The following is a 72,089-nucleotide window of genomic DNA, read 5'->3' as shown; positions in this document are numbered from 1 at the left end:
GATCTTATTTTCCAATTAAATATTTTACCGATCATCTATGTCTATCTATATTCTAGAACTTTTACCAAAATGCCTAGCGACCATTATATGGTAGAGGCTAAGCTTGTGCTGAATACGGCTCCAGAAGACGTTCCACAGTCGGACGAGATCAAAACTCTGATTAAGGATATATGGGATACACGCTGCGCTAAGCTTCGAAAGACAATGGACCTGTTTCTGAAAGGAGATGGCGAGAGTGTCAATATGGATAATGTTACCATTGTTGAGTTACACACAATCCGACCGTTTCTGCCCCACGCGATGGATCTGTTAACACGAATTCAAAAAACCAAGAAGGGACCACGCGCTAATATCACGTTGAGTAGTGATATTACTTTGAAGACCGGCCTAAGTGCCTCACACTCGAAACCTACAAAGTAACTAGTTAAATGTTGCTCCTCATATAGACTGAGAATAGAACAATAATCATTCATTAGGTTTTAAGGTATTTGCTAAGGGTTTAACATTTCACATATAAGGGCAAAGCGAAATTTTTATGTCTTCTATATACATTGATTACTGGTTTTGTTGGCACAATCGTTGGAAAGATTAAAGGCTCTGTGAATTTGTTTTATGCGACTGTTGGATGTTTTCAATAAAAAGAAACGACATGAAAGATATTCTGTTGGAAAACTGCATTGGATTTGGCTAACATAGTAGTTGTGAACAGGCAGATGTATTGATTAAGAACTCCCACTACTCTGAAAAGTCGAGAAAAATTAAACATTTTTTTGACATTTCCGGGAACCTCACCTTTAGAAATGTATCGAAAGGATCAAACCAAAAAATCTCATTTTCTCAAAACCATGTTTTTTGGCTGATTGAACTTTTATCTCAGAATTTAGCGAATTGGCTGATTTTTTTCTCAAGACGTAATAATGAATATACATGAATATTCAATATACAAGCATATACAGTGTCGGACAAAACATTAAGACCACTGCTTAGGCAACAAAAAGAAAGTGACAAAACTTTGAGAAAAAATAATTCAATCCATTGCTTCAATGCATTTATAATAAATTATTTTCATTGTTCGAAGAAATGTCTAACATCTGTAGCTAAAAAAAATTATTTGAAATATGCGTTTTAAGCATACTTAACAACTAAAATGACGCGACAAAAGTTAGAACCAGTTCCTCGTTACGTTACGGGTGAATCGAGTGTTGCTTCGACCGATTTTTGAAGAAAATTTATTGTTCCTCGGTGTTATTTTGTGTTTTTTTTTATCCTGGAAAGTATTTATCATGTAAACAAGAAGTATGAAAGGTTTTAATTCTTGAATTCTAGTTGCAGTCAACGAAAAATGGGTCGCGCGCGTAATTGCACCGAAACACGGAGGATGATCATCCGCAAAATGTCCAAGGCTGGCAGCAACCAACGCGAAATCCGAGAGTACTTGGGACGATCCGAAACATTCGTGTTTAATACCCTCCACGACCGCAAAACAAGAATGACTCTGCCATAAAACGAGCCTCCAAGAAAGGTCCCTTCAAGGCCTCGAACAAGATCCGAGACGAACTGCACTCGTCCGTGAGTTCCCGGACAGTTCAGCAGCGGTTGGTTGAGCATGGGTTACGCGATAAAGGCTCCCGGAAGGTCCAGATGCTGACGCCGAACTTCGCTTGGATCGAACCGGAGAAGGAAAAACAGTGGCGAAATATATTGTGGTCGGATGAGACGAAGGTAAACCTCATCGGCTCGGACGGAAAAACTTGGATCCATCGCCCAATAGGCTGCGTTTATATGCCACAGTATACCTCCAGAACATTCAAGCATAGAGGAGGGAACACTATGGTGTAGGGGTACTTCTCATGATACGGGGTTGACCCCCTGTACTGGGTGGGTGAGATCATGGATCAGTACCTCTACGCAAGCTACTTTCTCGAGCAGGAGGAAATACTTAAGGATACCTCTCTTTGATCCTAATACCAAAATTTGGTTTGGACAAGTCTGACATAAGAAGTAAATAAGAATAAACCTAAACAATTGGAGAGAAATAGCTTTACAATACCAAAATTTAATAATATCAATACCGAAGTAATACTTGAGCAGTGTTGTGTTGGTATTGAATGTGCTCATTTTAGTATTGGAGTAATATTGTGGGATGATGGTCACAGTTTTTCGACGATCTTATATCAGCGATTTCATGGCCATGAAACAATAAATAGAAGATTTTTCAGTAATAACCGTATTTTCTAGAAGTCTAGAAGAAAAGGCCCTCAAATATTGTTTCACAGTAATATTCGAGTAGTGGGAAATGGAACGGAAACTGCTTGAATGATAAGATTAATACTACACGAAGCTTCGAAAGAAATCTATATAAAAATTATGTTTTATGTCCTCCAAAACATTCTGATGTTCAGACCAATTGAACTACCATTCAAACCACGACTGGTGCAATGTTCTTAACAAGAAATCTTACCCAAAATGGTTCATAGATACCGCGCTTTGAATTTATATGAACATCAGGTCATCATTCATTCATTCTAATGTCCAGAAGCTTATATGGTCAATGTGCTTCATTGACTCGAATTGATATGAATATGAAACCAAAGTAATCGTGTTTCCGTTTACATCAATTGTCGATCCGACGAAATTAAAATCTGAAAATCTCATGTTTCACAACATGTGGCAAAGATAATCTTTAGGTAACATGAAAAGGAAAACCTGTACAATTAATTGGGCCGGCTATATATCCTATTATTCATCGCGCATTTTTCAATCGAAATCCAATCACGACGGTGAAATGTTAACCGTGAGAAACCTGAAAGGTAACCGAGAGTACTCCTCTAAAATCAATCGTTCCGGCGATATCTTATGTTATTCATAGCGTATACACTTTATAGAACTCCGTTCGCGACGGTGGAGAGCTATCTTTGGGAAATCTTCAACTGCAATTGCGACGGTGGAGAGTTGTCTTTCTTTATATAACAGCGATGGATAACAACTATTACAACCGTCCTCCTTAGGGACTTTGGACCCTCTGTTCTGGTTCTCAATAGCTTCAAGTTCTTTTCCGGACATGCTACTATAGAGAACCGTCATTCACAGGCGGGTTTTATTCATTCCACATGCTTCGTGAATGCGAAAAAGAAAGCAATGAAGATGGTCAACAGAAACAATACAGAAATGTGAAAATTCGAGTTAGAACGAATATAACAGTGGATTGAGGTTAGGTTACGTTACGGGTAGCCTATAATACATTATTGTGCTGCTGTTTTAGTAAAGTTAATGAATAGACTCAATTAGAAGACGAAGCCAGCCTTTCTCATGATGTTTCCCTCCGTACTGTTGATTAAACCGAAAATCACAAAACCAACTGTATTTCGGGATTGATTAAAGGTTAAAAAATGTTTCAGCATCACAATACAGATAATTAATTGTTCTTTCAGAAAAAAAACATTCAAAAAATGTTTTCTCTACACTTTGGAAATGTGTACGTTATATCGAGGTAAAATCTCGCGTATCTTTTGAAAAGGTCCAAAGTAACAAATGTAAACAAATCGAGTTAATGGATGCACACTTTTAGTTCTCAATCATTGAATGCATTGCGAAAACAACCGTTCATATATCTATTATTTTCAACCTTTTATCACCGATACAAAAAATGTCCAATGTACAGATTCGAATTTTAAGCACTCGACTGTTACTTCGGACGCCACATTCCTCTGACGCTCGATACGTCCGAAGTAACCAAGCAATCAAAACAACACGAAGTTGCACTTCGGACATTCAAATCGGTATAGTGGTTCTCAGATATCCGTGAAAATTGGTAGTTTTGTTCTTTACCGCAAAACATTTGACCCGATTTATTTTATTTTTTCATTAGGATGACCATTTCCATTTTAGGGTTGTCCGAAAAATCAACTTTTTCCTCTATTTTTCCATAAATGACTTTTTTCAAAAAATCATAACTTTTGAACTACTGTCTGTGCTCCGGCTCGTACTGAGAACCCGCTATGTCTGATAATATATAGATATCATGCATTTGTAGGCTCGACGGTCGGTACGTGTCTGATAAAATCATGTAACACACCTTTTGGGGATCAAGGCTGATTACCACTCGTGGTCGCGTATTATACAACGTTATCACTGACTCTGGCTATGACATTGCATCGTGCGGTGAACCGACACACTGGCCAGAGGACCTCGCACGACTTCCGGACCTGCTAGATTTCGCTGTCACAAAAAATTATAGGAGGTTGTGTTCAAGACACGACCGCATTGTTGACGTAGAACTACGCTGCAGTTTAATTCAAGTCGCTTGTTTATAACTGCGGATATTATTTTATAATGCGACGAAAATTTTGAAATAACCATTCTACCAGTTTGGTCGCCCTGAAGTGTTTTCTGTAGAATCATTTGACGATAATTGTTTGATGAATAATTCTTGTGCTCGCAGAACAATAAGCGCAGCTGTCATCCTTGGTGGAGAAAGTTTTGCTATTAGCAAGTGAAACCAAATCACATACAACATTTCAGAACGACATTTATTTTCTTGGTGACTAAATAAACGAAATAAACTATATCTGTTAATCTCAACAACCTCAAAAGAGTAGCACTGCTTCATTATGATCAATATTGGCGCAAATGCAATCCTAGTTGAAGGCAGTTTTGCGACAGGCATGCGAACCCAAATAACTTATAACATTCCAGTGCGACATTCAAGAAGCTTGGTATTCCCCAAATGATTTTTTGCCGCACAACTTTAATGCCTGCTTCGCCATAACGTCAGTTTAATGCATTCATGCAATGTCGAAGGCACCAACGAAGCCCTTGTGATGACGAAAAACAATGTTAACTGCTTGGAAAAAGACTAAATTATGCCACACAGCTTGTACTCTGCTATAACACCCATCGATGCGAATTCTCTGATGAGTTTTTCAAGAGCGACCGCCTTCACCACCAGCGGGGGAAGCTTGATTTTGGTTGCTGCCTGGGTAAAGGCGTTTACATTTTCGACCGACGCGCCGAAGTCGCCTACTTCGCTGTTGTCCGATGCGGTGTCACACTCGCGAAGGCTCGCTTCAGTGCGAACACTTTTCACTGCACCAACATCGCGTGCTTCACTAGATGACGCTTGCCTCGAAATTTGATTGCCCCTGGCAATGCGTTCGCTTTTTGCAGTGCTCGAGCCAGCCTTCCTCTTCTTCTTGCTCATCACTCACTACGCGAGGCGTCCAATTTATGACGCGGAAAGAAAAACACACGATACGAATAACGCCAAAAACGAACTGAAAAAAGTCACAGGAGGGTTGTGTCCGAGACACGACCGCATAGTTGACGTAGGATTCCGTTAGGCTATCTGTTGGTTTTGGATATGTTTGAAGAATTACATCGTTAAACTCTTTGATAATGATTTGGTGGCCTCCTGGGAAGGGCTGTTTTCTTTGGTTGTTGGGTATTGTTTGTTCACTCCACTATGATGCCTCCTGTGTTATTTATGGATGAAATAAACTCACCAATGTAATATAAGATAATTACCAATACCAAACACAATTATCAATTTTTCTCATCAGTAAAAACATGTTTCTTTAATATAGAGAAAACATATTCAAATGGAAAAGGTAATTTTCTTTTATAATTTTTACTTTCTAAGTGTTTATTCAACCCAATGCGAATTTTAATTGGACTAACAACACCTATTACTATATGTAGAGCAATCTCTTTTTCTAATATTTCTTCACCTTTCCAATTTTTCTCACCGTATAAACTTTCCTTTGGTGAAAATGAACACAACAAAACAGACAGCTTAAACCAAACGACCCGTTCTCGAGCGGGAACACACCTTGATTATTATCATTCACCTTACTTGCAATATAAAAATTCCCCCAACTTTCATATATTTGCAATGCCGATTTCCTCCGGGAACCTTGGTTTTGATGTTTCTGTTACGGAATACATTTCGGTAGGAACAAAAGTTCCTACCGAAATGTATTTATGTATTTGCAATGTTGATTTCCCCCAGGCAGCTTGGTTTTGATGTCTCTGTTAGGGAATACATTTCAGAAGAAACAAAAGTTCCCCCTACTTTCATGTATTTGCAATGTCGATTTCCCCCAGGCAGCTTGGTTTTGATGTCTCTGTTAGGGAACCGCCGCATGTGTCGTCAACTTCGAACAATTAGAAGTGGGTATTTCCTTTAGGATAGGGGTTGAGATTTTTCAATTGTTCGATAGTTAGTTTCATGACATATATTATTTTCTTCAATATAAAAAATTTTTATGGAGTGCCGAAATCCATTGACGCAACAATTTCATCAATCAATCATGAAATGACTGAGTAATAAGCATTTGAAATTTGACAATTTTCACGATGTGCTCGATTTTCAATTTTCAATTTGTACCCCAATATGTTCCCGAAAGACGTAATCCTACGTCAAAACCACACGACGATATCCAAGTTGGATTACCACTGGTGGGGTCCAATCTTAGATCGAAGCGCAGCGAAAGTAAAATGAACTGGATTGCTGAACAGATTGCTGAAGGAGATCCACTGTTTATACTCTAGGCAAGTTTTCCCCTTCATTGTTCTTCTTTTTCTTTGTTCACGGAGACTTGAAATCTTACGATTTCCCCTTCGCTGCTCGTTATTGACGGCTCTGTTCGGGAAAGCACACAAATGGACAGAACAAATGTATGGGAAAATGGAAACGCTTAAAGTTTTCATGTATTTTAACCATTTACAAACCAGGAGATTCTAATGTATAGCATATAAAACAAATCTTAGGGAATTTCCGATTCGTTGACTATATACAACGCCAAAATCCGTTCGCGGCAAAAATAGTTATTAACGTTAACTTTATTTCATAAAAACGTGACCTGTTTTCTGATTTGGCACCCTTAATGAAAGACGTAGTTCTACGTCAAAATATTAATAGTAAACGAATTCGATCGAAGCTTCTTCTGGACTTATCATCTGATCACTCACCAATACTCCTGGAATACTTTATAGAAAAGGAAGTGAAGCAGACGTCGTCTAATCTCACTAACTTTTCAACGAATTGGACAAAATATAAGACATATATCTCCTCTAACATTCTCGATCTACCTCTGGATAACGAACATCATATCGAGGAAGCAGTTAACCAGCTCAGTGTACTCATGAAGAATGCTGCGAAGATAGCTACCCCACCTATGAAGCCTCAGAAACACAAAAAAATTATTACTGCCTCCCACATAAAAGCAGCAGTTGCAGAAAAGCGACGACTAAGACGTATCTGGCAAACAAATGATCGCCAGTATCTAAAAACCAATTCAACATGGCACAACGTAAATTAAGAAAGCTATTACAAGACGAGAAAGATAAAAAATTCCATAATTACTTAACTGAATAATCGCCAAATCAAAATAATAATTACTCACTATGGAAGGCAACTAAGAATCTAAAACGACCTCAGTTACAGGTCCCGCCGTTTAGAATGCCCTCTGGTAATTGGGCCAAAAGTGACGATGAAAAAGCAGCAACTTTTGCAAACCATCTTCAAAAAGTTTTCACTCCGAATCAATCCGGACCTAATCAAGAGACGCTCGAATTTTCTGGTGCTATAAACCAAAACAAAATGAAAATCAAACATCGGTTATCAATAATCATATCAATGTGAAAAAGTCACCCGGTATCGACCACATCAACGGATATATGATCAAGGAACTACCTGACCTAGCAATTAAACATCTCACGAGAATTTTCAACGCAATGACATCAAGGATATTTCCCACAAGCATGGAAAATTTCGACCATCATTATGATTCCTAAGCCAGGGAAAGACTCACAGAAAGTGGAATCTTATAGACCTATCAGCATCCTTCCAATCTTCTCAAAAGTATTCGAAAAAATTATCCTGATAAAATCAGCGCCCGAGATTGAAAGATTAATCCCGAATCATCAATTAGGATTCCGAGCAAAACATGGCACTATTGAACAAGTGCACCGATTGATAGAAGAAATTCGTAAAGTATATGAAGGCCGCGGATACTGCTCAGCGCTTTTTCTTGATGTAGCTCAAGCTTTCGATAAAGTCTGGCACGAAGGACTGCTCTATAAAATTAAAAATATGCTACCAAATTATGCGTTCTTATCTACTGGGAAGAAAGTTTCATGTTCGGTATAACCAAACTCTATCACCAAAGCAAGAAATTTATGCTGGCGTTCCTCAGGGCAGTGTTCTTGGACCAGTTCTCTATCTCATCTACACAGCTAATCTCCCGACCGCGCGTAAATTAATGACTACAACATTCGCAGATGACACAGCTATTCTCAGCAGTCACAAAAACAGAACGATTGCTTCACGGGATCTCCAGGAACACATAACGGTCGTGGAAAAGTGGCTTCAAAAATGGAGAATTAAAGTAAATGAAACAAAATGTGTCCACGTTACGTTCACGCTTAATAAGAACACATGCCTACAAATCAAGTTCAATAGATCTATAGTACCTCAATCGAATGAAATTAAATATCTTGGTGTACATCTAGATCGTCGTCTAACCTGGAAGAAACACATAGATGCGAAGAAAAAGCAATTGAAGATGCGAGCAAAACAAATACATTGGCTAATCGGGAGGAAGTCGAAATTAAAACTAGAGTTCAAACTACTTCTATACAAATCCATGCTGAAACCTATTTGACATTACGGCTGTCAACTATGGCAAACAGCTTCAGCAAGTAATATCGAAATCATCGAAAGAGTACAAAATAAACTGCTAAGACAAATTACTGGCGCCCCTTGGTACATCCGCAATATTGTCATACATCGAGACTTAGGGATGGCGACGGTTCAAGAAGAACTTCATAAAACGAGGAGGACATATGCGGAAAAGGTGAAGAATCATCCAAATCCACTAGCAAGGCGACTCGGTCAACCTATGGTAACACGTCTGAAGAAAAAAACCTTAATTATTTGAACGTGGTCAAACGTTAGTGTTGTGCTCCAGCACACATGTGAAATTTTAACTGTAAGAATTGTCAACAAACGTAATACTTTATTATGTTAGAACTAAATGTATAACCAAATATTGTTATTTCCACATTATAGAAGATTCAATAAATGTATGTATGAAAAAAAAAAGTCTCCTTTTAGCTCGATACACTTTACCCAGTTATGCTCCAACATCTTTTATCCATCTGAAAAATACGTTTTCTCGAGGTCTGCAAAGTAGGCCTCCGTGGTGGCGATCAGGTATGGGCAAAATCGCATCGAAATTCGCTCAACAACACTCATTCACAGATAAAACTCACCCTTCTATTCTCCGTTTACGCCTCAGAAAACATTCACCTATCCTCTTCGCAAAGTCCATTCTCGATTAGAACGGAAAAATACTGTCTCGATTCCGCTTATCTATTCTCAGAAATTTTTGCATTCCCTCATTTGCCTCTCGGAATGACGTTAGATGGTGATAGAATCAAACTGGAAACTTTTGCTTGAGCCACTGAGTGTCTATGTAAAATCATTCGTTTTCCACTCAAATAGCAATCATTGAGCCCCGATCGCGGCAGTAAAATATAGGTAGATAGTTGAAATCGAGTTGTTTCCTGTGCACTATTGCAATGACATTTTTTTTGTTTCTAGTATGAAACGATCTAAGCCAACGCAAAATATTAACGCAAGTTATTGGTGATTGATCATCAAACGAATCTTTCCGATTCGATTGGTATGCGAACCATAAGAAATCGTTCATAGTGAAAATAATTATTAACGTTTACTTTATTTCATAAAAACGTGACCTGTTTTCTGATTTGGCACCCTTCCTGTAAGACGTAGTTCTACGTCAAAAAGTCACACATGACCAAATCTGGAGAATACGGTGAATGGGACAGCAGCGTAATGCAATTCGACCAATTTGGCCGTGGGGACTGCGGAATTTCCATTTTTTTCATTTTTAAAAAATTCGCGAACACACCCGCTTCCAAGCACGATCAAAACAAAACTACGAGTCCGATTAGGCTGAAATTTTGACAGTAGCCGTTTACGAGAATGTACTACAGTATAAGTAATCTCTTCTACGATACTGACACCATTGGACGATGAGGCTAAGTACTTATCGGACCGCCCTCGTACTTCATAGTAAACCCTTATCCCATTTAACAACTATCAACTTTTGCACAGAATGTTTGCACTGAGCTGTGCTATTAAAAATATTTCCTATCGATTAATGCAAATATTTCAGCGAACTATCGAGAAATGGCCGTACAACGATCGTGATACACGAATTTGATTCTTGTATCACGCATATGTCAGCATCTTTGGGTTCTTCTACAATGAATATATGATGAGGAGAATCGTGGAAAACTATCAGCTTTGTTTATTTGGTTCAGTCCTCACATTATGATTGAAATGCGCTGCTAACTTGCATCAGACTTTCTTCTCCCACTCAGATATCGATCACAAACTATAAACACCTGTGCACCAAAGGAGAAGTGGTGTGCTTTCTTCTTCTTCTTCTTTTTTGGCTTTAAGAGGGTTTAAACTTTTCAGTTCATTCTCCTCTAGGTGGTGTGTTTTCGGTTCGGTTCTTGCTTTTAAAGGAACTTTAACCCAAAGGTCATTCGTCCCTGTTAGAAACTTTAAAACTTGGTGAACAGTTTCTTTCATGAATCGGATTACTTTATTCTCGAAGGGTGGGGATAGTACTAACTCCAGGTTGTGGTTTAAATCGTTGGCCGAACGTTCATGGTCGTAGGCTTGCACTCTATTAGTATGTGGGGGATGGATAGGGCTACACCGCAGGTGATGCAGTTGGGAGGATCTTGTTTGGTGATTAGGAAACTATGGGTTAGGTTAGTGTGTCCAATGCGGAGGCGGGAAAGGATTCGACGATGTTGTGGAACGGGTTTGCCAGGCCAACTAGATGTAACTGGTTGTTATGCCTGCTGAACCATTTCGAGTCCCATGATTCTCTCATGGCATTTTTGGTCCAACGTATAGCATCCATAGAAGGCACGACAACCGCCCCAATCTCACAGTTCCGACCTAAACCCGCCAATCTGTCGGCTTCCTCCTTACCGAGAATTACAGAGTGACCTGGAATCCAGCAAAAGGAGATATTTCTCTCTAATGCGAATATCTCAGTAGAAAGAACCCAAGGGTGTTTGGTAGAAGCGGTAGAAGTTGTCTCTTGTAGACAACTTGCTGAATCGCTGAAGATAATCACTGGTTTTCCAAACTGGGAAGGGTTAAGGGCGGAGGCTTTCAAAAGAGCGTAGGCTTCACTGAATATCGAACAGGGTGAAGGTAAGGAGGAACATATATTTGTACCTTCGCTGATAATTCCGTAGCCAACCTTGTCGTTGGCAACGGAACAACCAGTGAAGATACAATGAAAACCTTCATACCTCTCGCTACATAATTTGAGGAAATGTTGTTGGATTTTATATGGAGGATCTCCTACATTAACTTGGTTCAGTAGGAAAAGATCTATTCTAGAAGGGGATTAGTTCCTGGGTCTAAGGGTGTGTTTTCGAATCGCGGATGGCTTATTTACATCGAATAAGTTGAGAACAAATGTATGAGAAAATGGGAATGCTTTCAGTTTTCATTAGTTCAAACCGTTTAGGGATCAGGGAATTGTAATGTATAGCATATCAAACAAATCTTAGAGAATTTCTGATTCGATTGGTACGCAAATCATCAGAATCCGTTCGCTGTGAAAATGTATATTAACGTTAACTTTATACGTTACTAGCTGACCAGGCAATCGTTGTTCTGCCAAATAAATTATTTCTAATGAATATTTTGGGTGTTGAATAAAACAAACTAATGTATTTTAAGTGTGTTTGAATATTTTAACGATCTTTAAAATAAATCGAATGTGACCGATAAAAAAACGAATTAAATGATTTGAACGAAATATGATTATATGATGTTTCTTGGTGTATTTCATTAACGTAACTGACATGTTTGATCACTTAAAAGTTAAACGTCAACTGAAAAAAGTAATATAAGATTGTCGTAAAGCAGAAAAAATGAAATATAGAAAATCAATATTTATTGCTGTCTCCTTGTTAGAAAATACGTGCATGTGATTTTCAACATGGCTTAGTTTATAACAGCTTGGTCTCGTTCATAAATTGGAAAACAGCGATACGCCAGCTAACTTCAATGGAGCTGATTAATCGGCCTGTTTGGAATCGCGTTATTTTATCATTGTCATTCAATCGAGGAGTATTCACATCGGTAATCTAAGTTGAAACACAGCCATATTGCTCCCTTTATTCATGGATGTTTTTATTACTCTTCACCGATTTGTAGAACTCAATATTCATATATGCATGATCGGATTCTGATCGGCATAATTCCGGAATTATTTATTATTAGATTTCGTTTGGATGCTATATTTGTTTTGAATGTGTTTGAATGCTAAATTTTGCGTGTTTGCGTTAAAACCGTTACTATTTTTGCTTCATAGAAATGGAACATGGAGACCAATGTTGTTTACGTCGAATTGCGTGGCAAGGTTGTCACATTTGCTCAACTCGATTGGACTTGAGCTTGAACAGAATGCAAAATTGCGCTTTTTCCATTCAAGAGAATACAACCAACAATATGTGGGGACGAATACGATCGAACTTCTTTTTGTGTTTGAACACACGCGCAATGTCATGACAATGCATTGCGCTTTGGCCTGGCTATAACTAAAGCTGTGTCGGCGTTGCTCATGATAGTGTCTCGCAAGTGAATGTATTATTCCTCGCACCGCTTTTGTTGATTGTGTAGTAAGAATTGCAGTCGTTCAATCTCTACCTTCCCGTATATGTCGACCCTAAATTGTTGGTACAGCTTACGATATCTTAAATTGGAGTTTCTTGACCATGTCATAAATATTAAATCAAAATGAGAAATGATGTTCATAATAAATTAAGTATCTGTGACGGGGTCTCGTTGGTCTAATGTTTATGCAAGAGATTTTTCGTTAAAGAAACCCTTCTGATTTGCACTGTAGTCACGCGTATTCTTGAGCTTGCCACTCCAGAATACATTCAAGGCGTATTGTTCGTCATATAAATCTCAACTATTTACTAATAAAAATGACGCAAGTAGTACTACGCTGAGAAGGCAAACCTTGGGAACGTTAGTGCCATTGAAGAAGAACATAGTGAGGGTCGTATGAACGGTCGTATGAACGCAATTCCAGATTATTGTTTTTTTCTTCGCATTAAATTTCTCATGTCACCGTGCTATCATGATTCCAGCAGCGCTTGTGCTTTGGATCTACACACGTGCTCTCTAGCTGATGTTTTATCAGGGTTGATGGCAATAGCGTGATTGTCATTTTGTAATCCGAGCAAATGTGATTTGAAGAATTTCGATAACTCATTGTGCTCATTCAAAAAGGCTTCCAGCTCGTCGGAGATGCTCCCTGCTTCAGATGAATTGATGTTACTTGTGTATTTGTAGATGGATGCTCAATGAAGCGGGCGTTACGCCATCAGTCATTGAACAACTTAAATTAATTCGTTCTGTTGAAAAAACGAACAACGGTTAAATTATTAGAATATTTTTGACACAAAAATAATAAAATCGCAATTAAAAATAGGGATTTGGGGTCAAAATTTAAGGTTATATGTATGGTATGAAGTCAAATTTTTGAAAAAAAAATATTCAGATTTTTTTTTCTGCATAGAGCCACCCTATTCGGTATTAAATGTATGGTTATCGGTATCCTACCGGTATAATATATAGTTTACAACCTATTCTCATACCTACCAAGTGTTTTGAGTATAATTTCATCAAAATCGGTCGAGTCGAACGTTAACTTTATTTCGGGGGTCTTCGTAGCATAATTGGTTGCGTGTCCGCTACACAAAAATAACACAACAATGGAAAATCTCATAACAACAGTCTTCGCTGTGTTCAACTATGAACATTCGAACAATAGGAATATTTCTTAATCCGAAAAAGGCGGCATGTGTTGTGTATCGATAGAATTAGAATACTTGTTGGCACAGCTGACAAGACTTCGGACCACCGTTTAGCAAACTCGTTTGGAGGTTATTTTGAGTTGCTTTGAAGCTGTAATTTTTATTTGGTTTTAATATGTAATTCATGTTAAATTGCTTGTGTTACGCAATCTGCTGTCCAACGAAAAGTGCAAATATTTGTATTTTAACTACAGGGTTTTCCAACTTTAAATTCCGAAAGTAAATTGGAATAAAACACACTTAGAATTCGAATTTCGATGAAACTTTTATTTCAAATTAAAGTTTGGTTTATGCCATTATGTGTGAAATACAACATCATTCAAATGTCCACCTAGGGCTTCCTCGCACACCTTGATCCGGAACAGGTAGTTTTCGATGACTTTTCGGCTCATATGGGGCGGTATCTCGGTCATAACTTCACGAATGTGTGCTTGACAAGCCCAATTGCTGAGCACGCCGTGGAATCGAAACATTCGGGTCATCCTCCACACTGGCAGCAACAGCAGCAATATTTTCGGCCGAACGCACATTACGATGATGCACAGGTTTCACAATATCCGCTACGGATCCAGTTTGTTCGAATTTAGGCACTACATTAGCGATTGTGTGCTCTGTAGGCCGTCCATGACGACCAAAATCCGTCCGTAATGCTCGAAAAACATTTTTGGGTTTTTCATCATATTTATAGTATAATTTAACAAAATTAACACGTTGTGCGATGCTAAAACGATCCATATTGTAAAATGGCAGACATTCAACTAACGATATGACGCTTTGGTTGACAGCTATGTCAAACGGTTGTCAGCGCAGGGCTGTATACTTTCGGAAACCCGAAATGGAAAACCCTGTATATTTTTATTTTTATTTTTTATTGTCGTCAATCTAAATTGTAGACCGATACATTCTTAATACTACTTAAAACTACTTACTTAAAACTAAAAATCTAAAGAGAGCTGGCTGGATAATTTATTCGTTTAATTTAAAAGACGATTTTAACAAGTTACAGAATCAATTTTTTTTTATTTATTTATTTCGTCAAACCAGCGTAGACTAAATATGCTGCCCAAATATTACAGTGAAATTTAACGATATCTTATGCTATTCAGATAGTCTTTGAGCATTGATCTTGACATGGTTACATCAATTGTTTCACTGTGTTCGTTACAGAGGCTCATCATACGATTAATAGGACTATATTTGGCATAATTCGTTCTTCGATAATCTATGTAAAAAATGTTAGGGTTTCTCAGGTTTCTAATCGGTGCGTAAAAATTCAGTTTTTTTTGCGGACTAAAGAATAAAATTCATTGAAGGCAATTTGACGCTGATAAATATCGCCTTCAATTGCACCTACCTTTGCTAATGAGTCAGCCCTCTCATTACCCGGAATGGAGCAATGTGAAGGGACCCAGATAAAGGTAATGACATAACAGCGTCTGGATAAAGCACTCAAAATTTCTCGTATTCTCTCAAGGCAGTACGGCGAGTGCTTTTCCGGCCTCACTGAACGGATAGCTTCGACAGAGCTAAGACTATCCGTTACAATGTAATAGTGTTCAACAGGTCGTGAGGCGACGCTGTCCAGCGCCCAATGAATTGCTGCCAATTCAGCAATATACACTGAGCAAGGATTCTGAAGACTGTGTGAGGTGCTAAAAAATTCGTTGAACACTCCAAATCCTGTGGACTCGTTTATAGTGGACCCATCAGTAAAGTACATATTATCACAATTGATACCCCCATACTTTTCATCGAAGATCGTTGGAGCGATCCTCGATCGTTGGTAATCTGAATATCCATGGATATCTTGCTTCATGGACAGATCAAAACAGAGGAATTGATGTAGTCAGGGCAACAAACACGGTTGAGAATATACGAAGAAGGATCAACCTGCATGGAGATGAATTCATGATATGAACTCATGAATCCGGAGTGAAAATTTAGCTCGATCAGCTGCTCAAAATTTCCGATCACCAATGGGTTCATAACCTTACACCGGATGAGGAACCGAACAGATAATAAATTGAAGCGATATTTTAGTGGGAGTACGCCTGCCAAAACCTCGAGACTCATGGTATGCGTTGAGGGCATACATCCCAACGCGATACGGAGACAAAGATACTGAATTCGCTCGAGTTCAATGAGGTGTGTTTTGGCAGTTGAATGAAAACAGAAACTGCCATACTCCATCACTGAGAGAATAGTTGTTCGATACAACATTATAAGATCTTCTGGGTGGGCTCCCCACCAGGTGCCGGTAATTGTACGGAGAAAGTTTATTCTTTGTTGGCATTTTTTACTCAGATACCTAATATGAGCCCCCCAAGTACATTTGGAGTCGAACCAGACCCCAAGATACTTGAATGACATAGCATGAGTGATCGGTTTACCCAAAAGTTGAAGATTTGGTTTTGCTGGTCTATGCTTCCTAGAAAAAACCACCATCTCTGTTTTCTCCGTGGAGAATTCGATCCCTAGCCCAATGGCCCAGGTTGAAAAATTGTTCAAAGTATCTTGTAAGGGTCCTTGCAGGTCGGATTCGTTTGATCCTACGACAGACACCACTCCATCATCTGCAAGTTGTCTTAGGCTGCAATTTTGTGTAAGGCAATTGTCGATGTCGCTTACATAGAAGTTGTACAAAAGGGGGCTTAAACATGAGCCCTGGGGGAGGCCCATGTAAGAGAACCGACTTACTGCCGAATCTCCGTGAGAAAAGTTCAAATGTTTCTCACAAAGCAAGTTGTATAACATATTATTCAATAGAGGCGGCAGACCCCGAGAGTGTAATTTGTCCGACAAAACCTCTATTGAAACAGAATCGAAGGCCCCCTTTATGTCCAAGAATACTGAAGCCATTTGTTTTTTTTTCGGCGTAAGCCATTTGAATTTCTGAAGAAAGCAACGCAAGACAATCATTCGTCCCCTTGCCCCTGCGGAACCCATATTGTGTATCTGAGAGTAGGCCATTCGTTTCAACCCATCGATCAAGGCGAAACAAGATCATTTTCTCCAACAATTTCCGTATACAAGACAGCATTGCTATTGGGCGGTACGAATTGAAATCGGATATCGGAAATAGCTATAACTCGTACTTGTCTCCATTCATCTGGAACAATATTATTCTCCAGAAACCGATTGAATAAATTCAACAAGCGATGTTTCGCCACATCAGGGAGGTTTTTCAGCAAGTTGAACTTAATTCTATCCGATCCCGGAGCAGAATTGTTACATGAAAGCTGAGCAAGAGAGAATTCTACCATCGAAAACTCGGAATCAAGATCGCACCTACCTTGTGGTATATCTCGAACAATTTTTTGCACAGGAGCGGAATCAGGACAAACCTTCCGTGCAAAATTAAAAATCCATCGATGTGAATATTCTTCGCTTTCATTCGTTGAAGAGCGATTTCTCATGTTTCGAGCCACTTTCCATAATTTTTTCAATGACGTTTCTCGTGACAAACCTCCCACGAAATTTCGCCAATAAGCACGTTTTTTCCCTTTGATTAAGTTTTTAAATTGATCTTCAAGGGCTAAATACGTTTGAAAATTTTCAGGGTATCCACGTTTCCGAAAATCTTTAAATGCATTCGATTTTTCTACATAAAGCTTGGAACATTGGCTATCCCACCATAGATTGGGAGGCCTTCGGGAAATGGTGGAACCTGGGATGGGTTTCGTTTGAGCGCGAACCGCGCTGTCATAGATCAAACGAGAAAGGAAGTTAAACTCCTCCAATGGAGGTAAACCATCTCTGGAATTGATGGCTAGAGCAATCGCATATTTTTTCCAGTCAATGTGTCTTGTGAGGTCATATGCCATTTTTATAGATTCAGAAGAATTCGACCCAATGGTGATGAAAGTTTTGATTGGCAAGTGATCACTACCGTTGGGGTTCTGGATTACATTCCACTTGCAATCTAACGATAGTGAATTCGAGTAAAGCGAGAGGTCAAGAGCACTTGGGTTAACAGGAGGTTTAGGTACACGTGTTGTTTCCCCAGTGTTCAAAACGGTCATATTGATGCTGTTACAAATGTCATATATCAACAATGAACGATTGTTGTCGTACTGTTCCCCCCAGGCAGTTCCGTGAGAGTTGAAGTCTCCCAAGATCAATCGTGGCTCAGGAAGGAGTGAGTACATGTCATCAAGTTGTTTGCGGCTAACCGCAGCTCTCGGAGGCCAATACAAGCTGACAATACAGAGGTCTTTGCCTCTGATGTTTGCATGACAAGCAACAGCTTCGATCCCTCCAAGGTGATGTTGAATTAAAAAGACTTTAAACTCTGGGAGTTCATTCGTCTCTGTGTGTAATAGATAAAAATGTGTATCGATAAGATAGGAATACTCCTATGCCTAAAAATGGGTAATGTGAATTGCTAAATGAGCCTAATAAAAATAAATAGATGGGATAAAAAAAACTTTATTTCATAAAAACGTGACATGTTTTCTGTTATGGCACCCTACCTAAAAGACGTAGTTCTACGTCAAAAATGAGATGATGGGCCTGATCACTGTCACGTACGCTTTCATGTCACTTATACTTCACTTAATCTTTTTGTGTCTATCTTCATTGTCACGGACAGTTGCGTGTAAAAATGAACTCCGTGAAGTGAAAGTGTTCTTTCCCGTTTATAAGAGACATGTTGATTGCATAATGTCGGGTGTTTGAATGTTGTGTCGGTTGCATAATTTTGGACGTTTGAACGTTATATAGGTAATGTTAATACAGCGTATGAGATAATATTCCATTTATTTAATCGTATATACCTCGATGATTAATTTGCTGAATCAAATGCTGGCTCAAAGATGAGGAGGAATACTTGGTTGCTCTGGAATAATGTAGTTGTTGAACATATGGGAATGTAATTTTACGCTTGAGATAAAACATGACTATTATGTTTAATAATCGAAATCTCGCATATTCTTGTACTCAGCTCTGTCTTACTCGTTTGAATAGTGAGAAATATTTAGAATAATTTTTCATTAACCGTTTCTACAATTTTGATGAATAATAATATCTTCTATATATCAGAATAAATCCGACTTTATCCACCTCACGATCAGTATAATCTGTGCTACTTCCATATGGGATTCTGAAGTTTAATCCTCTTATCATTTCCATTCTCGTGTAATTTGATATACGGGACATAGGGTTTGATTTAATTATTCAAACAGAACCGGTCAGCAACGTCGGTCAGAAGCATAATCCTCATAGAAAACATCTGATGGGTTTCAAGGAATTTGACAAAAGCGAAAGTGATGCAGATTTTCTTTAGACGGAAAAATTATGGAAAAAGAACTAGAGAAGAATTTGAAAACAGTATCTTGTAAATGCTTTGCTATGATGATGTTTTTCCTTGTTTGAAACTTATTATCACTTTTTTAATATTCTTTCATTCAAAGTATGTTTTTAAAACAATACCGTTGAAAATATCTATTACGTGAAAAGTTATAATTATTGTCCTGATTCTGGTCGCCTATTGTGAATGTTTGAATTACAAAAAAAACTAGCTCTGCAATGTTGGAAAAACTTTACAGTTATTATTTTATATTCAAAATATCAACAAATCAATATTATACATAATCAAACATAATGATCGTATTTGGGCCAGTGACCTCCATTGCCAATTTATGGTGTTGCAACTCTCTCTTAGTCTAATCCTGAAAATAGAAACAAAAAATTTCTGTTCATTAAGGACAATCGGAAGTAGACCTTCGCCATGTTTCAATGGGCCTACGGGAACTACATTTTTAATCCTTAATTACATCCCATAGCGCATTTGCCGAACCCACATAAACAAATTTTCCGCCTCTGGATACGTCAGAATTTCGTTCAAAAAATGCCACCAGGCGGGTAAATTGCTGTTTGTTTTCTTTTGTTTCTTAAACAAGACAAGATAAGATTCAAAATGTTAGCAAAAAAGCTAAATAGATACGAAATTAAACGGTGACAGTCGCAATAAGGGGGCCTGATCACGAACATCACTGTCACAAACGCTTTCACGTCACTTACACTTCACTTAATCTTTTTGTGTCTATCATCATTGTCACGTGTAAAATTAAACTCCGTGAAGTGAAAGGGTTCATTCCCGTTTATAAGAGACATGTCAGTTTCGGGCGTTTAAACGTTATGTCGGTTGCATAATTTCGGACGTTTAAACGTTATGTAGGTAAAATTAATAAGTGTATGAGATAATATTCCATTCAATTGGACGTATGTTTTAGAATGACAAGTTTGTGATTATACCTCGATGAATCGGTATTTCAATGCCAACTATTCGGACTCATTCCATGAATCATTTGCTTGGTGCGTTAGTTTGCTGAATCAAACGCTGGTTCAAAGATGAGGAGCAATACTTGAGTTTATTATTCGATATCTCGCATACTCTTGTACTCAACTCTGTCTTACTCGTTTGAAGAGTGAGAAGAGTTTAGTTTAGGTCAACGTTAGAATCATTTTTAAAGAACCGTTTCTACAATTTTGATGAATAATAAAATCTTCTATATCTCAGAATAAACCCGAATTTATCCATCTCATGATCAGTATAATCTGATATACGGAACATGAGGTTTGATATAATTATTTAAACAGAAACTGGTTAGTAGCGTCGGTCAGAAGCATAATTTTCATATGGGACATCTGATGAGTTTCAAGGAATTTGCCAAAAGCAGAAAATGATTCAGATTTTCTTTAGACGGATACCAAGTTATGGAAAAAGAACTAGAGAACAATTTTAAAATTGTTAATTTAAAAGCTTTGCAATGATAGATTCTTTTTTTTTTATTTGAAACTTAAATATTCTTTCATTCAAAGTATGTCTTCAAAACAATATCGTTGAAAATATCAATTACGTAAAAACAAATAATCAATGGCTTTAATCGATGTAACTATCGTCCTGATTCGGGTCTTGTCCACCAAATGCGAATGTTTGAATTACAAAAATCAGCTCTGCAATGTTGGAAAAACGTTACAGTTATTATTTTATATTGAAAATATCAACAAATCAATTCTATACATAATCAATCATAATTATCGTTTTGGGCAAGTGGCCTCCATTGCCATTTTATGGGGTTGCAACTCTCTGTTAGTCTAATCTTAAAAAAAGAAACAAAAAATTTCTATTCATTTAGGGCAATCGAAATTAGACCTTTCGTCATGTTTCAATCGGTCTACGGGAGCTACATTTCTAGTCCTCAATTATATCCCATAGCGCATTTATCGAATCCAAATAAACAAATTTACGTTCTCTGGATACGTCAGGATTTCGTTCTAAAAATACCACCAAGCGGGTAAATTGCTATTTCGGATTTATTTAGCTTTTTTGCTAACATTTTGAATCTTGTTTTGCTTTTAGAGAAAGAAAAGATATTTTCTTTCTCTAAAAGCAAAACAAGATTCAAAATGTTAGCAAAAAAGCTAAATAAATCCGAAATTAAACTTACTCCATTCCGCGTGACTAGCTTTCACCAGTTGTTTCAAAGTTGTCACGACGGATGAACTCTTCCGGATTCTACACACACGGTGACAGCCGTAATAACGTTATATACAATTCACTTCTTTTTCACCGTGAAGTGACGTTCGTGATCAGGCCCAGGTTGTATACAATTCACTTCGTTTTCACCGTGAAGTGACGTTCGTGATCAGGCCCGATTTTTCAAGTGAAAGAAATGATTCAAACTACACGCTCTAAACAAAACCAAATTATGATCATTCCACCCTTTAACGATGTAAGCTGCGAGGTGAAAAGGCGGATTGCGAACAGTTGCCTGGAACATGAGGTTGATGGGCGGCATGATCTATCCTGCTAAACACTGGGTCACATGGCCAATCAATCAGCGAAATCAGCGAATTATAGCGAATTCGTTTTTGTTCAGTTTCAACCCCAGTGCCGCGGGGGTCTTCGTAGCCACTTGGTTACGCGTTCGCTTACTAAGCGATCGATCGTGAGTTCAAACTCAGGGCCCTCAATTGACCATCTTTGTGTTGTTATAGAGTAATTACGTCCACGCAACCATCATCAGCTATGGAGATTGATCCACGGTGGAACAAATATCGATTCATCCGTACAACTGCTCTGCTCTGCAAGAAACATCGGGCTGCTGTTCTATAAATAACCCAACAATGATCAATATCAACTGTCTCCGCTGTCCGGTCTGCTGAACAATGGAAGAACAGATAGAATACCCTTACGCCGAAATGGCTACTAGAGTGTAATTTACCATAATGTAATGGAACAGAAAACCTAACGCCTAAATGGCTACTACTTCTACTGTGTAATTTACAATTTATAGAAACATAAACATATGTACATGTACACGATAAAAACCCGGCTCTGTTACAGATAAAATGCTAATGAGCCTGATACATAAATAAATGGGATAAAAAAAAACCCCAGTGCCGCACTAACTGCTGTCAAAACGTTTTTTTATTCACTCAGTTTCGCACTCAGTGTCGCACTAGTTCGCCCCGAAAGCTGTTAGTTTCGCACTGAGATGTTTCACGGGTTGGCACTCGGGTTCACCAATACAACTATACTGAACTGTCAAGTTCCGAATATTGTTTTGGAAAATCTAAAAATAAAGACTATGAAAATGGAAAACCTGCTGCTTTTGCTTTTGTATTATTGGAATCGTAATCCAATTCGGATTCTGATTTTGAAGAGTAGAGTAGACGGCATTAAGCTACGTGTGCTTTCATTGGGAGGTGAAAATAATGATGGATTTCAGGTGGAATAAATTTCAAAATCAAAATTATGAATGAAAATTTACTTTAACGTATCGAATATTTATTTTATGTGATTAAATAAAAGTTTTTTTCCGATATCGCAGAATATTGAACGAAAACTGTGTCTAATGATGGTTTTATATTATAATAGTAATTATTTGAGGAACAAACAGGAAATGCATCGACAAATGGTTAAGTGAGTGTCAGAACTACATGTGTTAGGTAATCAAACAATATTAAGTAAAAATTTTCATTAAAACTTTTATATGTTTACACTGCACTTGGCCCTTCTGATCTGATGGAGAACAATTTACCTCCCAAGCACTAATATCACCACCAGACGTCGACACTGTACATTTGCCGTCGTAAATATAAACAAATCACCGTTGCGGCGCATCATCTCCATCGAGCCACCGCAGAGAATGAGGAACCTTACAACAGTGACTTTAGAACCGGCCGTACCCGCTCCGCCTTGTGTGTTTTATCTCATTCACATTCCATTATCGAGGCCCCGCGGCGGTCTGTCATTGCAAAATCCGCGCGGGGAAGCCGTCCAGTGTGTTCTTACGCTAACGCACACCAACAAACCACCGCATTCGTGAAACTGAAAACGTTTTTTTATTACAGAGTCAGTTTGGCACTGACTCAGTTTTAAAAACGAATTCGCTATTAGTCAAAAGGACGCATGTCATCTCAATAACCGGAACACAGATATTCATTGTTATTTTGTTTGTATTTGTTTCGTTGCTTCAATGTTATCAATTATATTATCCTTAACTTCTACACGTGGTTAAATATTCTTACTGTTACATATGTTTTGAAATGATTCCCACACTGTGGCCTCAGGAGAATGGTTTCTCAATGAATAGGGGAGGGGGAACATTCGCCTGTTTTTGCCTCAATGCAGTTCCTCTTGGCAACAACGCAAAGTAACCAAACTAATAATGAAATTAACCTAATGACTCGATATTTTCACCTACACTTTAACAATTTCGTCTCTGATCTCCAGTCGTAATCATACACATATGTTTGTGATAGCGAAGAAAGAAAACGTGAAACAAAGTTTAATTCAAGTTAAAATTTTGACAGTAAAATCTTTCCCAGAAAACTGAATGACAGTGGTTCTGGAGAACGAGAGCAAAAACGACGAAAAAATATATGGGGACAAAGAATGATCAGTTATTGATTATGATGTGAGCTTTGCCTGGCTGCGTGGAGCCCCAGCACTGCGCAAAGCCATCCAAACAAAACTTTGGCATAATTCCAGCGGTAGTTTCTGCTGTTTTCGATCCTTGCGTACGCGAGAGGGGAAAGAAAATTACAACAACGAATAACCCTGAGCACACTTAAATCTACATGGATTATGATAACAAATCGACGATAAAAATTGAGATTTTTAAGCTGATTCGTTTGAATTCGCGCGCGCTTTCGCTCGGATGTGTGTACAGTGTTTTGGGTTTCTTCTTCTTTCTTTGTTTTTAAGAGGCTTTAAACTTTGCAGTTCATTCGCCTCTATTTTGGGTTTTGGTGCAAGCCGCAGTTCGTGTGAGCGTCTTTTTCTCCCTATGGGGGGAAGATCGAACTCTCTTTTTCGATTTATGTACAGGTTTTTTTTTCTCTCTTTATACTACGACTATGTTCGCTAACTATATTTACAATGCGAATTATAGAGTAAATGCAGTTCATTGTTCTCTCGTTGTGTTTGTGTGTGTTTGTATTACACGCTCTTAAAACTAGGAGTCTTTTGCTTTTTTTTGTTTTGTTTCTGTGGATGGTTCCATTTACACGGCCACTATTTTGCTAGGGTCAACTTTAACACGCAGGAAAACTGTGTCATCGCGCACGAATGGCCTACGGTTCAACAGCTCGTGGGAAACGAACCGCGGAAATCCAAACCCGAGCGCATCCGGTTCGGTCGATGGACGTTGGAAGTTTTCCCAGGACGGATCGGGAACGAACGATTCGGCCACACCACCTTGACCTCCGAGTGTGCTTTGCTCGAAAAGGGTGAATGTTACCGAGTGGGAGAACGGCCACTTTAGCAGGGCATCGTACTCTCCCGGAAGCACTTTGATGTACACGGAAACGTGTGATCCCTCGCCGGGGCCATTGCCATTGAGGAACATGGAGGCCTGCAATTTGTACCCATACTGGCTGGTGTAGAATGGTGGCGAGACCAGCTCGAGACCATCCTTGCTCTTGGCTTCAACCATTTTGACCGACCAATCGGTGATCTTCCAGAGCAGGGTCCCCGTATAATTGGTACTCAGTTTGGCCATGGCGCTCTTCAACATGGTGATTTGTTGTCCCTGACGACTCGACAGGGCAACCATCAGCGACAGATGGGCGGAGGTATTCGTTTCCAGGTGGGCTTCCAGCAGGTGACGTGGTCCTTTGAAACGACAACCGGCCTCCTTGAAGGTGCACGGGACGGCGAGTGCCTTGCACTCATCACGCAGATGTGCCTCCAGATCCGACCTAGCCATCGGACCCGCATCGCAACGCTGTGGACATGGCACTGGACTACGTGGGCACGTGGCCCCATGAGCGGACAGCGTGTCGGCGCTGAACTCACGGCTGCAGTGCGGACAACGACGCAGCCGCTTCGCACAATCCTTAGCCCGATGAATGGACATGCGGCCGCGCACAACACGCGCTCCACATTTCGACTCGCAGTAGATCGGCTCCGAGCTGCACGTTCCAGCGTGCTCCTCGAGGCCGATACCGGTGAATTCCACGTTGCAAAACTCGCAGATGGCACGACGCAAGATGCAGGTGAAGGCCAGGTGGTCCGTCATCATGACCCGCGGGATCTGCGAGCCGCATTTGTTCGGGCAGGGAATCGCATCGTGCTTGCAGGTGTTCAGATGGGCCTAAAAGAAGAGATGAGAGAAAATCGAACATTAGCGACACGATATTCAAGTGTTTTTTATTCAACGAGCCAACGAATCATCAACTCATTCTAGGTCAAACAGAATTGTCTGAGGCTCGACAGGATATCACATTCTCGCGCAAAGGTAAATGCACATTTTTGCGTGGGCCCTACCTAACCGGCTTTTCATAAATCTGGTTGTTAGTCGGTTTGAGAGTGGTGCCGCTCTACTAATCGAAAAAGGAAAGGTCTGCTGCTCTATTGCTTGTGTTTAAACCTGTTCCAATGTCCGAAGCAAAAATAATAATAATCGTGCAACGAGAGACACATTCTCCAGCCACAAAAAGAGTGGAAGAGTCGTGGTGTTTGTAAGTTAGTTTTGTTTTTTTGTGCGGTGAGGCCGCAACGGAAGGTCATCGCGGTGGTGTGGAGAGAAACTTTGTGCAGCTGCTATTTGCACTGGCGCATCATCGCATCAAGGGGGTAAATTCAAATGATGTGAATACTCATAAGTTTGTTTGGGACGAAGTATCTTAGTCTACAAACTGGTAGGAATGGGTATGTTCAAGTGTTTAACAATATATGGACTTATTCCAGCGTAATAGGATAAATTTTCTTCAAGAATCATAAGTTGGAGAATATTCTAAGATGCATTCGTTGCGTGCCAATCAAATATTTCTTGGGTGGCAACCACTGATTTTTTACGGGTTTAGAGCGATCAAAACATACAGAAGAAGTTTGTTCATGATTGGTTAACACTATGTGAACGCAAATTCATGTGTGTAGGATTGGGCGATCTTGGATCGATATTTAGAAGATCGATTCTTTACATTCCGATTTTCAATTTTTTGGAATGATTAGAAAAAATCGCGAAAACCATTTTTTTCTTTTGATTTTTCCGACCTATGTTTTCAAATTTGTTTTTTTTTTTTTGAAATCCGATAACTAGAGGCTTTTGATTTGTTGAAGATCGATTCGATAAAGATCGATTCTTTGATGCTAATCAATGAATCGATCCTCACGCCGTATGGAATCGATTTGTCAAGATCGATCTTTGCACAAAAATCGCCCATTTCTAGTCAAAAGACAAGCCAACACTCAGTCAAGCTCGCCACGAAGCCGATACGGTCCCGACAAGAACCTTGCCACCGAGTTGTCCACCAGAGCACAAGTCCAGCCGACAGCTTTGTTTTGTATTGACCATGAATTCTCATCCAGAGAAATCGAGAATATTTCCTTTACGAAAAATTTCCGGACTGGCACTTAGAAAACATTCAATTCAATATCGTTCATATCCGCGTCACGCGCGCTACGCTCAAACTTTTGTAGATAACTTTTTTTTCAGGCCAGAAAACAGATCACGTTTTTATGAAATAAAGTTATCATACCAATCGTATCGGAAATTCTCTAAGATTTATATACATTTCAATCCCATAGTCTTTAAATGGTTTAAATTGGTGAAAATTGGAAGCATTCCGATTTTCCCATACATTTATTCTGTCCATTTTTTTGCCTTACCGTGCTGTCAATAACGAGGAACTTATGCAGCCGCTAGAATAGAAAAAACGAAGGGGATAACGACAAGAGAATATTCGCGACATTAACTCCACCCTTGCACAGTAAGTACGCTGCCGTTAGCGTCTAAATATTGCATCTCCTCTGAGGAAAATTTCAACAGATTTTCGTTTTGTGATCCCGAAAGCATACACGGTTTTCTGAGGAGCGTTGAACCACAATGAAGTGTCTTTCTCAAGGCAGGTTGGGAAGGAATTTGAAGTAGAGTTTTCTGCACAAGGGCCCTTCTCAGGGCTAAAGGCGAATGAACTTAAAGTTTTAAGTCTCTATAATTCAAAGAGAAGAACAAAAAGACAAATTTTCAGTCTCTTTCTATACCCAAAACAGCGAACATTGCTTATTCTGCTCGTTTTGTGTCATCCCCGTTTCCGCTTGAGCTGTGAACGCGAGCGAATTTTTCAAACTCTCCGAAATAGATACTTGAAAACAATATTTAAAAACCCAGCATTGTTCCCTACTCTGCAATTATATTCAGACAGTTCCCATAATATTCTTCCAATAACCGGTGTTTGCGGCCTGCTAACAACTATTTTTGTTCGCGACATCCTTCATAACAATAATTTCCATCAACTACCTTCCGCTAGCCATAACTATCGGACCAGGAATTCAAACAATTTAAGGTTATTAAGAGCACACACACGGTTTGGTCAAAAGAGGAATCCAATTGTTTGTCCAAAAAATATAACCAAATGCCTACTGAATTTTAACAAATTAGCATTAGCAGCCTGCATACCTGTATAAAACATTTAATTTTTTTTTACACGATTATCTACAGGATTCCATTAATAATAGTGAAAAGAAGTTGGAGTTTGTATATCATCGAGTACGCCTTTAAGTCGTAACCCATATTCACCCATTTTTCCAGTTTTTTCAATTTTTTTTTAATTTTTAAAACTTGGAATTCTTGAAATTTTTGTTTATTTATTATTATCGATTTGCAGTGTTTTTCATGTTCTCGAATTGATTTTAATTTTTTGAGTTATGAAATCTGAATTATTGAATTTATGAAAATTTGAATTAACAAAATATTGAAATTTTAAAATATTAAATTTTTGAATTATTGATTTTTTTAAGTGTTCAATTTTGAAATTTTGGAATTTATGAATTTTATTCGTTTGAAACTTTGAATATTGAAGTTTTGGATTTTTTTAATGTTTGAATTGAATTGAAATGTATTGTAAATTTGTAGAATTTTTGAACATTCGATTTGGTAAATTATTGAATTGAATTCTCAATGTTTTGGATCTGAATTTTCGAACTCTTTTCGAACCTTTGAATTTTAATTTTTTTTTTAATTTTAGAATTATTAAATGTTTGTACCATAATGTTTAAGGATTGTCGAATTTTCAAATTTAGCGCTTTGAACAATTTTTGAATTAGAAATGTTTTGAATATTTGAATTACCGCATTTTTGAATTTCTGAGTTTTTGAATTTTATAATTCTCGAACTTTTGATTTTCTAGCTCTTTAAATTTTAAAATTTTTTAAATTTAGAATTACCAAAATTTAAAATTTTGGATCACAGGGCGGACTTGATTATATACAGTTTTTTTATTTCTTTTCACTGTATATAATCGAATCCTGTATATAATCGAGTCAACAAAAAAAAATTTCATTGGTTTTTTTTTGCATGTATTTTTGATGTTTTGAATATAAAAGAGGAATTTAATTTTTGATTCATCCCTTTAAAGTCAGAAAACACCTTTCTCACATGTAAAAAATAATTTTATCAAGATTCTCTCAGGAGGTGATAGACGATCATATATGAGGAAAAAAATCCTTCTACGCATATGGTCGAATTTCAACAATGACAGAGTTACAGAACTTTTTTTCTATTTCGGATTCTGTTGCCTCAAACTGTCTCTACATTAAAAAGTACGCGACGGAAGACGGTTCTGTTGCTTTGCTTTAAAAAAATGAGAAAATTCAATACAGGATATACTAGTGGAACATCTAAATTAGTGGATTTTAATAACATTTTGAAAGTGAAAAACTTAAAAGTTAATTATTTTTGATGCGTTATCATTAATTTTATCCTAATAAATATATTAAACTAGATTGATTCTATCAATTAAATTGAAGCTCTCTAAGCACTCCACAAATTGTTGTTTGACATCCAACTTCTATCTTTCTTAATTTGGCTGCAATATCGATATAAACAATTCTTGGTAAAAATTCAAGCAAAATCTTCAAAAATCGCTATTTTTACCCCACTGTTCATGTAATAGCCACTTAAATGTCACCTTAGCTTATATAAAAAAAAATATTTTTTTCCAAGCTGTATATAATCGTGTGATTCGATTCCGACCTGTATTGATTTTTTTATATGTTTGAATTCTCGAATTGTAAAGTTTTTGAAATTTTGAATTTGTAATTGTATGATTTTTAAATTGCAAAGTTTTTAGAATTTTTGAACAACCGGTTAATTAAATTTTACATTTTTTTAATTGAACTATTAATTTTATGAGTTTGAGTTTTGAATTTTAATTTTCAGAGTTTTAAAATTTTGGAATTGCTCAATTTTGTTTTTTTTTTTATTTTTGAATGTGTTAATTTTCATAGTTTTTGAATCGAATTATTGAATTTAACACTGAACAATTTTTGAATTCAAAAATGCAAAAAATTCAAAACTTAAAACTTAAAAATTTAAGAATTCAATTCATACTTCGAATTTTGTGAACTTTTTCAATCTTTGAATTTGTGTTTTTGAATATTCGAACACCCGGATTTATGATTTTTTTAGTTTTTCAAATTTTGAAATTATAAAATTTAAAAATCCAATTTTTTTTTGATGAATTATGAATTTTTAAAACTTTTAATTTTTATATTATCGATTTTTCAAGTATTCAATTTCTGAGTTTTTAAATTTCATGTGTTTGAAATTTCAAATTGTAATGTTTTAGAGTTTTTCAATTTTGAATTTTATTTTGTTTTAAATTTTGAAGTGCTTGAATTGAATTCTTATTTTTTTATTTAACGCTTTAAAAAAATTGGAATCCAAAAAAATTAAAACTCAAAAACTTAAGAATTCAATTCAAAATTTTGAAAATAAAAAAAGTATAATTTTGAGTTTTTTGAAAATTTTAGAAAAAAATTTAAAATTTCAATATTAATGTTCAATTTTTGAATCTACAAACTTTTGGAATTTTAGTATTCCTTTTTTTAATTATTTTTTTGCTTTCGGTTTTCGAATATTTCAATTTTAGATTGTTTTGATTTTTTGTATTTTCAGACCTTCAAATTTAGAATTTGAGAAGTTTAGAACTTCAGGGTTTTAAAGTTATAATATATTCGAATTTCAGAATTTTAGAAATGTAGAATTATTGGTTTGCTTCTAAATTATAGAATCTTTAATAATAATTTCTGAATTTATAATTTTATAATGAATTTAATTTTTTTTAGAATTTACGAATTTCAGATTTTTTACGTTTATATTTTTCGAAACTTTCGTATTTTTGAATTTTGAATTTACGAATATTTATCCTCGAATTTCGGATGCTTGATTTAATTTTCAAGTTTTCAAATTTTGAAATTTTAGGAATTTTTATATTCTAATAGTTTTCTAGTTTCTGATTTTTAACATCTTTAATTTTTTATTTTTTTATTTTTGAATTTATGAATTGATTGATTTTTTGTGTTTTTGAAGATTATATTTATACGTATTATAATGTACTTATTCCACCTAAAAATCCATTATCATTTCACTTTACAACAAAGGAACACTAAGCTTAATGCTCTCAACACGAATTCCAATCTAAATACCGGATTTCAATTGAACAAATTTCTCACAATTTTCCCATTTTTTAAAGGAAAAACTTACTAAATTTTGTCATGGTAACATTTTTTATGAGCGAAGATGAACACAATAAAATAGATACAGCTCTAATCGGACAGTCCGCACTCGAGTGATGCACGATTAATAAATTTTGTTATATAAGAAATGGTGTGTTTGGTGGTAAACAGTTGACCACGGGAAAAGTTGGTCGTCGGTATGTTATTGACGCAAGAAACAGATGAAAGATTCCTTCGTTAAATATTATTAGAATAATTTATCGCAACATATCTTAAAATAAAATAATCATTGGTACACGACATGAAAGAGGTATTCAATTTCTATTAACTTTGGTTCCTGCAGTATCTTTCCTCTCTCCAGCATGTTTCTTTGGGAGCCATTCCTGGAGTCAAACAAATGCAAAACCAATTGTGTACCCGGTCGACTGTCAAATCGTGAGCCCTCAGGTTATTGAAGAAATCGTCCTTAAAGCGATTCATTGCGCTTTGCTTTGTAAGCTTTGGAACTTTGTGACTTATTATGCGTCAGATTCAAGACAAACGTGATGAAAAAGGTAAGCAGTGCTATTTTTTGCTTAGAATGTTGATATCTTTCAAAGAATTCTAAATTTGTATGTTGTAAGTAATATAATATATCAGAAAGGATAATCACCTTAAGTTTGCGCAGTTCGTCGGACCATTTGCAGCCCTGTTTGTGGTGGATGCAGAACACCAGCGATCCCATGATGGCCTTCTCAGATTCGGGATCTGGATAGATCTGAAATGAAGAGAGAGAAGAAAAATATTTCTAAGTAACTGTGAGGTTCATACAAAACTAAAAAGTATTTACTTGTAGGGTCAAGAGCGTTGATGTTATGATCAGCAATGGTATTTTGTATTTGAGAAGTTTCCAACGACAATCTTTTCTCGAACAGAAAAGAAATCAAAACAGAATGACGAACAACCGATAAGATAGACGCACAAACATTGTGCATAACGTCAATCCACATAACCAGAAGAAATGATTCGGTGGCTCAATGTCGGGTGGTGGGAAATTTTGATTTGGTTCGGGTAGAAATTCGATGTTTGTCAATAAAAGATAAGGAATTTCTACTTCAGTAGTGTTATATGTTGTGTATGGAAGCGATGGTAAGGGAAATGAGCAGATTAGCAAAGCATGAGTCTCTAATTATTGAACATTCCAATCTTTCCACCGTTCTTCGAAGCATTTTGACGTAGGACTACAACAAACCGTTCGATATAATGTTTTAGGTGACGGAAGAAGATTTTGAACGGTAGTTTCAATTCTTCTCTTGATAGATTTTGATACCTTACACAAATTAATAGGAAATATCCTCAGCATTTTTTGCTTATACAGCGCGGACTCGATTACATACAGTTTTTTATTTCTTTTCACTGTATATAATCGAGTCCTGTATATAATCGAGTCAAAACAAATTTTTTTTATTTGTTTTCTTTTGCATATATTTTTCGATTTTTGAAAATAAAAAAAGGATTTGGTTTTTGATTCATCCCCTTAAAGTCAGAAAACACGAAAGAAAATTAATTTATCCAGATTATCCTCCTACGCATATGTTCGAATTTCAACAACGACAGAATAGACAGAATTATAGAACTTTTTTTTGTTTCGGACTCTCAAACTGGCTCTACATTAAAAAGTACGTTACGTAAGACGATTCTGATGCTTTCATTTGGAAGATGAGAAAATTTAGTACAGGATTTATTAGTGGAACAACTATATTAGTGGATTTTAATAACATTTTGGGAGTGAAAAACTTAAAAGTTAATAATTTTTAATGTGTTATAATTAATTTTATCCAAAAAATTTATATTAAACTAGATTGTTTCTATCAATTAAATCGAAGTTCTTTAACCGCTCTACAATTTGTTCTTTGACACCCAACTTCTATCTTTCTTAATTTGACTGCAATATCGATATATACAATTCCTGATGAAAATTCAAGCAAAATCTTCAAAAATCACGATTTTTACCCCACTGTACATGTAATAGACCCTTCAACTTCAACTTAACGCTGAAAGGTTACATTTCTTTTTGGAATAAGCCATATTTGAAATATAAAAAAAATATTTTTTTTCCAAACTGATTATACACAGTCCAAAATTGTATATAATCGAATCACATATAATCGAGTCTGTATATAATCGAGTCCGACCTGTATATGAAATGTTAATATATGTGAAAATATTATTATATATTGTAGGTAGAATATGCCACATTTGAAATATAAAAAAAATATTTTTTGTCCAAACTGATTATACACAGTCCAAAATTGTATATAATCGAATCACATATAATCGAGTCTGTATATAATCGAGTCCGACCTGTATATGAAATGTTAATATATGTGAAAATATTATTATATATTGTAGGTAGAATATGTTAAAGTTGAAACATTTATCAGTTGAATAATAAATAAAAAAAGTGTCGAATAAAGCCCCGCATGACGGTATCTGTAAAGGGTTTGTGTACGGTAAATGCAATAGCTTCAAAGCTCACCGTGCTTCGCTTTATCAGCATATCACATAAGTCGCAGTTCAATGATCCGCCGGAAAGAGACATTCCGGGCTAACTTTTTATGCGAAGCACTAATCAGTACAATTAAAAAACACAAATAAGAAGCGCGGGGTCACGCTCTCACCCCTCGGGTACACACACAATTTCTTTCCGTTCTGATCGTTCTGATCCGGCCATAATAAAGAACGACGCAATCGAGACAACCTGAATCGCGTTTGCTTGATCGGATGTGTGGAATTGAGCGCGCGGTGCCTTTGCATTATGCGCAAGGGTCACCGGAAATGAGGCGCTGAACCCCCGGAGAAACTTGTTTCTTTGGTGTTCTCTCCTCTTCCCTTGATCGACGGCGCGCTACGGGAGAGAAAAGGCAACAAATTGACCCACACTGATTCAATCGAATACTTAATTATTCGTCGCTTTTGATTATTGGAGAAGGCGTTCGCTTCACTGGTTCATTGCGTTAGAGCAACTATTGTTTATTTCCGTTCGAAATGAAACAAAACAGTTTCAAGTTGATTTTCCCATGACAGTTCGAATTTATCATCAATTGACAAACACTTCTTCAACTGTTGATTTAAACATTCCTACATCTTGGACAAATCCCTAGAACGAAACCACCGTTAGCAACATCTACTCCGATAAACATCGTTTGCGCCCTGCACAAGATAAGTGAAATCTTCATCACTCGGTGGTAACATCGAAGAAGTCCACCGTGTTTTAAATGTTTACCTTTTGATATTCTAACGGTAGACCGTTTTTGCGCAGCTCATGATGTATATTTGCACAAACCCATTAAACAGCCATCCTGCTTTGGACACATTTATTGCACACATTCCCATTCCTGCTGCCTAGATTAAACAACCATTTCGACGGTTTCCGCCGCCGCCACCGCAATCACGCGGCAGATTTACATACGCGAATTGGAAAGCGCTTTTCACCCTGCTTTTTCCTTCTTTTGACGGTTGAGGGCACTTCAAAACCCAACCGGGTGCGCTGGACCCATCGCCATCGTCATGGCGACTAGGTTCAAAACAATGGCTCCAAAGGCGCGAGACGAGAAAGGCTATTTTCCAATGCACATGGGCGCCGCTACTGCTGCTGGTGAATTTCTTCATTAGCTCACGCGCGTTTCCAACACAGTCTTCTGTCATTACACTCAACGGGGCAGACACACAGCATAAATCATTCACGGGTGACTTACCGTATTTTAGTGGCTGTCGCTGACTTTTTTTTCTGGGCTAGCGTGTGGAGACATGGAAGTATTTAATCCATAAATTAAAAACTCTGCTGGTGCTGGAAAAATGACTGCGGCCACGGACCTTGAAATTTCAGACACTTGAAACACTTTTTGTGAAAATTCATTTGAAAGTGAAATATTGATGAGGAAGGAGATTTTTGCAGTGCAGCATCCGAAGCGGATGATTATACAACACATCGATTAAAATGTTCGTAAACTCATAATCGGAATTAGACGCAGACGAAGATTTAACTCGAAGATAATAGTTATTGTGTTATGTTCGATTGATTGGTTCGATAGGTGCGCACTCGCTACAGGAAAGCTAGTTTCTATTTTGGTTCAATTGCAATCCAATACGAAACATATGAAATAACCGTTAATAACAAGCAAACAAGCCACCACCCAAAATCATTGGACGAAAACTTCAGTGGTAGACATTCGTTCAGCCGCACCCTATTTTTCCTCAATATTTTTAAAAATAAATCAATTCTTTGTACAGTTTTGCTCATAAAAGACGATTATTGTTTATTTTCACCGAATTCATTCTAAAAAAAAAAGTATAAATTCACTTTTTGTTTTCTAAGTAATTCAAATATGTGGAATCAGGGTGGACATTCGTTTAGCCGCATCCAGAAATTTAAATAAAAGAAAATTTATGCGGCAAATTTCGAGTCCAATCGGTAGCTAATATTTAGTATGTCCACCTCCATTTCGGATCACTTTGAAAACTCGATTTGGCATCGAGTCAGACAGCTTTTAAAGTGTTGCTATATTGATTATAGACCAATTCCTTAATTACTGCCTTGAGACTGAAAATGTTGTCAAATTGTCATCCGTTTGCATAAATCATCTCGGCCAAGATTCTCCATAGGTTCTCAATGGGATTGCAACCGACTGCCAGCAGGTCATTCAAGAAGCGGAATGTCCTTTTCGGCAAACCATGCCTTCGATTGCTCGGAAACGTGGATCTATGCATAATCCTGCTGAAAAAACGACATCCTCGGTAGCGTTATTCTCAATATGGCCAATCAAAACGTCCTCCAGTAATTGAAGATACTTTTCGGAGTTCATTCGGATGAAAAAGAAACAAATGAGAAGCTTGCTGTGATAGGAAACGGCTCCCCACACTGTCAAACTTCCGCCCCCAAAGTTTCGCTTCGATCTCACGACATGCCGTTGACTTAAATTGTACCAATAGCAACTGTAACAGTCCGGACCATCCAAATTGAACTTGATTCGCCGGAAAATATAACATTTCTCCATTCTAGTTTCCATTCCATGTATTGCCGCGCGAAAATTAGATGGTTCTGGTTCTGCTTCTGGTCAGTTTCGGCTTCCCTTGAAGTTTCTTCCACATGATGTTTGGTGACTCATTCAAGATGCGCGCAATATGCCTCTTCGTTACTGGAACAACCGATTCTGCCTTAATGTATGAGCAGGACATCGTTTCCTGGTTGCTTCGTGTCTTATTCGACCTTTAAGACGCAAAGTAACTTTGGTGTTCCCATTTGTTGGTCGTTATATCCCATATTTCTGGCACTATTTAAAGAATTTCCGTACCACTTTCTCAGATAGACCAATTTTTGTTACGATCAAGCGATTAGAAAACTTTTGTTCACTAAATATCTTTATTATTTTCCGCCCCTCTTCCGTCAATAGAATGCCTTTCGCCATTATTTTAAACTCTACGTAAATCACTAATCTGACCAACTTCTTACGTTGCACATCTAATATTTATTTTGTAAATTGAACATTCCCAAGTATTTTTTTCAAAAAACACAGATAAAGGCTTGGTGATTATGCGAAAACTCGATTTTTATGCCCTGCGGCTAAACGTATGTCTCGGGTAAAAACGTTTCAATGTTTATATCCACCGATGACGCCTTGTGTGTGTGATTGTGGCGCACATCCTTTCAATAGAATTGACTTAAATATACTACCACTACAGCAAATAAGTATCCCGATAAAAAGAACATTCCTAGTTGTTTTGTAAGTGTTTCAAGTTTTTTTTTCAAGTGCGGCTAAACTAATGTCTATCACCGTACAAATTGAATAATTGATCCTATGCACCAAAATCCTAGTCCTGATTACATCAAAACAAAGCTACGCATAATCCGCCAGAACTGGTCGATTCTGCCATTGTATTTGATTTTCTTCGCTTCTCTTCTATCTTCCCTTATTTTTGGGAAAAACACATTAAATAGTTATCCATCTTGTTAACATCAAATCCCTCAGGTACATTTATTCAAACTTATTAATGAAATTGAACGCGACTAACTATTGCTGATGCTAGAAGTGCACAGAAGGTGTGAACATTGCAATTCGTCCTTTCTCATTATGTGTTTCCAGCTGCATTTTTGACGTAGAACTACGTCTTTCAGGAAGTGCGCCAAATCAGAAAACAGGTCACGTTTTTGTGAAATAAAGTTGTCGTTAATAACTATTTTCACAGCGAACAAATTCTGATAATTTGCACACCAATGGAATCGGAAATTTTATAAGATTCGTTTGATGTACTATACAGTACAATCCACTAATGCCTAAACAGTTTAAATTAATGAAAACTGGAAGCATTCTCACATTCCCATACATTTGTTCCGCCGATTTGTGTGCATTCCCGAGCAGAGCTGTCAATAACGAGCAACTGATACATTAGTTTCTGCCAGTTTTCAACATATTTGGTTTAAATAAGCCATCCGCGATTTAAAGCCACCCTTAGAGGCAAATGAACTGCAAAGTTTAAAGCCTCTTAAAAACAAAGAATCGACTCGAATTGAAGCCACAGCACTTCTCGTTTTGTGGTCATCGAAGCAACATGGTTGCCGCAGAGCGTCGAGCGGGAGAGGATTGTTTTCTTGTCGGGTGAAGGAGGAGTATGGAATAGAGTTTCTTTCCACAAGGGCTAGGGCTTCTCAGGACTAGAGCGGAAACCAAAAATACAATAGAATGAAAACACAGATGCAAGTGAGCTAGCATAACACAACGAGCGGATATCATTCATGTCTAAATTTCACACACATACACACACAGCTCGATACAAAGAGAGGAAGCCCTCTGTATCGAGGTTTGTTACGACAGAGAAAAGCAGCATACGAGAATTTTTCGTGCTAGTGCGGATATGGAAGAGTATCCAGAATTTTGGAATATAGATATACACTGCTAATCTGACCAACTTCTTACGTTGCACATCTAATATTTATTTTGTAAATTGAACATTCCCAAGTATTTTTTTCAAAAAACACAGATAAAGGCTTGGTGATTATGCGAAAACTCGATTTTTATGCCCTGCGGCTAAACGTATGTCTCGGGTAAAAACGTTTCAATGTTTATATCCACCGATGACGCCTTGTGTGTGTGATTGTGGCGCACATCCTTTCAATAGAATTGACTTAAATATACTACCACTACAGCAAATAAGTATCCCGATAAAAAGAACATTCCTAGTTGTTTTGTAAGTGTTTCAAGTTTTTTTTTCAAGTGCGGCTAAACTAATGTCTATCACCGTACAAATTGAATAATTGATCCTATGCACCAAAATCCTAGTCCTGATTACATCAAAACAAAGCTACGCATAATCCGCCAGAACTGGTCGATTCTGCCATTGTATTTGATTTTCTTCGCTTCTCTTCTATCTTCCCTTATTTTTGGGAAAAACACATTAAATAGTTATCCATCTTGTTAACATCAAATCCCTCAGGTACATTTATTCAAACTTATTAATGAAATTGAACGCGACTAACTATTGCTGATGCTAGAAGTGCACAGAAGGTGTGAACATTGCAATTCGTCCTTTCTCATTATGTGTTTCCAGCTGCATTTTTGACGTAGAACTACGTCTTTCAGGAAGTGCGCCAAATCAGAAAACAGGTCACGTTTTTGTGAAATAAAGTTGTCGTTAATAACTATTTTCACAGCGAACAAATTCTGATAATTTGCACACCAATGGAATCGGAAATTTTATAAGATTCGTTTGATGTACTATACAGTACAATCCACTAATGCCTAAACAGTTTAAATTAATGAAAACTGGAAGCATTCTCACATTCCCATACATTTGTTCCGCCGATTTGTGTGCATTCCCGAGCAGAGCTGTCAATAACGAGCAACTGATACATTAGTTTCTGCCAGTTTTCAATATATTTGGTTTAAATAAGCCATCCGCGATTTAAAGCCACCCTTAGAGGCAAATGAACTGCAAAGTTTAAAGCCTCTTAAAAACAAAGAATCGACTCGAATTGAAGCCACAGCACTTCTCGTTTTGTGGTCATCGAAGCAACATGGTTGCCGCAGAGCGTCGAGCGGGAGAGGATTGTTTTCTTGTCGGGTGAAGGAGGAGTATGGAATAGAGTTTCTTTCCACAAGGGCTAGGGCTTCTCAGGACTAGAGCGGAAACCAAAAATACAATAGAATGAAAACACAGATGCAAGTGAGCTAGCATAACACAACGAGCGGATATCATTCATGTCTAAATTTCACACACATACACACACAGCTCGATACAAAGAGAGGAAGCCCTCTGTATCGAGGTTTGTTACGACAGAGAAAAGCAGCATACGAGAATTTTTCGTGCTAGTGCGGATATGGAAGAGTATCCAGAATTTTGGAATATAGATATACACTGCATTTATTTAGATAAACGTATAATTCATGAAAGTATGTTTTCAAATTCCAGTAGGGTAACCTTACTGTTGCTTGTTGTGGGGTTCGATCACATCTCAAGCGGAATATAGGAGCAAAAGGGTTCATAGTTTGTGATCGATATCTGAGTGGGAAGGAGTAAGTCTGATGCGAGTCTACTGGAGTAATAATAGTTAAAATAAAATAAAAATAGTTATAAAAATATTACAAAAATTTCGATACATTCTAAAATAATATCAGAAGTAAGAAACAAGTGGATATAATAATATAGTTCCGTAGTTCTACGTCGAAAACTGCGGTCGTGTCCTAGATACAACCCATTACAATTTTTTGGTGAAAAGGGTCGCATCAAAAATGTCACAACACTTCACCATCATCAATCGTAATGATTTAGAGCTTTTATCGCAGTCAGGTTTATTTTGTGCGTGAAAATGAAGACATTCGAACCGACAGATCGTCATTTGAGGGAAGTTTTGCCTATCGAAGAAGTCTCCGTCTGAAGCACATTGAAAGATTGTTGATACCTACGGTGGAACCGATATCAGTTATAGAAACGTGTCGCGAATGGTTTCCATGCTTCAGAAGTGAAATTTTTTAGGATCTATGATATGTTGCATCCCGGAAAGGTGAAAATATTTGAAGATGCAGATTTGAAGGCACTTCTTCATGAGGATACAAGTCAAACGCAACAGGAGCCAGCCGAATAATTAGGCGTTACAAGCCAAAAGACGCGATAATGTGGATGAAACGGATAAAAGGCGTCCTTCCGCATGTGTAATGAGGCATTTTAACTATGAAAAATAATGAAACCCATTCGAACAGTATCAATTGTCTATGAAAACTAATGCTTTACAAACGTAGAAATGAACGAAGCAGAATGCGTATGTGTTGATAATATACTGATTTCTTTTCATCCTGATCGATTAAATGGAATCAATCGGGAATGACGGAAATGGCTGAAGTAAAAGGGAAAACATCTTGGTTTTGAAAATATCAAGAACTGAGCACTTAGGAGCCACCTTACAACTAAACAAGTAAATATATCATAAGTATTTTCGCCATTCAGTTGTAGAAAATCAGCACTATTGTAGCAGTTCAGCAGGGATGCTGTAAGAATATATGAGCCACTGGACCAAGTACGAGAAGATTCTACCTCATTTTCAACATTATATCGACCGCTCGTGGTTGAGGCCGCCATTCACTAAGTACCGGCTTGGTTTCGCGTTTTTACTCCCATTGTCGACTAATTGTTCGTTACATATCGTGTTACGCTCATTCCTTTTGTTTCAAAGGGGGTAATTTTATTTAACTTATGCAGTAGAACCCCGAATATCCGCGAAATAATCGGGCTAGATCACTGCGTATAACGAAAATCACGGATAACGCAATAAAGGGCTAAAGATGAGGTACTAACACGAAAAAAGGTATTTTAGCATGAAAACTATTTTTTATTAAAACAGAAATTGTTGAACTATCCATCTGTAAAGTCGTTTTCATCAGTGATCAGATATTGTGAAAGCCATGGCCAAAACAAAAGAGCAAGACTCTACCGCTCACAGACAAATTATTAGAGTATCTTATCTTAGTAATTTTTCAGACAACCTGAGTTGATATCTGTGTACAAATTATGTGTTCAACAACAATGCAAGCAACAACTCTGACATTGCAAATACATCAAAATAGGGGGAATGTTTGTTCCTATCGAAATGTATTCCCTAACAGAGACATCAAAACCAAGTTGCCTGGAGGAAATCGGTGTTGTAAATATATGAAAGTCGGAGGCATTTTTATATTGCAAGTAAGGTGATTAATTCTAGCGAATAAAATTTAAATTTGGAACTTTAATGTTGTTTGCTTCGTGAAATTTCATATCAATGACTGTATTGTGAAAAATTCAGCACAAGTGTAAGTGTAAAATTGTATATGGTAGCAGTTGTTTAAAAAAAGGACTTGATGTATAAAACGATTTATTTCCATTTTCATAAATAAAAACCAAGGTGTGTTCCCGTTCGAGAACGGGTCATTTGGTTTAGGCTGTCTATTTTTTGTGTGTTCATTTTCACCCAAGGAAAGTTTATACGGCGAGAAAAATTTAAAAAATGGACAAATATTCGAAAAAGTGATTGTTCTACATATTGTATTAGGTGTTGTTAGTCCAATTAAAATTCGCATTGGGTTGAATAAATACTTAGAAAGTAAAAATCATAAATGAAAATTACTTTTGAGAAAAATTGATAATTGTGTTCGGTATTGGTATCTATCTTATATTACATTGGTAAGTTTTTTATTCTTTATCTCGACATCTCATCTAGGATCACAGAGGGCGGGTTTCATCATATCTCGTTTCACTTCGGTATCTTTTATCTGATACGCACCATCCAACGGCTGTTTACCATCCTTCTGTCATCATCACTCGTTAAACACTGGTGAAGTGAACAAACAATACCAAACAACCAAACAAAACGGCCCTTTTCAGGAGGCCACCAAATCATTATCAAAGAGTTTACCGATGTAATTCTTCAAACATATCCAAAATCATCAGATAGCCTAACGGAATCCTATGTCAACTATGCGGTCGTGTCTCGGACACAACCCTCCTGTGACTTTTTTATCCAGAGTATGGTTCCATTTTTCAGGAACGTTATTACGGAAAATTTGTGGCCATTGTGTATTCATTTAATCACGATTTTTTTAAAAACCAATATGTATTTAATCTACCTTTATAATTATACTGTGAAGTAATAGCGTTTTTCTCACATTTATAGCGATCAATTTCAAAATATTTACATTAATCCTAGCTAGAATTATATTACATCGAAATACAAATCGTGAAGAGAAAACATTGTATGTTTTGTCAAATATCGCTCAAAAAAGAGATATAAATTATTCTTGTTCGTTCAATATGATTGTGAAGACACTTTTCGTGCCGTGGTTAATGTTCAAAAAATCACTTGGCATCCCTGGGTATGAATGGGTACAATGTTTACATTTGATTGTTTTGTTTGGCGAATGCGTTTTTGACAACCTCTAAAATTTCTTAACTTTTGAATTAAATTTGATGATTACAGTTGAGAACTTACATTCCTAGGTAACTCTAGTTCAGCCATAAGGCGTCGTAACGCGAGAAGGAAGGGGGGGGTTAGTGGGTCCAGGTTGCATTACTTACTGCGTATTAGAGATAGGAAATTGCATTACGTCCAAAATCTGGATTTTTAGCGTTACGTAATATGTGCACGACACCTAATACAATTTCTAAAGATAAATGCCGAGCAAAGGGATATCGATGCTTTTACAACAAGGTAAAAAAACATATCAAAATAAACTAGACGAATAAGAATCGACTGACTCACGGGATCGCGGTCGAGTTTGTCTTTCGTCGAGCTCGACTCCTAGAATACTAAAAACAAAATGAGCGTAAAAACGTTCGACTCGTTTCCTGGAGTAGACCCATAGTTTGGATCCTGGAACCAAATTGGCACACTTTCGCTCAAGGGCGTCCTGCTGAGTGCTTTGAATGATGCTGAGATCGTTAGGAAATTTTCAAGCAGAACTGTGAATGGGGAACACGATATGTTAGCTCCCGTCAGTTCAATTTGGACGCGAGGGCGTCATTTTGATCGCTACAAATACGGAGGTAAAATCTTCGAGTATCTGAAAATGTCAAGAACAGTTGAGTCTGATATGAAGAAATACGAACAAAATGGTATTAACAGATACAGGAGCTATTTTGTTACAGTATTGAGAGCATGATTCTTCTATCACTTCACAATTTTCCTCAGACTTGATTGAATAAACTGAAATAAAGAAAGCGAGAAAAAACAATTAGCTGCCATTGCAAAACCTGCGAATGACAGTCATGGCGTTTTTTGGCCATGACTGTCTTGCATTCTCGCGGCACTAATTGAGTTCGTTCAAAAATTTGTGCTACACAAAAACCAAAACGAAACATTGTTGCATTATAATAAATATGTGTTGCTTTTTTGTCGTTTTTTTCTGTACGACCGTGCCGGCATCGATAAAAATTCCTACATGCTTTGGATGAACAATAAATATGTAGAACCGGCTTCTTGAATGTTCCATTTCAATTAAAACGATTTGAACCATACAATTGAACCATAATTGATGAGACATATGCAGTGTCAATTCTAATTAGAGAGAAGTTTGGGGGAAAGGTTGGAGTTCGGAATCACTAGGATTGTTTCCAACCTGACTCGGGGTAATAAAATTAACGAAAATATCAATGCATTTCACATACAGACTGTTTTACGCCGGGATGGATTGGCTTAATTGTTATTGTAACAGCCGTCGAAATAGATATGGTAGAATAATTAAATAATTGGGTACAATGCGTGGTGGCGGCCGCTTGAAAACCGCGCGTCGCGTCGTTATCATCCTTCCCCGATATGGGCGGCTTGTGGAATGTGGTGTGAGAAAATCTAGACGACTTCATCAGAACGCGAACGTCTAAAGAGACTGGAGTTTGGAATTAATTGTGCATACCAATCGACCGGACGCTCTGACAGAGCCCAGTCAAGGTGGGATCGCGGATTGCGGTGTGTTGCATTGGGAAGCAGAAATGATTATAACGACGATCGAATATTTATGACCCATTGTATAAAAATCGGAGCCAATATGGAGCGGATATTGAGTCGTTGATACGCGAGAGGGTGACCGGAATAAATCGCCACAGTAAACAACTGCAACAGAAACAACCGCTTAGAAAAAGTGTAGTAGGCTAGAAATATTTGGCGCGGGAAAAACATCATGTGCCTCACATTTCTATTATAAATTTATTCTCTTGTTCTCGTTTTTCGAAATTTATTCTGAGGACAATGTAATGGGGACGAAGTCCCCATTTGGCGAGGATAAGGAATCGAGGCGGCCCATGCCGCCAAGATGACGCAATCCGAGTCCACCGCCGACCCGCCGTCGGAAGCGGCGGTGTCTCGCACGCAAACCTGGGATCCACTGATTGCCCGGTTAGTTTGAAACATAGGATACGATCCTTTAGCAATGTCCGACCGAGCTCTAGCGAGCGTCGGACGGTATACGTCTGCCCGGGGCGTTACGTTTGCCTGGGGCGATACGTTTGCCCGGTTAATTCTTGTTTTGAAATACAATACCGCGCCACAATATTTATAGCCTACTACACATTTTATAAGCGGTGGTTTCTGTTGCAGTCGTTTTCTGTGGCGATTTATTCCGGGAACCACGCGAGAGAAAAAAAAGCAACCCAAGGAAGCTTCATCAAGTTTACAGGCTCGATCGGAAGTGACGCGCCGTGATCCAATTGATCCGACCGGCCATTTCGCGATGGTAGTTGGTCTTGCTATTGCTCTATCTCCAGTGATTCCCGTTTTTTTTTTGGTATGTAGCTGGAACAATTCATAATTTACAGGTTATTTCCTGCCGACCAGAATGGATCACGGGGTTCGGGGACCGTGAACCTCGCGAAGATAAATTCAGCATAAAAACAAAGATCGCTCTGTCATCGCTAATTCGTCATCGTCGCCAGCACTAGGCGGCAGTGGATCAGTGATGTCAGATTTTTAGTAAATCCCTAGATTTTGATGTGCTTCAGATCAACAGATCACTTATATCAACATTGATTGACGCGATATCATTATATCTTGATTCGAAACAAAGAGAAACACCATATACTTTAAAACGGATCCGGGAGGTCGGGTGAATACGGATGCGGGTGGAACAAAATCAAACAGATCCGTAGATCTGGCACCTCTGGGCAAGCGGATGGGTGAGATGCAAACGTTGCTCGGTCGTGAGTTCGAACGTGTCTCGACAGGTTCGCCACAGACCTGCCCGAGTCGTTTCCATTCTTCGTATGCTACACCTTTGCGCCTCACCTCCGTTTCCATCACATCATGCGCATGGGAACCTTTTTTTCATTGTTACTTACTTGTCCTCTTTTCCTCGGAGATTGGCTGAAGCTGAACATTGCCAAACTATGTGCAACTCCTGCCTACTTCTTCGAAGTTGTTGTTCAGACAATCCTACGGAGCCCGTGACCTGTTTTGATAATCGTGTGACGACGATTGCGCTTCACTTACTTCACTCTAACTACAAACAAAGCTCTGTTATCAAATTGGGATTCGGTTGGCCTTCAGCCGATCCCAGCTTCTGATTACCGGGAAGATGTATGCCGAAAATGTAAAGGGCACAATGCACAACTCAACAACTCGCTCATCAATGAAATTTTATTCGATTCCCAGGCGGGGTCCAAGTGTGGAAATAAAACTACTAAAAATAAAACATATCCATTCTCCACCGCCTCGATCGTTTCCTCGTTGGTTTTTATTGTTATGCTCCCATCGTATCGGGTCAAACAAAACCAAACCTCTGAACGAGGAACGAGAGCTGCAGCACAACATTGTGAAGTAACGGAAAAGCAGTACTAAAACGCAGCACCGAGCCCTCCCGGAATCATTAAACCATGCGCGAGTGGTATGGACTCCAGGAGCGATCGAGTAAAGCGTGTGGGAGAGCAACCTTCCTCGAATAACTCAACTCGGAGGAATTCTGAAAATAAACATCAATCTCACCGCGCAAGATGATGTACATAAATTCAATAAAGTAAACGTTTACACATTGCCAACCGTTTGATCCAGTGGGAAAGTGTCTTTAGTATATACAGTTGAAATCCTTAAACATCTGATCTAATCTGCAATACTTACGATTTGGCTAATTTCCGTGATCGGTACGTTGGGCGGCGGTGACGGCGAGGAAGAAGTGGTCGACGAATTGGACGAGCAGCCGCTCGTCGAGGTCGTTGATTTGTTCCTCGGCGGCGCCGGAGGCGGTGTGATCGGCAACACGTTCACGTTGCACTCCTTCGAGTTCCGGTTAGGCGAAATCCTGGCCGGAAAGCTGAGTGTTTTGGTCCATTGGGCTAGACTTCGTACCATGATGCTGTATCACTATTATACTACCGACCACAAAACTTAATCTCGCATCAGTTCCCAATCGTTCCTTGATCGTTCACACTGATCACTTAATTTTATTTTGCTTCTTTGCTTGCACAAAACCTTTACCGGAAACGGATCTTCCTTCCTTTTTTTCTCTCTCTTGCCTCAAAAACACAAAAACTGTTTAATCCATTTATATCTGAGAAAATCTCAGCTGTAGTGCTTCACCAATTTCCTGGCTTTCGATGAGCCGTAAAACATTCAACCAAAAACAATGACACTTGATACTGAATTTCCGATCATTTAAAAAAACAGATCACGATCACTTCAATCATCCACGATCGCACACGTTGATGCAACGAATCATAAACAGCCTGGTTCCTGATGGTATCGATTATGTTTCCAGATACAGCGCAACGAGCATCACATTACACAATTTGCTTCACTTAGAAAATGGACCAAAAAACGACAGTATGAAAAAGTCCTGAAAACGTCGTCCCGTTTTATTCTATGAACGTCCTTTCTGACGAACGAGTTGGAAGCAACTGATTCGTTTTGGCGAACGAATAGAAGTCGGAGTTGCGACATGGAGCATAAACTACAGCTACAGCTGCACCCATACACACACCCATCCATTCATCATCATGGAAGTGTTGGAAAGCTGTGTTGTGTGTGTGCATCTCTTTCTCGCCCGTGGTCTCAGCGAATGAATGTTTATGCTCGGTCTCGGTTGTGCAAATGGTTCTTCTGTTTGGGTACCAGCTTTCGGTGTATCTCGAATGACAAACGAAGTTATACCGGTACCTTGCATATGGTTTGGAGGTTCCCGGAATAAATCGCCACAGAAAACGACTGCAACAGAAACCACCGCTTATAAAATGTGTAGTAGGCTATAAATATTGTGGCGCGGTATTGTATTTCAAAACAAGAATTAACCGGGCAAACGTATCGCCCCAGGCAAACGTAACGCCCCGGGCAGACGTATACCGTCCGACGCTCGCTAGAGCTCGGTCGGACATTGCTAAAGGATCGTATCCTATGTTTCAAACTAACCGGGCAATCAGTGGATCCCAGGTTTGCGTGCGAGACACCGCCGCTTCCGACGGCGGGTCGGCGGTGGACTCGGATTGCGTCATCTTGGCGGCATGGGCCGCCTCGATTCCTTATCCTCGCCAAATGGGGACTTCGTCCCCATTACATTGTCCTCAGAATAAATTTCGAAAAACGAGAACAAGAGAATAAATTTATAATAGAAATGTGAGGCACATGATGTTTTTCCCGCGCCAAATATTTCTAGCCTACTACACTTTTTCTAAGCGGTTGTTTCTGTTGCAGTTGTTTACTGTGGCGATTTATTCCGGTCACCGGTTTGGAAACGCGGCGGATGCGACGCATGAACGGTGTGACCCGAGTAGTGGAACTGAACAGTTTGTATTTGATCACAAAAATTATGCAATACAAATGTTATCTCGTTAAAAAAATCCTGGTGATTTCATTTCATGTGATTCTTTGAAACATCCAGATTTATCTTATTACCATCCATCACTGACAATATTCCAGATGAAGATTATATAAACGAGACATAGAAAAAACACCGTCTTCAACTCTACTATACTCGCGCGCAAAATCATAACTCGTATACTCGCGCACGGTGTTACAGCCCGAAAGCTGAAATTCTCTGTAATATTGCTATTGTGTATTTTTTAGACTTTATTGGTATTTTTTTTTGACGTAGGACTACGTCTAACCGGAAGATATAGGGGGTGAAATGGAAATCTAGGCACTGAACAAGTAGGAAAAAATGCAAGATATGGAACGCTCGAGCATTTCTAAATAGATCGCAAAGGTTTTTGCATCAATTGATAGGAAATATATCTACGCATCTATCATAACGAATAACATTTCATTTTTCTTGAGATAAATAATTGAATAATTATGAAATATCAAGCATTGTCAAAATGCACTATGTGCCCATTTTTGATTGGTCCATTTTGTGCTCCTCAAATCGTACCGACCAAAACGGGCAACCAGAGCAGCACCGAAATAGAATGAAGCACGATTGGAAAGGAAAAAGAAAAAAGACGGATGGGTAATGTCGGGGACATAACCGGAGTGACGTAGGACTATACAAAGGGGACAGCTTTTGTTAAATATATATTTTAAATATATTGTTTCATTTTCATCTCCTACGTGAATATCTACCTATCTACCTGAAAAATGGATTAGTTCACTGTTTACTCTTTATGAATATGTTGATGGTTCTGAAAAGAACCTTTGGTGTTGTGTTTTTGTTATCACTCGATATTCCCATCTTGTTCGGTTAAACCTTCCTGTTTAGTTATTGCGTTTGCCACTCGCCACAGCTTTCACAGTTGGAATATTTCTTCCCATCCAGCTTGTGACATGTTGTTCAGTAAATTACATTTAATGCGACGTGCCGGAGAAACACTTTGCCACTCACTGAAACTAATTGTTGCCTTGATGAGCGCCGAACCGAAGCTGCTCTGTTCTTGATGCGGGTTTTCTGATTGTCGTGAGCAGCTTTGCAAGCCAACTCGAGCACTCCGACGGCCGAAACTCTATAATCGCTGTTAGGTATACTGGTGCTCCGGCACCAATCCGTTCGGCCGAGTTACCCTTGCGGAGCAATCAGTGAATGCGACCAACAGGGAACTGGAGACCTGCACGGTTCGAGTGAGACTTTCCCTTAACTTGTCCTCCTTTGTTACGTCCACGATGCCGATGCCGTACAACCACACGGGTTTACGGTTTGAAAGAAAATAAGATATTTTTTTGGGGTCCGCGTGTTTTATACTCTAGCGGTACACACTCACAGGATAGAGACAAATCGGCAGACTCAGCCAGGGGGGCGAGTCCAACGAGACGAACGAATGAGCGTTAAAAGGGAGCGATGGCAAAAAAATACATTCATTACGATTCGTTCGCTCGTTGGATTCACATGCAGGCTAAAAAGGGTCCTTTTCAGGATCACAAAATTATCTTCAATGTAAAGAGTTTATTGTTTTGTTATCACTCGATATTCCCATCTTGTTCGGCTAAACCTTCCTGTTTAGCGATTTGTTGCCACTCGCCACAGCTTTCACAGTTGGAAAATTTCTTCCCATCCAGCTTTGTGACATGTTGAACAGTAAATTACATTCAATGCGACGTGCCGAAGCGCCACTCAGTGTCGCATTGGAGGCGATTTTAACCTGTAATTGAACATTTGCGATGACAGTGGTACAGTGTCGACTTTCAATGTGGGATCATAATTTGGATCTCTATGTTTACAAAAATGTCCAACTAAATAAGTCGCATTACATGTCCGTCCAATTAGCTAAATGTCGAACTAATTGTAAATTACTGTACTTTCAACCTGGAAACAATTTAAGAATTGGTGAAAATTGAATAATCAGGAAAGTCCCTGAGCTTATTGATAGTTAATAAGCTCAGAACAACTGCCAAATTCACATACTCATCAGATCCTGGCAAACAAATTATGAAAAAATCAATTTATGTTTTATTATTATTTTGGATAATGTTTTAGAAAGCATTGAACTGTATTTCCTAAACTCTTTTTTGGAAGGTTTAATGGCCCTGAAAAGCGCATTGTTTTATTGAATGGTTCCAATTTAGAAAACTTAGTACTCGTGGTTCTGAAAATACCATTTCGAACGCCCTCGATGCCGCCTTGTTCTGGATTTGCCACCAAAGCAGTTTGTATAAAGAACAAACATTTTTCTTCTGCTACCTGATGCCGTTTTGTGATTGCGTTTGCCACTCGCCACTCGCTGCAACTGCCTGTTGTCTTGATGTCCACCGAACCGAATGTGTTCTGTTCCGAATGCGGGTTTTCTTATCGTCGCGAGCAGCTTTGCCAGCTAACTCGATCACTTCGGCGGCCGAAACTATATAACGCCGGCTAGGTGGACTGGTGCACTGGTACTAACGCGCTCGGCCTAGCTACCCTTGCGGGGAGCTCCAGATCAACACGGTTCGAGCGGGATTTTGCCTTTCCCTTCACTTTTCCTCCTTTACCATGTCCAGACATGGCTGGTTGGGTTGGTTTGTTGATGTGTTGTGATGCGAACCGCTGTGGTGTACGGTTTGAATGAGAATGATCGTTACGGCAGTGGAGCGGGGATTTTTAAGCTGACTGGCTGGCTCGAGAATTACGGATGTGTGAGACTGCGACCAATGTTTCGTTCATTTTTTTCTTTTTCCTTTCCAATCGTGCTTTATTCTATTTCGCTGCTGCTCTGGTTGCCCGTTTTGGTCGGTACGATTTGAGGAGCACAAAATGGACCAATCAAAAATGGGCACATAGTGCATTTTGACAATGCTTGATATTTCACAATTATTCAATTATTTATCTCAAGAAAAATGAAATGTTATTCGTTATGATAGATGCGTAGATATATTTCCTATCAATTGATGCAAAAACCTTTGCGATCTATTGAGAAATGCTCGAATTATAAGCGTTCCAAATCTTGCATTTTTTCCTACTTGTTCAGTGCCTAGATTTCCATTTCACCCCCTATATCTTCCGGTTAGACGTAGTCCTACGTCAAAAATGAACGAAACATTGGTCGCAGTCTCACACATGCGTAATTCTCGAGCCAGCCAGTCAGCTTAAAAATCCCCGCTCCGCTGCCGTAACGATCATTCTTTGTGTGGATACCGACTGGACAACATCGTTGCTGGACGGGCTGGACGGCGAGGGATCGAGTGCCTTTCTCAAGGCAAGAGGGCTGAGGTGGTAGCGCTGAAGTAGAATAGAGTAGAGTTTTTAAAGGGCCTTCCTCAAGGCTAGAGACGAATGAACTGCAAAAGTTTAAAGTCTCGATAATACAATACCTTCCTTCCTTCCGTAACGATCATTCTCATTCAAACCGTACACCACATCGGTTCGCATCACAACACATCAACAAACCAACCCAAGCAGCCATGTCTGGACATGGTAAAGGAGGAAAAGTGAAGGGAAAGGCAAAATCCCGCTCGAACCGTGTTGATCTGGAGTTCCCCGCAAGGGTAGCTAGGCCGAGCGCGTTAGTACCAGTGCACCAGTCCACCTAGCCGGCGTTATATAGTTTCGGCCGCCGAAGTGATCGAGTTAGCTGGCAAAGCTGCTCGCGACGATAAGAAAACCCGCATTCGGAACAGAACACATTCGGTTCAGTGGACATCAAGACAACAGGCAGTTGCAGCGAGCGGCGAGTGGCAAACGCAATCGCAAAACGGCAGCAGGTATCAGAGGAAAAAAGTTTGTTCTTTATACAAACTGCTTTGGTGGCAAATCCAGAACAAGGCGGCATCGAGGGCGTTAGAAATGGTTTTTTTCAAAACCACGAGTACTAAGTTTTCTAAATTGGAACCATTCCATAAAACAAGGCGCTTTTCAGGGCCATTAAACCTTCCAAAAAAAAGTTTAGGAAATACAGTTCAATGCTTTCTAAAACATTATCCAAAATAATAATAAAACACAAATAGATTTTTTCATCATTTGTTTGCCAGGATCTGATGAGTATGTGAATTTGGCAGTTGTTCTGAGCTTATTGATAGTTGGGGACTTTCCTGATTATTCAATTTTCACCAATTCTTAAATTGTTTCCAGATTAAAATTACAGTAATTAACAATTAGTTCGACATTTAGCTAATTGGACGGACATGTAATGCGACTTATTTAGTTGGAAATTTTTGTAAACATAGAGATCCCAATTATGACCCCACATTGAAAGTCGACACTGTACCACTGTCATCGCAAATGTTCAATTACAGGATAAAATCGCCTCCAATGCGACACTGAGTGGCGCTTCGGCACATCGCATTGAATGTAATTTACTGTACAACATGTCACAAAGCTGGATGGGAAGAAATTGTCCAACTGTGAAAGCTGTGGCGAGTGGCAACAAATCGCTAAACAGGAGGGTTTAGCCGAACAAAATGGGGATATCGAGGGAAAACAAAACAATAAACTCTTTAGATTGATGATAATTTTGTGATCCTGAGAAGGACCCTTTTTAGCCTGCATGTGAATCCAACGAGCGAACAAATCGTAATGAATGTATTTTTTTGCCATCGCTCCCTTTTAACGCTCATTCGTTCGTCTCGTTGGACTCGCCTCTCTGGCTGAGTCTGCCGTTTTGGTTCTATCCTGTGAGTGTGTACCGCTAGAGTATAAAACACGCGGACCCCAAAAAAATATCTTATTTTCTTTCAAACCGTAAACCCGTGTGGTTGTACGGCATCGGCATCGTGGACGTAACAAAGGAGGACAAGTTAAGGGAAAGGCAAAGTCTCACTCGAACCGTGCAGGTCTCCAGTTCCCTGTTGGTCGCATTCACTGATTGCTCCGCAAGGGTAACTCGGCCGAACGGATTGGTGCCGGAGCACCAGTATACCTAACAACGATTATAGAGTTTCGGCCGTCGGAGTGCTCGAGTTGGCTTGCAAAGCTGCTCACGACAATCAGAAAACACACATCAAGAACAGAGCAGCTTCGGTTCGGCGCTCATCAAGGCAACAATTAGTTTCAGTGAGTGGCAAAGTGTTTCTCCGGCACGTCCCATTAAATGTAATTTACTGAACAACATGTCACAAGCTGGATGGGAAGAAATTTTCCAACTGTGAAAGCTGTGGCGAGTGGCAAACGCAATAACTAAACAGGAAGGTTTAACCGAACAAGATGGGAATATCGAGTGATAACAAAAACACAACACCAAAGGTTCTTTTCAGAACCATCTACATATTCATAAAGAGTAAACAGTAAACTAATCCATTTTTCATGTAGATAGGTTGGTATTCACGTAGGAGAAGAAAATAAAACAATATATTTAAAATATATATTTAACAAAAGCTGTCCCCTTTGTATAGTCCTACGTCACTCCGGTTATGTACCCGACATTACCCACCCGTCTTTTTTAAAGAAGGGCCCAGAAGGTGTATTTAAGTAAAAATTAGCATTTAGAGCTCGGCAGTTATTCTCTAGACAAAAACTGTATTCGACAAAGTAGTTACATATGATGGAGCGCTCATTTTTATGTTATCAAAAATAGGGTGACCAAAATTGTCGATGAAATAAAAAATCTAACTTTCTCATCTTTATAGATAGAGATAAACATAGTTTGTCAATATTGTTGTCTCAGTTATTTGAGATATCTTTGTAGAACAAAGTTTTTTTCTATCTCTTGAAATAACCGATATAGCGCCTTTTTTTTGCTCTAACTTTTATATTTTAAATTATACATACAAAATGTTTTCAGAAGACTTTTAGAGCTTACTAATACAAATATTTTGCGATGCAGAACTTGCCAATATTTCAACTTCACTCAAAGTTATTGATATTTCTTCCCAAAAAATACGCTCTCTTCAATTGTTTGTCATTCTTCCTGGGGCAAACATAAACAAAGTTTATTGTCGGAATTTGGAAGAGCATATTTCACTCTAGATGATGTGTGATTTTCAACACTATGTTATTTTTGTGTTTGAGTAATTTGAAATTGAAAGCATGAGTTTTTGGGTAAAAACATCAATAACTTTAAGTAGAATTAAGATATTGACAAGCTCTGCATCGCAAAATGTTGGTAATGATTAGCTCTAAAAGTCGTACGAAGACAGTTTTGGTGTAGAATTTGAAATATAAAAGTTAAAGCAAAACAAAACACGGCAACTTAGAAAAAAGCGCTAAATCGATTATATTAAAAGATAGAAAGAAACTTTGTTCAACAAAGTTGTTAAAAATAACTGGGGCTACAACATTGTCGAGCTATGTTCATCTCCATCTATAAAGATAATAAAGCTAGATTTTTTATTTCATCGACAATTTAGGTCACACTATATCTGATAACACAAAAATGAGCGCTCTGTCATATGTAATAACTTTATCGAAAATAGTTTTTGTCTAAAGAACAAATATCTTTGTTTTTGGCGCTTTCTACCTAAGCTACATTAAGGTAACCATGAAAAAACGGCTTTTTCGTTTTATCTTTTATATTTGAAATTCTACATCAAAACTTTCTTCGTATGACTTTTAGAGCTAATCAATACCAACATTTTGCGATGAAGAACTTGTCAATATATAATATTAATCCTACTTAAAGTTATTGATGTTTTTCGACGTAGGATTACGTCTTTCGGTAACATATGGGGGTACAAATTGAAAAACGAAAATCGATCGCATCGTGAAAAATGTCCAATTTCAAACGCTTGTTGCTCAGTCATTTCTTCATGGATTGATTAGATTTTTGCATCAAACGATTTCTCTATAACAATTTTTCACCTTGAATAAAATAATATATATCATGTAACTAACTATCGAACAATTGAAAAATCTCAACCCCTATCCTAACGGAAATACCCACTTCTGATTGGTCGAATCGACGAACCATGCGGCGGGTCCCTAACAGAGACATCAAAACCAAGCTGCCTAGGGGAAATTGGCATTGCAAATACATAAAAGTGGGGGGGACCTTTGGCTCCTACCGAAATGTGTTCCCTAACAGAGATATTAAAACCAAGTTGCCTGGAGGAAATCGACATTGTAAATACATGAAATAGGGGGATAATTAAAATTAAAATTTGGAACTTTAAAGTTGGTTGCTTCTTGAAATCTCATATCAATGCCCGATCGTGTATTGTGAAAAATTTAGCACAAGTGTAAGTGTAAAATTGTATATGGTAGCAGTTGTGTTAAAAATGACTTGAAATATAAAATGATTTATTTCAATTTTCATAAATAAAAATCAAGGTGTGTTCTATATCGAGACCGGGTCGTTTATAGGCGGAAAGGAAAGTTTATAGGCGAAAAAGATTGGAAAAGTGAAGAAATATTAGAAAAGGTAATTTCCCATATGCTCTACATATAGTATTAGGTGTTGTTAGTAGAATTAAAATTCGCATTGGGTTGAACAAACACTCAGAAAGTAAAAATTATAAAAGTAAATTACCTTCCCATTTCAAATATGTTTCCTCTATATTAAAGTAACATGTTTTTACTGATGAGAAAAATTGATAATTGTGTTCGGTATTGGTAATTATCCTGATAACATTGGTGAGTTTTTTTTCTCTTTATTTCATCCATATATAACACAGGATGTATCTCGTTTAGGACCACAGAGGGCGGTTTTCATCATATCTCGTTCCACTTCGGTTTCTTTCATCTGATACTCACCATCCAACGACTGTTTACCATCCTTCTGTCATCATCATTCGGTAAACACTGGTGGAGTGAACAAACAATACCCAACAACCAAAAACAGGGCCCTTTTCAGTGCCACCGAACCATTATCAAAGAGCTTAACGATGTAATTCTTCAAACATATCCAAAATCAGCAGAGAGCCTAACGAAATCCTACATCAACTATGTGGTCGTGTCTCGGACACAACCCTCCTGCGACTTTCATTTTTTCCCCAAAAACTCATTATTTCAATTTTAATTTACTCAAAAACAAAAAATAACATTATTTGGAAAATACCATATTCTATATAATATGTGATTTTCAAAATAATGTTATGTTGACAAACAAATTAAAAGAGCCTGTTTTTTTGAAAAAAATATCAATAACTTTGAGTGAAGTTGAGATATTGACAATTTCTGCATCGCAAAATGTATTAGTTAGTTCTAAAAGCCTTCTTAAGACAGTTTGTACGTAGAATTTGAAATATAAAAGTTAGAGCAAAAAAACAGTTTTTTTTCATGGTGACCCTAACGTAACTTAGAAAAAAGACGCTATATCGGTTATTTGAAGAGATAGAAAAAAAACTTTGTTCTACAGAGATATCTCAAATAACTGGGACTACCATATTGTCGAACTGTGTTTACCTCTATCTATAAAGATAAGAAAGTTAGATTTTTTATTTCATCGACAATTTCGGTCACCCTATTTTTGATAACATAAAAATTAACACTCTATTACGTGTAACAACTTTGTCGAAGACAGTTTTTGTCTAGAGAATAACTGTCGAGCTCTAAACGCTAATTTCCACTAAAATGCACCTCCTGGACTATTGTGCAATGGTGTAAGAATAAGAACAAACCACAACTGCATGCTCTAGACCAGGGTTTCTCAAAGTGGTCGATATAGACCCGTGTTCAAAATATACGAAGCGTAGAGGTTTATCGCTCGCGAGAGGAATAATTTCACTCTCTCTCAGTGTTTGTGCGTTAGTAACTGAGCCGTGTACTGAAAGAAAAAATTATAGGAGGTTTTGTCCAAGACACGACCATTTTTTTGACGTAGAACTACGCTGTTATTTTGTTCAAAGCGCTTGTTAATAACTTTGGATATTATTTTACACACACACACACTTATCTCCGCGTTGCGCTCTTATCAACAGAAGCCCTTTCTATTAATATTTTCGGTATCGATTAGCCTAACTGTCATCCTTGGTAGAGATAGTTTTGGTACTGTCATGCGAAACCAAATGACACACGAAATTCCGGAACAATTATTTTCTTGGTGCGCCAATGATAGCCTAGTTTGATGATTCCCCACACAATTGTGTAGCTCAGAACCTGGATTGGCGTAAGTTTGATGTAATGATTGCAATGCCAGAGACATCAGCGTGTAAGTAATTCGGTCGCGTCCACAGCTCAATCCGAAACGAAGACATGTGATGACGCAAAACAAGGAAGAACAAGCGAAGTTCATTGTTCGTATCTAGAACGATACTAAAAGTTTGCCTCAGCGAGATCCAATATTTATGCTCCAGGCGAATATTCCCCTTCGTTCTTCTTCTTCTTTTTTTTGTACACGGTGACTTGTAATAATTCCCCTTCGTTGATTGCCGATAAGTTGTTCGTTTTTGATGCCATGGGTAGGGAAGCTCACAAATGAGAAGAACAAATGTACGGGAAAATGGAAATGCTCCTAGTTTTCATCAATTTAAACCGTTTACACATCAGAGGATTGTAATATTAGGCTGTCAAAAAAGTCCTGCGGTATTTTTTTTTGAATTATCATTTGTTTATAAAATTAGTTACAATCATCTGTTTTAAGTCAAATATGCGCCGTTTTGTTCGATGACTTGTTCCCAACGAGATGCCAACTTCATAATACCCCTGTTATAGAAGCTCGCTTCCTTATTGGCAAAAAAACTCGGATAGCCAATTTTTACAGGCCTCTTTTGAGGATAACTTCTGACTACCTAGCTCATTCGCCATGGACAAAAACAGGTGGTAGTCACTTGGTGCAAGGTCCGGACTATACGGCGGATGCAAAAGAACCTCCCATCCGAGCTCCCGGAGCTTCTGGCGCGTCACCAAAGAAGTGTGTGGCCTGGCGTTGTCCTGATGGAAGACAATGCGGCCTCTGTTTATCAAAGATGGCCTCTTCTTCATGAGTGCTACCTTCAAGCGGTCCAGTTGTTGGCAGTACAGGTCCGACTTGAGCGTTTGGCCATAGGGAAGCAGCTCATAATAGATTATTCCTTGAAAATCCCACCAAACACACAGCAGAACCTTCCTGGCCGTTAATGAGGGCTTGGCCACGATGCTACGGTTGCTACTATGCCGGTCTTTCACGATTTTGCGCGCGAGTACAGGGGTGTTAAACATGGAATAAACATTTCACATTTCTTTTCAAACATCAAAGGCATTTAACTTTGATTCTCAGAATGAAGGTCACAAAAAAAACTTGAAATCCCACAAAAAATGTATTTTCTAGGGCATTCTAGGCCATTCATGGAATTATTTAATTGAATAAATTAATTGAAAATCAGCATTTCAAATCAAAATTTTTACAAGTGCCTTATTAAATTTTCAATTGATTGTCAGTCGCCGAATGATCAAAATTCGCCTATACTTTAGAATCACTCCCTACTCGGGTTTAGCTCCGTCGAGTGATTGGAAAGCTGCGGGAACGGACAGCTGTTTTCTGGTGCGATCATCACTTTTGAACTTTGTATGTATTGCATATAGGCGAACAACCTTCACGAAGGCAAAGCGATATTCATGCATAACACCGATAATGCAAAGCGGAAAACAGCAAAGAAGCAAAAAAAAACAGAGAAATGTGTCGATTTGCGGCACTAACTGCCAATGGTTCAGCTGTAACGCGAAACACTGATCGGCAAGGGATCGCCTCAGGCTCTGGCTTGGGTCAATCATGCTCTTGCCTGTTTAGGTTTGTTTGGCCTCGCTGTCGGATCCTTCCTTGATGCTGTTGCTGCTGCTGCTGCTGCTGGTATATATCGCTGGTATCGACATGTTCAAACATTCTACTTCCCTCTAAGCTGAACAAAGGTTCGTGTGTTATCTTTTCTTTTGCGGAGACAGTTCTTCAATGCTGCTTCCATGTAACGAATGGTACGTTTCTTCTTCTTCCATTGCTGATATGCGTTTATGCTGATGTGTTTGTTTCAACACCAGCACTAATTTGAGGATCATTTCCGCTGTAATAAAATGAGCTCAAGTGTTTTCCCTTCTTATGCATTCGGGTTCATGGTATTCCAGAAGAACTGCATTTTTAAAGTGAAATAAACATGAATCATAAGGGCAAACATTGCAAATATCATCTCTCAAATGTGATCTAGGTAATGCTCTTACAACAGTCAAATAATTTGAACTTGTTCGAGAACAACTTTAGTAACCGATTGTTATACAGTCAACGAGGTACAGAATGGCTACAGTTGACTTATGGTTATTCAATCAACGTACAAATGCTGCTGTAAACTAAATCTCAGAAAGTACAGTTAAGATTTATCGATTGGATCTTAAGGAACCCCTTGTACAAATTCAATTAAATGAACAAGTATATCTACATCTTCCGCTATCAAAGAATGTTTGCCTCCGAAAATCGCAAAATGTTTGATGGGCTTAGCTTAGGGACGTTTTGTATAAGTTGAAGTTATCCTCTTTCTGAATGTTTCGCTTCACCGTTGGATTTCAGTTCGCAAACAAATGCACTATCGAAAAAGTTATGAATCATAAGACCCTGAAGATTTCTTTTCCAGGCTATCATCTGTTGGTCGAAATTTAAATTCACATCACGCCGTCACCATTTCATGAAATCAGAAAAGTGGTTTGTCAAAGCCGAAAGCGCACTATCTCGATGAGTAAGCCACTGCCACTTGCAAGATGGGTGAGTCAACATTTGCTTTTCGCATAGTTCATCTCCCCCTCTATCGTCTGTCTGGTTTGGTTTTTGTTGTGGCCTCCATCGGTATAAGTCTCTCGACAATTTCGGATGTAGCAATGCAACATATTGTGATTTGATGTTATTGTGATTTTTCAGCATAGCCGCTCTGTCGGAAATAACATGAAACTATTGGTTTGGATGCTTTCAATATAACTATTTTTACGTAGATGACAATGAAAAGACTAGAAATCCGAAAAGGTGATACAAATTTAGCGGCCAATGATGATAATTTTATCGAGTTTCAAAATAAAATATTATTTTTTCAACAACTTATTCAAACTCCTAATAGTCATTCGTAATTATACTCGACAAAATTGAGAAAAAAAGTCAAAAGCAAAATCACCTAAAACCTCGATATCGTGATTTTGATGTGATTTTAGCAAAATTGTAGCTTTGTAGCAAATTAACGCATGAAGAAGAGATACAGGGCCTGATTCTCGAATACACTTCACGGTGGAAACGAAATAATGTCGATAATGTCGACACCGTACCGTTGTCATCGCGAATGCGTTTCAAACCATTTCCACCGTGAAGTGTATTCGTAGTGTATTCGAGAATCAGGCCCACAGTATGAAAAAAAAGTTTATCCTCTCGCTACCAATTTACATTTCATTTACAATCAGGTTAATTTGATGAATGTTCCTCCATGATTTATCAATTTATGTTTATTTATCATATTGCCACTGAAAATACGGCCTTTTCTTGAGATTTTATGTGATGAATTATGGGCCTGATTCTCGAATACACTACGAATACACTTCACGGTGGAAACGGTATGAAACGCATTCGCGATGACAACGGTACGGTGTCGACATCTGGATGTGAGATTAGTTTCCCACTAAATTTATCATTATAAAGGGTGTGTCACATCAAATTGCATCACGGAAAAAACGCTGTAGAAATTCGCAACTTTTGGCATTTTCTTTTTATTCATACTTCGAGCCCAAGCCCGTATGCTCGCACCTTCCTCTTTACCCCGTCCATAAGGTTCTGTACAACGTCAGGTTGTAGTTTTTTTGAACAGAAATCCATTTTCTCTTGAAGTCCGCCTCCGATTTGACAACTTTTGGGTTCTTCCGGAAGGCCTGCTTCATAATCGCCCAATATTTCTCTATTGGGCGAAGCTCCGGCGCGTTGGGCGGGTTCATTTCCTTTGGCAAGAAGGTGACCCCGTTGGCTTCGTACCACTCCAACACGTCCTTTGAATAGTGGCACGAAGCGAGATCCGGCCAGAAGATGGTCGGGCCCTCGTGCTGCTTCAATAGTGGTAGTAAGCGCTTCTGTAGGCACTCCTTAAGGTAAACCTGCCCGTTTACCGTGCCGGTCATCACGAAGGGGGCGCTCCGCTTTCCGCAAGAGCAGATCGCTTGCCACACCATTTACTTTTTGGCAAACTTGGATAGTTTCTGCTTGCGAATCTCCTCCGGAACGCTGAATTTGTCCTCTGCGGAGAACAACAGGCCCGGCAGCTGACGAAAGTCTGCTTTCACGTACGTTTCGTCGTCCATTACCAGGCAATGCGGCTTCGTCAGCATTTCGGTGTACAGCTTCCGGGTTCGCGTCTTCCCCACCATGTTTTGCCTTTTGTCGCGGTTAGGAGCCTTCTGAACCTTGTATGTACGCAGGTCCTCCTGCTGCTTGGTCCGCTGGACGAATGAACTTGACAAATTCAGCTTATTGGCGACATCCCGGACCGAACTTCTCGGATCACGTCTAAACTGCTTAACTACGCGCTTGTGATCTTTTTCACTGACGGAGCATCCATTTTTGCCGTTCTTCACCTTCCGGTCGATGGTTAGGTTCTAGAAGTATCGTTTTAGTACTCCGCTGACCGTGCATTGGACGATTCCCAGCATCTTACCGATGTCCCGATGTGACAACTCCGGATTCTCGAAATGAGTGCACAGGATTAATTCACGACGCTCTTTTTCGTTCGACGACATTTTTCCAAATTTACGAAAAATTGACAGTGAAGCATGGCCAACATGATCTATACACTCTTATCTGATTATCTGATTATAAGCTGAAGATATAATTCCTAAAAATTAAATTTCTACAACGTTTTTTCCGTGATGCAATTTGATGTGACACACCCTTTAATATCAAATTATCTTCAGATTAAATTTTTGTATGAGAATATTATATTACATGAAGAAAACAAAGTTTTCCACTCACATTGAATACCAGTTTGATACGAAGAAGTTAATTTTCATTAATGATTTTTTATTTGAAAAGTGCTCATTCTGCCTGAAAACTCATCATTATCTTCGACACTTCACTAACTCGTAAAACGTAGTTCAATGGCGTGCCGTTTATTTCGTTTCCACCGTGAAGTGTATTCGAGAATCAGGCCCTATGTAAAAGGGGAGAAATTACTCAAAAAAAAAAGTTTATTAACCCCCAAACTGATACTGCGATTCAAGTGTGTTATACAGAGTTTTGGTGTGTATTCTGCAATTTTCTCGAATGCAAACATTGTGTCTAGCTGTCATTCAGTGCTCTCGAAGTTTTCGTGCTCAAAAATTCATTTTCGTGTTCAAAATTGAAAGTTATTTGTTGCACAATCCCAAAAAAAAAACACAAAATTTCGATCAGCATTCGAAATATGCTGAGCGATCGGGGCGTACTTCAAAGACAACTAACTGGTCGAATTGACACAGCTACCGTGAAGAAAGTGGAGCTGGACCGGGGACTATCAGTTCCGAAAATTGCGAAACAGATTGAAAGCGAGTTTTCCATTCAACTGGCATCACAATCCGTACGAAATAGTCTTCATAAGTGAGATATTAAGGGCAGAGTAACACTTAACACTTTGCGGACCGCTCACGAGATTTCTCGTGTTTCACGTCCCATCCGTTGCGGACCGCTCACGAGATTTCTCGTTTTCGCGTTCCTTTTTACGGACTTGTGTGAAATTAGCGTATAAAAGTTTTTGTTGCGTGTAAGTTTCTGTTCAACGTCTTGCTGGATTTAATGAATAATGAATTATTTCAATTGAAATAAATTGATTGTTTATCAAGTAACAATGTTCAAAATCATGCTCATTAGATAGAGAATTGAATAATTCATCTTTCCACATAATTCATTTTTTTCTTGATCGTGACAGAGAATAGTTATAGACTGAAACGTGAGCATGGGTCAATATAGTAAAATATACAGAATTATGAAAATCAAAAAAAGTTGTTCGGATAGAGTCATCGAAGTTATTCGATAGAGAAATATTTTACCTATCCAGCCACAATTTTATAAATTGGAAAAGGGTATGAGAAAAGTAATAGGCCAAGTTATATGGGAGAAATTAAGTATTTAAAGAAAATTGAAAAAAGTTATTTGAAAGGACCGAAAACACATTCTCGAGATAGTACTTATTCGATATAGAATACTTTTATCTTTCTTTTGTAAAATTTCCATTGGTTGGAAAAGGGTCTAAGGAAAGTTATAGCCCAATACCTATATAACTTGTATGGGGGAAATTAATTAATTTAAAGAAAATTTAAAAAAGTTTTTTGAAAGGACCCAAAACACATTTTTGAGATAATACTCATTGGATAGAGAATACTTTTATCCCTCTTCGGTCAAATTTTCGATGGCCGAAAAAGAGTCTGAGAAAAGGTATGGGCCAAAATATATAGTTGTAGGGGGAAATTAATAAATTTATCGAAAATGGAAATAGAACTTTTTCACACTCAAAAAAAAATGAAGGAACAGAGTGCGAAGTCGAAATTTTTAGGCGATTCTTGAAATGCTCTAAAATCGATATTTACCGCATGAAGATGGGATATAAATCTCTTTGAAGCATAATTTACATGGATTTACACGGAATATTTTACAGATAAATTTGTATTTCGATGTATGTAATTTAATTTAATTTAATTTAATCGTTTGTAATTTAATTTGAATAATTTGTCGCGGTACACTCAAACTCAAAGTATAGTAGGTGTACTTTGAGTATTTTCTCAAATTTTTATTCCCAAGCCTATTGAGAATGGGGAAAAAAAAGAAAAACTCATTTTTTCACTATAGCTCTTATAGTGAACCATATAATAGAATTATCTTATTGTTATCTGAAAAAAATCACACATATCTATGAAAGGCGAATTAAAGTAGTACTGAATCTTTAAATCCTTAAGAAAATCAATATTTCAAGATTTTTTTTGTACCTCAATTTTTTAGGAATTTATTTTTTGATTATAAAGGGTGTGTCACATCAAATTGCATCACGGAAAAAACGCTGTAGAAATTCGCCCAGTGGACCGATCCTTTTGAAAATTTTAGACAGTAAAATAAAAACTATTAAACAACTTTTGGTTTTTTCTTTTTATTCATACTTCGAGCCCAAGCCCGTATGCTAGCACCTTCCTCTTTACCCCGTCCATAAGGTTCTGTACAACGTCAGGTTGTAGTTTTTTTTGAACAGAAATCCATTTTCTCTTTAAGTACGCCTCCGATTTGACAACTTTTGGGTTCTTCCGGAAGGCCTGCTTCATAATCGCCCAATATTTCTCTATTGGGCGAAGCTCCGGCGCGTTGGGCGGGTTCATTTCCTTTGGCACGAAGGTGACCCCGTTGGCTTCGTACCACTCCAACACGTCCTTTGAAAAGTGGCACGAAGCTAGATCCGGCCAGAAGATGGTCGGGCCCTCGTGCTGCTTCAATAGTGGTAGTAAGCGCTTCTGTAGGCACTCCTTAAGGTAAACCTGTCCGTTTACCGTGCCGGTCATCACGAAGGGGGCGCTCCGCTTTCCGCAAGAGCAGATCGCTTGCCACACCATGTACTTTTTGGCAAACTTGGATAGTTTCTGCTTGCGAATCTCCTCCGGAACGCTGAATTTGTCCTTTGCGGAGAAGAACAACAGGCCCGGTAGCTGACGAAAGTCCGCTTTGACGTAGGTTTCGTCGTTCATTACCAGGCACTGCGGCTTCGTCAGCATTTCGGTGTACAGCTTCCGGGCTCGCGTCTTCCCCACCATGTTTTGCCTTTCGTCGCGGTTAGGTGCCTTCTGAACCTTGTATGTACGCAGGCCCTCCCGCTGCTTGGTCCGCTGGACGAACGAACTTGACAAATTCAGCTTATTGGCGACATCCCGGACCGAACTTCTCGGATCACGTCTAAACTGCTTAACTACGCGCTTGTGATCTTTTTCACTGACGGAGCATCCATTTTTGCCGTTCTTCACCTTCCGGTCGATGGTTAGGTTCTCGAAGTATCGTTTTAGTACTCCGCTGACCGTGCATTGGACGATTCCCAGCATCTTACCGATGTCCCGATGTGACAACTCCGGATTCTCGAAATGAGTGCACAGGATTAATTCACGACGCTATTTTTCGTTCGACGACATTTTTCCAAATTTACAAAAAATTGACAGTGAAGCATGGCCAACGTGATCTATACACTCTTATCTGATTATAAGCGAAAGCTGAAGATATGATGCAATTTGATGTGGCACACCCTTTATTTCTCGATATATTATAGTAAGACGCACTTTCAGTATTTTTTGCAACTTTTTATCTCGAAGCTATTGAGAACGGCGTGCTAAAAATTGAAAGGTACGTTTTTCACTAAATTGCTATGCAATAGAAATTTTTTCTTCCTTTTTACTTTCTTACCCAGCCAGACCCTTTCCCCCGTACAACTCGTGAACGTTTTGGCTAATAACTTTTCTCATACCCTTTACGGACCAATGGAAATTTGGCTAAAGAAAAATAGAAATATTCTTTATTGAATGAGTACTATCTCGAGAATGTGTTTTCGTTCCTTTCAAATAACTTTTTTCAATTTTCTTTAAAATAATTAATTTCTCCCATACAACTTGGCTTATAACTTTTCTCAGACCCTTTTCCGATTTATAAAATTGTGGCTGGAAGATAGGTAGAATATTTCTCTATCGACTCTATAACTTCGATAACTCTATTCGAGCAACTTTTTTTAGTTTTCAAAATTCTGTATATTTTCCTATATTGACCCATGCTCACGTTTCAGTCTATAACATTCCTCAGTCACGATCAAGAAAAAGAATTATGTGGAAAGATAAGTGATTGAATTCTCTACCTAATGAGTAAGATTTTGAACGTTGTTACTTCATAAACAATCAATTTATTTCAACTGAAATAATTGAAATTATTCATTGAATCCAGCAAGACATTGAACAGAAACTTGCACGCAACAAAAACTTTTATCCGCTGAACTTTCATCTGCTAACTTCACACATAAAGGCGGATGAACTGCAAAGTTTAAAGCCTCTTAAAAAGTTGCAAGCAAAGCAAGGAACTTCACACAAATCAAAACGTGCGGTCCCAGGCGTATGTCTTACAGATTTCTTCCCGGTCCTTAAAGTGTTAAGAGGGGAGAGGGGGAATAGTTGCAAATTGTGTTTAATTGGATTGCTCAAAATTTGAATGATGCAAAAGCAAACAAGTTAATGTATTCTGACTGCAGGGCAAAGTTGTTCACTGATGGCTTATTGAGCCCCACAGCTCTTACTGCCGATGTAGGCTCAGGTTTGCGGAACGAACGATTCGGATTCCGGTCTAAAAATATCAACCAGCACTTATGGTTTTCGTATTGGAAGGATGTTTCCCATTGGCAATTCAAAAGCCAGACGGTTGACAGGATCAAGCAGGAGATAGGCAATCTCCTGCTCCTGGTGCGGAGTAAACACGAATGTTTTGATCTGCAATGATCTAAGAATTATTAGGCTCGCAAAAAAAACAAATTTCCTAAAAATTCTAACTAAATCACTTAAATTCCACTAGTGTAATTCTACTAGGACTGCCTCCTGTGTGCTGACCGCTTCTGTTTTGTTGTTTGTTTTGACAGCAAAGCAACTTCCGATGATGATAAGTGTGTACAGGGGACATCGGAAAATTTGCAAAAAAATGTTTCTAACTGGAAAAATCGAGGGGTGTCGGTTTTTCCCTGATTTTTCCTATATCTCTTTTGTAGTGAAGGGGTTAAAAACGATGTTCGGACAAAATGAAACAATCAGCATAGAGGAGAAACAACCAAAAACGAAATTAAACAATTGCGTTCATATATGTTTAACCGACTTGAATATCGTGTATAGCCACGTTTAAATTATTTTGACAATGTTCCAACAGCTGCTAATTCTGTTTGAACTCTCAAATAATAATAGAATACCCATAGACGCAAATGTCATTCTCATTTTATTACAGTCTTAATTGAACTAAATAACATTTAACAATTTCCACCCACAAGCACTTCAAACTCTTCAACTAGCCGAAGCAAAGGAAGATCCCTTAATTGGTCGCAATTTTCAAAACTAAACAACTTTCGTCGACACTCAAACGCTTCTCCATGCTGGTAGTCTTTGCTCTTCAGCAGCCAAAAATCCATTTATCCTTGTTTAGGGTCGGCTGTGCACCCAGCCCTCTCTCGCTCTTTTCATAAGGGCATGAAGTAATTCCATACTAGCATCTGTTTTTCTGAAATTCTTCTTCCATATTTTTCGAGTTGAACCACCCTGAAGTCTGGTCGAGCTTCGGTGTTTAAATTGTTTGGGATTTACCACAAAAAATTGTTTTGCCTTCGGCATTCAAATTCAGCTGTATTAATACGTTTGCTAAATATATTCTTCGCAGTTTTTGCTCATTAAACTAAGATAATTTAACAGAATTCCGTTTTCATTGTTTTAATTTTAAACCATAGGTTGAAAATAGGGTTTAATACCTGTGAAATCTAATTTTTTCATTCAGCATCGACTGTTCGAAGTAACGTTGAATATAAGATAAAACATTAACAAATCCATCTTTTCCCTCTTCCAACCAAACTCGATTATCTTCACTAGGATGGATACAGAAAGTGAATCAATCCGAACAAAAGCGAGACTGGAGAATGCCGTTTCTGGGCGCATGTGTTGATCCCTAATGGTCCGTCAAAGAGTAAGTGTCCCTGTACGAAGTTTTGCTTTCTTCTATCATTTTGTTGTTCCATTTCCTTTTTTCTGGTGCCGTATGGAACTGCTTCAGCTCTTGAAACAGCCGCACATCGGTTTATTGTTTACCACTATTTTGGGTGCACTTCTGTATTATTGCAGCCTCTTTCTCTCTCATTCTCGATCTGGAAAGAGCAAATGCGCACATATGTCCTGTTGTGTTTCTTTTCCGGTACCATCCTAGAGGAGGGTTACATTCGAAAAGCACGATCCGTAGCATCCGCTGCAGATTGCGTTTCTCTCTACTTTTCAGTTGCAGCTTTGGTGCTGACACCCAGCATTATAAAACTAATTTGACCGATTATAATTAAGGACAGTCCTTATGTCATTTCACACACATTGGCGTAAAACTAAATCGCATAATTCCTTATGGAAGAGTGGATTAGAATAAACCGTTTGATTCCTTTTAGATAATTTCATCTCTTCAATGCCAAAATATATTTCCATGTTTATTATAAACATATATTATATATTTATTCATATATATTTTTTAAATCTTCTAAATCAATTTATAGCAAGTTGTTTTTGGTTTGGATATTAGCAATAAATGAAAATTTATTTTTCCGTATCAAATGAGTATTCTATGTAACAGAGTAAAACGTTTTCAGCAAGGAAGAAAATCGGGAGCTTAAATTATGTTTAATAATTATTTTATTTTCATAATAAATGTAGGCGAACCAGTCCATGAGGCTGAAAGCCTCTCAAATAAAATAATAAAATAATAATAATACGACCCTCTCCGATTTTTGTTTAAAACATACATATGATGGAAACTACCTAAAATCACGATTTTCATTGGCATATGACCGATTTAAATGGCGACTGATTTTTTAAAAAGAGCATATTCGAAATAATTGATTGCTTTCAAAAAATTGTAACTCAAAATCCAGATATCCGATTTAAATATGATTTTCCCCAACGTTGTTGGAAAATTTGTGCACTGTTAAGGAAAAATAATATTCCGAATGCACTGTTGAAAAATATCACTCAAAAATTGAATTTTATATTAAAATCTTTCATATATCAAAACACCCCCTCCAACATTTTTTCTTTGCATATTTTTATTAGAAACCCCTTCCAATTGAACAATAAAAACATAATTGAAAATAATAAATAAATATTTGAAAATAAACATATTGTAAGTCCAGAAGATAAAGCTCAGTAGAGCCATCCTTTTTTCGAGGTTCCGCAATATTGGGCCCTATTATAGAGATCGAATCGAGGATTCGATACAATCACTATAGTTCTGCATTGTAAATTATAACATGGTTAATATAAATAATGCTGGATTTAACACTTATACCTTGTATAGACTATTCTGGCAACATCGTAAAACAATTACTGATCAAAACAAACGAACATGTTCTGAAAATTGTATATATTTAAGCGTTTCTGAAATGTTTCCCAAAGGTAAATATCAGGGACACAAACCAAAACAAATAATTCTCTGAAGATATGCAACAAGCGAACCAAACAACTCGAAAAGTTCTGACACTTGCATCGATAGCTATCACTCGCTGGTTGCTATCGAATTGCTCGATTTCTATAATAGTAAAATAGAGCTAACGAGCAAAATTCTTATCACCTCGATTTCTATAATAGGGCCCATTGTTTTACTTCTGGAGCCTGTAATATACATACCCACAATTAAAATACTCCACCCGAATTCTAAACTTTTTTATAACTGAATGGATAGAAATATGTGGATGATAATTAAGGTGACCTCTCAAATGGAAGTTAATACCAACCGCTATTGAATAGTGTTGAATAATTCTATATTTATTCGCAATTTTTCAAAATTTGGTAATTTGTGGTGCAAACAGGTTTGACATGAAAAAAAATCCCACAATATCTTGTAACAAAACTTGATGCCCCCCTTGTTATTGGTGCTATATTTGTAGGTACAGTAAAACCTGTTCTTGTGCGGTTTTTTTTGTGCGTTTTTTTTTGTGTGGTTTTCTGTTCTTGTGCGGTTATGTTGTGCGATTTTTTTTGTGCGGTGTATGAAAAAAAAGCATATTTGACGAAGTTATCGTTCATTTAGTTTTTTTCGATGGTTTATATGCATTTCAGTGCGAAAAAAGCATATTTGCGTCTCAATTATCCACTTCTGAAATCATTCCCTACCTCCCATCAAATGCTCCAAGTTTTTCTAAGTGTTTACATGACATGATTTCTAACAGCAACACGTTTCGACATGCAACTAAAAGCACAAAACAGCCACGCGCAACCGAAAAGGCAAACAGTCCAGTCGCAAAGCAGAGAAACAAAAGGAAATTGAAAGGCGTGGATTTGAGTTATTCTCTTGGGGGAAACTTTTTTATGCGGTCCCTATCTACCGCACTGAAAAAGTTTTTTTTTCAAAATGTGTACCGAACACGATTTTTTGAAGCTACTGGTGAAGTTTTGCACGATTTTTCTTATGCGGTCCATACCCCCCGCACAAAAAAAGGTTTGCCTGTATATTTGTATAAAACGAAAAAGTCATCCTCAGACACTAAAGCTGTCAGCCATACCCAGGTGAATTTGTGTACGTTGACATTTTTGAAACAAATCTAGGAAGATGTGCCCAACACAAGACCGCATTGTTGACGTAGAATTACGAAATTATTTGATCCAATTCGTCCGTTTATCACCTAGAATATTAATTCAGGTTGAATTGAAATTATATTAAATGAATGAATTGATGAACTGAAATTAATATAATAACTAATCACTAATACACTGTGGCCCCGAAAAGAATCGATGGTTTGCTTCTTCTTCTTCTTCAATGGCACTAACGTTCCTAGAGGAACTTCGCCGTCTCAACGTAGTATTACTTGCGTCATTTTTTAATAGTACTTAGTTGAGATATCTATGCCAAATAACACGCCTTGAATGCATTCTGAGTGGCAAGCTCTAGAATACGCGTGATCACAGTGCAAGTCGGAGGAAATTTCTTTGACGAAAAATTCCCTCGACCAGAACGGGAATCGAACCCGAACACCCGGCATGTTAGTTATGACGCTAACCACTCGGCCACGGGAGTTTGCTTAGTTTCGTTGAATCGAATGAAAATTCATAATCCCCCTAATTTTTCCCTTCCCTCGCGAGAACAATACACAAACTGGTTATGTATCGCACTTTGATCCCTCATGTCAATACCAGAATGCAACGCGGATGTATTCTTCTTTTTTTGTATCAAAGATAAAACAACTGATGCGGTGTTCTTTTCCGCAGTTAACACACACTTGATCACAGGCGATTATATATTTGTTTCGCCATCTATTAGTTTGTATCAGGCTCTTGCACTTTATAACAAGAAAAATGCTGTTTATAATATGAAAAGGTAGGAAGATTGTTAACTTCTCGCTGGATAGAACGAGAGATTGTAATGAATTATACAGGAATTCAACTTTTGCAGCCCATTCGTCTCTAGGGTTATAAAACGACCAATTGGGAAAACCTAAGCTAAACTCTCGACCTCGAGAAATACTATTTTGAGCACCCTCGTTGCCACCGACGACTGGTTGAATAGGCCTCCGTTTCGGTAATTCGGTAATTTCGGTAACATTCCACAGTTGCAATAGCTGGAGCAGAGTCCGGACAACGTTTGTCAAGCCAGGCTTTGGTTTGCACTGTATTTTTTTTCAAAAAGCAATGCTTTATCAATACACGAAATTCGGATTTATCCATTTTTTTCACAATAACAAAAGGTGCTTCACTCTCAATGCTGTAACTCACGAATCAATCGACCAATTGCTGTGAAATTTTGACGCGTATCCATTGAAAGATGGTGCTTTGTGATAGTCGGGTGGAACTTAAATTGCAATATTTACTCTCTCCACATTGTTCGCTCATATGTTGCAGTGCCTGTTCTCTGCGTTTGCGTTTTAAGCGACGCGCGACTGATTTTTATTGCCAGCTCGAGAGTTAAGGGGGTATTCTAGTGTAGAGACACGAATTTCGGACGTTTTTTCGAACTCCGTAAAAATAAAACAAAGAATATTTTTACTATCCATTATATCATTATTCGTTTATCTATCTTTCAACAATAAAACAAAAATAGGACGGAAAAAAAATATTCATAATTAGAATAGTTACATGCTGGTGAAGTGAGGGTGTTCAAAAAAAAGTTGTGCCATGGCGTACACGATTCCAGTCCGTCTGGTTATCTGAAACAAAAAAATCGAACAGATTCTGAATCAGTAAAGATGTCGCTATGGCATGAACCTCGGACAAGTCAAAAACATGGGTTTTAACAAAATGGCGGCCGTTTGAAAACAAAAATGCTGTTTAAAACGTTTTTTTTGCGTTTACTGATTTTTTAAAAATAGTAAAATTAAAAAGTTATAATTTTTTATTGGTTCATGCGATAGAGAGATGTATGCAGATTATTTTCATATAAATTTGACATAAATCGGTTCAGTAGAACTTGAGATATCGTGTACGCCAATTAGAAAAAAACTAGTTCCGAGAGAAACGCGTTTGAAGTTCATTGTGATGGCCGTAACAGGTTAGATACCACATCACTAAGATGGCTCTAACTAGGTAAATAATAGGATTTTCGATAAGTCCTTTCTAGAGTATATTCTTGAATGCCTAAACTACAGAAATATGGTAAAAAAAAAATTTCGATTTTTTCAGATTTCTAGACTAGAATACCCCCTTAAGCGCAAAAATGTAGAAAAATTATGTATTATGTATTGAGGAAATGAAATGTGAAGTATTAAACAAGTCTTAGATAATTTTCGGTTCTATTG

At 38.1% G+C, this 72,089-nt stretch overlaps 2 protein-coding genes across 2 annotated transcripts in view; one reads left to right on the top strand and one right to left on the bottom strand.

Annotated features, from left to right (window-relative positions):
• The window catches only part of LOC129777897 (probable DNA replication complex GINS protein PSF2), a 973-nt gene extending 355 nt beyond the window's left edge, over positions 1–618 (top strand). Inside the window, exon 2 of the mRNA XM_055784471.1 lies at positions 57–618. Within this exon, the coding sequence (XP_055640446.1) occupies positions 57–420 (364 nt within the window). The 3' untranslated portion in view covers positions 421–618. The remainder of the gene's footprint in view (positions 1–56) is intronic.
• Positions 619–23,400: 22,782 nt separating this feature from the next.
• On the bottom strand, positions 23,401–46,789 carry LOC129779171 (TNF receptor-associated factor 4). Its single transcript, XM_055786463.1, has 3 exons — positions 46,029–46,789; positions 31,578–31,682; positions 23,401–25,559 (listed from the first exon to the last, which is right to left on the bottom strand). The coding sequence occupies exons 1-3, from the start codon at positions 46,257–46,259 to the stop codon at positions 24,468–24,470; spliced, it is 1,428 nt and encodes a 475-aa protein (XP_055642438.1). The 5' UTR covers positions 46,260–46,789; the 3' UTR covers positions 23,401–24,467.
• Positions 46,790–72,089: the final 25,300 nt, after the last annotated feature.

This window comes from Toxorhynchites rutilus, chromosome 3, assembly GCF_029784135.1.
Source record: "Toxorhynchites rutilus septentrionalis strain SRP chromosome 3, ASM2978413v1, whole genome shotgun sequence".
Lineage (NCBI taxonomy): Eukaryota > Metazoa > Arthropoda > Insecta > Diptera > Culicidae > Toxorhynchites > Toxorhynchites rutilus.
This window is presented reverse-complemented; position numbering and strand designations above follow the sequence as displayed.

Coding starts and splice junctions, on each gene's coding strand:
- LOC129779171 (XM_055786463.1), bottom strand. CDS start 46,259: ATGGTACGAAGTCTAGCCCAATGGACCAAAACACTCAGCTTTCCGGCC. Junction 31,683..46,028: donor TCACGGAAATTAGCCAAATC/GTAAGTATTGCA, acceptor TCTTCATTTCAG/ATCTATCCAGATCCCGAATC. Junction 25,560..31,577: donor ACGAACTGCGCAAACTTAAG/GTGATTATCCTT, acceptor CTCTTCTTTTAG/GCCCATCTGAACACCTGCAA.